This window comes from Gymnoscopelus microlampas, assembly GCF_963454915.1.
Source record: "Gymnoscopelus microlampas genome assembly, chromosome: 3".
Classification (NCBI taxonomy): Eukaryota; Metazoa; Chordata; class Actinopteri; order Myctophiformes; family Myctophidae; genus Gymnoscopelus; species Gymnoscopelus microlampas.
Genome location: NC_139940.1, coordinates 11589121 through 11650068, shown reverse-complemented (window position 1 = coordinate 11650068; position 60948 = coordinate 11589121). Strand labels below are relative to the sequence as shown.

At 42.6% G+C, this 60948-nt stretch overlaps 5 protein-coding genes across 9 annotated transcripts in view; all 5 read right to left on the bottom strand.

Annotated features, from left to right (window-relative positions):
• Window positions 1-268: 268 nt before the first annotated feature.
• Window positions 269-7740, bottom strand: LOC311042717 (sphingomyelin phosphodiesterase 5-like). The gene is made up of 8 exons (XM_084053644.1): window positions 7693-7740; window positions 5487-6469; window positions 4737-4812; window positions 4193-4333; window positions 2625-2714; window positions 1881-1944; window positions 1370-1535; window positions 269-915 (listed from the first exon to the last, which is right to left on the bottom strand). The coding sequence occupies exons 2-8, from the start codon at window positions 6381-6383 to the stop codon at window positions 820-822; spliced, it is 1530 nt and encodes a 509-aa protein (XP_083909770.1). The 5' UTR covers window positions 6384-6469; window positions 7693-7740; the 3' UTR covers window positions 269-819.
• Window positions 7741-9290: 1550 nt separating this feature from the next.
• Window positions 9291-10852, bottom strand: LOC311041724 (diacylglycerol kinase delta-like; the record flags this gene model as incomplete). Its single annotated transcript, XM_084052206.1, is given in 3 exon segments — window positions 9291-9319; window positions 9322-9334; window positions 9338-10852. Coding segments are annotated over 3 exon segments (1557 nt in total).
• A 1520-nt stretch (window positions 10853-12372) lies between these two features.
• Window positions 12373-27247, bottom strand: LOC311042646 (aldehyde dehydrogenase, mitochondrial-like). 4 transcript variants are annotated; one of them, XR_014600532.1, is made up of 14 exons: window positions 27045-27247; window positions 23823-23927; window positions 21611-21751; window positions 20445-20524; window positions 19164-19275; window positions 18290-18418; window positions 18029-18142; window positions 16344-16446; window positions 16061-16245; window positions 15511-15675; window positions 15205-15362; window positions 14722-14836; window positions 12545-13437; window positions 12373-12512 (listed from the first exon to the last, which is right to left on the bottom strand). XR_014600532.1 is itself a non-coding variant. In XM_084053506.1 (14 exons), the coding sequence occupies exons 1-14, from the start codon at window positions 27171-27173 to the stop codon at window positions 13177-13179; spliced, it is 1569 nt and encodes a 522-aa protein (XP_083909632.1). In that variant the 5' UTR covers window positions 27174-27247; the 3' UTR covers window positions 12373-13176. The 4 variants fall into 4 exon arrangements, 3 of the variants coding, with proteins under 3 accessions (XP_083909632.1, XP_083909631.1, XP_083909630.1); XM_084053506.1 differs by having other exon boundaries at window positions 12373-13180; window positions 13409-13437; XM_084053505.1 differs by having other exon boundaries at window positions 12373-13204; window positions 13419-13437.
• Window positions 27248-30576: 3329 nt separating this feature from the next.
• zp3d.1 (zona pellucida glycoprotein 3d tandem duplicate 1) lies at window positions 30577-38153 on the bottom strand (the record flags this gene model as incomplete). Its single annotated transcript, XM_084052205.1, has 9 exons — window positions 30577-33313; window positions 33668-33738; window positions 34322-34407; window positions 34811-34922; window positions 35100-35274; window positions 35379-35482; window positions 35650-35762; window positions 36504-36902; window positions 37959-38153. The coding sequence occupies 9 exons, from the start codon at window positions 38151-38153 to the stop codon at window positions 31218-31220; spliced, it is 3351 nt and encodes a 1116-aa protein (XP_083908331.1). The 3' UTR covers window positions 30577-31217.
• Window positions 38154-42378: 4225 nt separating this feature from the next.
• The window catches only part of dyrk1b (dual-specificity tyrosine-(Y)-phosphorylation regulated kinase 1B), a 77221-nt gene continuing 58651 nt past the window's right edge, over window positions 42379-60948 (bottom strand). For both annotated transcript variants that reach the window (XM_084053502.1, XM_084053501.1), the window contains exons 2-13: window positions 60779-60933; window positions 59316-59435; window positions 57699-57887; window positions 57049-57196; window positions 55421-55570; window positions 53634-53770; window positions 51692-51838; window positions 50602-50742; window positions 49744-49864; window positions 48418-48600; window positions 46793-46896; window positions 42379-44391 (exon numbers count right to left, since the gene is read on the bottom strand). In XM_084053502.1, the coding sequence (XP_083909628.1) occupies window positions 43870-44391; window positions 46793-46896; window positions 48418-48600; window positions 49744-49864; window positions 50602-50742; window positions 51692-51838; window positions 53634-53770; window positions 55421-55570; window positions 57049-57196; window positions 57699-57887; window positions 59316-59435; window positions 60779-60853 (2037 nt within the window). In that variant the 5' untranslated portion in view covers window positions 60854-60933 and the 3' untranslated portion in view covers window positions 42379-43869. The remainder of the gene's footprint in view (window positions 44392-46792; window positions 46897-48417; window positions 48601-49743; window positions 49865-50601; window positions 50743-51691; window positions 51839-53633; window positions 53771-55420; window positions 55571-57048; window positions 57197-57698; window positions 57888-59315; window positions 59436-60778; window positions 60934-60948) is intronic.

The window sequence follows — 60948 nt, the reverse complement described above, 5'->3', positions numbered from 1 at the left end:
GGGGAAAATCCGATCTACAAGCTCACAACCCATCACGGCATGTTGTGAGTTTGTAGATCAGCTATTTTCTTTACTGTGAAGTCGTCCTCTGTATACTAGCAGCTATAGGGGGCAGTCCTGAGACAGGCATTAAATGTGGCATGGTCCAAATATTCCATGTTTGGGATTTCAATAATTGGGTCTTATCAGTACCGACAGTAGTGCTTCCATCTTACTGTACATTGCAGGAGCAAAATGGCCACTTAAATGCTAAGGTGAGTGGGTGCGTTTCAGAGGACAGTGTTACTTGAGGACAGGAGGAGACCAGAAGTTCTACCAGCTAAACTAGTTTTTTGTTTGTCAAGGTAGCTCCATTAGTTGTGGTTTCCATGATTTCCAACATAGATTACAGGTACTGTAATCTATGTTGATAAGAAAGTCTATGGTATGCCAACAATGGGAAAACATACTTGAGTGTCACAGCAAGTAATTATGTACATGATGAGTGATTAATGAAGGATTTAAAGGAATGCAGTGTCACAATAGTTTGATGCAAAGGTGCCTAACTTTGATCAGAGGTGAGGAGGAGGTCTGATGGTGAGGCAGTGGATTATGATTGTGGAGTGTTATTATAGTTATTGTTATTATTGAAAATGAAAACGTACTCTTAATTGACGAAGATTTGCTTTACTTGTCCAGTTCTGCAAAGAGATATGTAAACAACATAGTGCTCCAATACTGTATGTTCCAGGGCAAAGTTATCCATTGTCCATTTAGGCTCCCGTTTTGTATGTGATGCCTTTTTCCACTTTAGCTGTCTTTCATCAGTATCAGGACTCATCAGGCTGAGTCCATGAGCACGCTGAGTCTCAAGCCCACAGGGATGTGGTCCGTGAGGCCAGCCAGCTGGGTCACATATGTAAACTCCTCGATTTCCTAGATGGAGATAATAAGAGGTTGTAGTTTAAATAATGCACACTTCATACATTTGAAATGCTTGAATTATTATAAATCAATGACTTAACATCAATGTTTTGTTACACTCCACATAATTTTCCCCAATTACAGGAATATATAATCTTTTGTACTGCAATTTACCAATTAAAATGACAGCTTTGCACTAATAATGTGTCTTTTTGTGTTGCTTGCACAGCATGACGACCAACAAAACACTGTCCATTTGTTTCAAGTCGAATTGATTTGAGCTGGCTTCTTCAAGGCAATCTGTAATTATCAAACCTAATAGGAGACAAACACTTGCGAAGCACTTTGGTCATTTATAATGTCCCAAAGTACCGTGTAGTTCCATTCAAAGCGGGCAGACAGCAGTGGTGAGGAAGGTGAATACACAGGGGAGCAGACAGATTGGAGATGCATAGAGCAGACGTACTGTTCGGCAGCGCTTTGAGATGGAACTCTCGCGGTAAAGGATGTAGTCAAGGCGACGCCCCACCCAGGGCTGGCCAGGCTCAGGGTAAACCAGTGGAGAGACGCGTAGGAGGGGAGCCACAGGAGGGGAGATAAAGTGCTTCCTCAACGCCTCGGTCTCCAAAGTCCTGCACAGAGTAAGGCAACACGTCAAAGTTACGGCACGTTTATTTTTAAATATGTGGTTATCAGTTAGTAGGCAACACTATTCACAAACAAAGCAGATCTATATGACTTAAAGTGATGTGACAATTCAATGCAGCTTGTCTTTGTCGTGTTTCATACAGAGTACGTCTTTGTTTACTGTAAACAGATTCCTGAAAGAGTGTAGTTAAATGGGGAAACAATCGGGAGACACAGTTACATACATACAAAATAACAATATTATCTATATGCTTTTATTTAATCCATATATCTTGGACAATTTAATACAGCATTATTGTTCAGCACTATCCCCAGTGATGTGAGTGTACCTTTGTAGATTCTCTGGAGTCCGCGTTTCCTCTTCGTACAATTTTGGCTTTTGCAGCAGAGTCCCTGTCGACACAAATCATGAAAAAACTATGATGGCCTCATGTTACCTTTGTTAAATGTTATGTGATTTTTTGTTATGTGACTTTTTTTGAAATAACACAAAAGGAGAGTGAGTGGTCCATCTAACTAAGCTGAGAGGATGAGAATAAAGGAAAGCAAAATAGGAAGGCTGTGGTGAGATTTGATACAACATAAGTCTGAGCCACTCAACTGACAATGGGTGCCACATCAGCTTTACTTTTTGTATGCATTTACAGTATATCGTATGATAATAGCAGCTTTAAGGACCCAGTGGTTTCACAAGACAATAGGCTAAACAATGATTTTGCAAACTAGTTTTCATCTGTCATGGTGCATCTGAACATACCCTTAACTACACTGACCGATTCCCATTTCCTACCTTATGAAAACCTGATCTGCAGTCATCACTTTTGTTATACACATAAAATATTTTTCAGGACAACTGCATTTTTTCCAGTAAATTTGAACAATTTAGTCATTTTCATGACTGGAGAACTGCATTAAAAACATTCCAGGTTTTCCAGGATGCCTGTCTGGGAAACCTGCTTGATGTTGTCAGCACGAACCAGAAACTGCTATTGACACCACTTTCAGAAAGTGGCCACTAGGCATTACGGTCTACAAAAACACACAGTCAAAGCAAGACATCAACCGATACTCACCAATAACCCAGGGCTTCTCTTTTCCTGGCCCTGCCCTGCAGGGGTCTCTGTACTCATCAAACAGACTGTGGTTCTGCTCCAGACTGTCATCTGGCCAGAAGAGGAAAAACATACAGAGTGAGACCCTTTAAAAACATATTATATTATACCAGCTTGCAGAAGGCTAACATCCCTTTTCTACGAGTCCTAATAAAAATGTGTTTTCCCATTCAGACAGCATGGCAACATTGTCTGCCTTGCTTTCATTGTTTTCAAGGAGAAAAACAAACCTTGTCACTCCCTGCCTTTTAAGTATATTAAATGTACATTATGTCACTGCTATGTGCTAACTGTTGGCCCCAAACTCTGGTGGAATTGATAGTTTTAAACTATGTAAAGGGATCTAAAATGTTATGCTTACATTGACAACAAGTGTTGTCCCTATCTACTTCCATGGGCAACTTTGTTTGGGCTGGCTCCCTATGATCACGCCAGCAGAAGCTGTCTGCTCGGCATGATTTCAATCAGCTGCTGCAGAGAAGAGTAACCGGCCGTCGACAGTTGTGATGCCATTGCCCGAGAGGACGTTCGGGTCGTTCAGAGTATGGGAAAGTATTGCGGACTCCCCATTGCAACTCCCCCACTGCAACTCCCTCCTTGCTTGTGTCCCGGCGTCTGCCATCAGACCTCTGGAGCTTGTTCAGAAAGCTGCAACTCGACTGGTGTTCAACCGCCCCAAGTTCTCCCACACAACTACCCATCTCCGTTCTCTACACTGGCTCCCAGTAGCGGCTCGCATCCAGTTTAAGACCTTGGTGCTAGCCTATTGGGCAATGAATGGAACAGCTCCTTCCTACCTCCAGGCTATGGTCAAGCCTTAAACCCATGCCCGACCGCTTCGGTCTGCCGCCTCAAGGCAACTGGTTGCCCCGCCGCTCAGAGGTCCTTCTGGCCGATCTACACGGTCATGGCTTTTCTCTGTTTTGGCCCCACAGTGGTGGAATGAACTCCCCACTGATGTCAGTACAGCAGAGTCACTGCCCATCTTTCGCCACAGGCTGAAACCCAACCTCTTCAGGAAACACTACCCTGACCCTTCCTCTTAGCCTTGCCCACTTGTTGTCAATTATTTGTATGAGCTTTTGTTTTATAGGATCTTGTTTATTTGATACACTTATTTGTTTTAGTTCTTGCTCATTTGATTTTCCTATTTGTCTCATCTGTTTAAGACAGTAGGTAGCTCATATATTGCACTTTTACCTTAGCGCTAGGTATGCTGCCGATACATATTCTTGCTTGAGAAGAGAATGCACTTAAGACTTCTGGTGATTAGTAGTTTTCTTGCCTACGTTGTTGAATACACTAAATGAGTGTAATGTAATGTAATTGGCTTAAAGGACAGCCACACCGGCGTTCAGAGTATGGGAAAGTATAGCGGACTTAAAAGGACAGCCAATGATGAAAAAGTGACAGAAAAGGACAACTAGTTGCAGGGAGGGAATATACCACATATCAGCTCAGCAACAAGCTGGTAAAAGGGGCTTTAACAAAGCTGTTAAAGCTTCATCAGAGCAAATCTAAAATCACACCTGGTGAGCAGTTGTCAAAGTTTAAATCGCCGCAGAGCACATCAAACGCAACCTCTTCATTGGGCTGTCTGTTGGCAGCCTGAAACTCGCTGATCCACTTCGTCACCATGTCCAACTGCTCACAGCGAACCTCACCATCACCTGATTAAACGAGAGCACAGACAACACAACAAGATAACTAAATAGTGCAGGATCAACTCATCAACCGTCACTACCAAGCTTCCAATTGTTACCACTTCACAGTGTAGATGTGACTTCAGAAGAGGCATTCTGTTGTTGTTTGTACACTAAAGACTCACTTGTTCTAACAGGCTTTCACATAGCTACTTGTGAATATAGCGCTGTGTGTTGAGACATCTCCCTTATTCTGAGTTTGTTTTCTTTAACTCTTTTTGGTTGACTTGTTATATGGCGATTGTTTTATTCTCTCTTTGATTATTTTATTGATATGCATGTGAAGCACTTTGTGACTGTCAATGTCAGTGAAAGGTGCTCTACAAATACATTTTACTAACAAATGAATAAATGAGAGGAGCTGACTTGCCTTCTGGTGCATGAAGATGTGTGCAGTTAAAATAGCCCACCACTTGCATCTGATTCTGATTCTGGCCAATGAGCACCTGGACAATAAAACATAATGTATTTTCATACAATAAGCATGTATATTTCTTGACCAGTTGTTAAATATCTATGGTATATCCCCACAGCAATCATTGCTATAGTGTGTTTCTTCAATATCAGGGTTCTCTCCGTCTCCAGCTCTTTAGTAAACAGAAAATACATTTTCAGGTCGGGATACCAATTTCATCCAATCAGAAGAGAGAACTCATACAGGATACAGGAAAAACAAGTGAAACTGGAAGTGATGAAACAAAGAAATGAGCAGACAAAATTGTAACTGGAACACAAGGTGAAACATTATTTGAGGGGTTCTCTCTCCTGATTGGATGACATTTGTAACCAACCTGAAAATGTATTTACCCGTACTGAACAAACTCTCTGTACTATAGCAACGATCGCTATCGGAATATATAGCTTCAACGTTGTAAATAAATTGACAAACAACCACAAGGAAATAAAACATTGGTGTCCAAGCAAGTGGAGTGAATTGTGTGAAATAATCTGGCATCACAAAGGGTAGCGTTAACAACATAGTATTTGGCAAACACAAGCCACAGCAGAGACCCTGAGTCAGATATGGACGACAGGCTCAGATGAACAAAATCGAACCTTTGGTAAACAAACACCTGCAAACATAACCATTATAAAACATAATGTTAACAACTAAGGCTACCTTGGCGGATAGCAGTCCCTTGGCAGCAAACGCATCCTCTCCGCGGCCATTGGGGAAGCAGTGGTACTGGGCATCCAGGACAGGGAAGCGGCTGGCCATGAACAAGCCGCTGTTGAAGAACTTGAATGAGGAGCAGCAGCCTACTGTAGGCTGACAGGAATAGACGCCCACGTCATACAGTATGTGACCGAACAGGGGTCGCAGATCGTCTGTGAGCTTCTTCGCCGCCCTCTTATCAAACACCTCCTCCAGGCACAGGATGTCCACGCTAGCAGGGAAGAGCGGTGACACCTCGCAGGGCACGTCGTCTCCATGGCTCTGGCTTCGAGAGCACAGTGCATTGCGGTGGTAACCAACCCCGTCCTGCTGGTTGGAGCTTTGGTTGGTGTTAATGAAGGACATTTTGACGTGGGGTCTGCCTACACCATGTGCGATGCACCGGCCGATGGTGGCCGCACGCCGCTGCGTGTGGCCCAGGTTGTTGAAGCGAGCCGGGCCGTCAGGCAGCAGGCACAGGTTGGCGGTGGCAAAGCCGAACGTGGCCTTCCCCACCAGCTCAAAGCCCCTGTTGGTCTCACTCTCCGCTGAGGACGGCGTCTTGCGGTGGTAGCAGAAGGGTCTCCGGGTGGCTTGGAGCGGTGCCCACAGCAGAAATCCCAGTAAGGCCAGGGGAGCCGTGGACAAAAACAGAATGAAGAAAACGATGGAGCCGAAGAGCACCTTGAGAGGGTGGAGGTGGCATTTCTGCTCCAGTCGCTGGCTCCTTTCCAGGGTGGTGGACATGCACACAGCGATGAGTCGGTCCAGGAACCAGTAGCAGGGCAGGATGAGAGCCCAGCCCACGTCGTGGAGGCCCGCTGCCGCTCCACTGGAGAACGGGGACTCCCGTAGAGGCATTCCTCCTCACTGTCTCTCAGCACCAATAAGGACAAGTGGCATCAGGACACAGCAGTGTGAGAACAGTCTCCCCCAATGTGCCACTACTGGAATGTAAGACAAGAGGGGGAAATCAATTTGAGTCCACAAGATTATTTGAAGGTTAGACTATCACAGGATATATTCCCTTAGTAATGCAGTTTTTAAGGGAATTAAATGCACATAGCTATTAGAATTCAGAATGCTGACTGCCTCCTATGGGATTATGAAGCAAGTGACAGCTAGATGTATGCATCAGACACTTCATTTGACTAAGGGGAGATTTACAGTAGGCTAGACTCAGGCAATGCATCATAGTCACTGGCATGGTTAAAGAGGGCAAGATGAAAACATTTCCACTTCTCACCCAAACTGTAGACAAAAAAATATATATGATGAAAGGATATCCTTCTCGGTGGAAAAAAACAAAAGAAAGAATGATGTGAAGAAATTATATGATATGATGTTTATCCCTGTCTAACATGCTGAAAATGCCAAATAAACACAAAGGTTGAAAAAAGAAAAAAACATAAATGGAGTCCACGATCACAACACCAGAGGCAGCTCCACGGATTGATATTGATTCATTTTCAACCCAGATTTGGCACAACAAAAGAGAATAAACTCGTTCTCATGCAATACAACAAAAATGTGGAATGCCCCACCAAAAGGAGTAAAGGAGTGTAAAACCCTATTCACTTTCAAAACTGCCCTAAAGAAACACCTTCAGGAGGCTCTAATTCCAAACTGGCCCGCTGTCAAAGTCTTAACCTTAACCTTGCCTGGGCAAGCGAACATGCAAGCACTGATCTTGAGTTAAGATCTGCATTCTTGCATGTTCTTGCCCAGGCAAGCGACATCTTCACTATTATTATTATTCATCATGTCCCACTACACTAGTCTACAGCTCCATTTCAATACATGGTGATGATCATGTACAAGTTTTTACGGAGAACAAACGATGCAAACGCTTCACACTCACAGCATTGTGTCAGTGTCCAGCCCTTTAACAGCGCAGCGTATGTTTTGATTGTTTTCAATTGAAGCGATGCGTATATTTTTGCGCTGTGGTGGAAACACCAGCTAATAACATAGTGGTCAATACTATAGCACAAAAAAACGTATTTTAACGAAACTCCCACACCAGACACAGAGACACCTAGATGTAATAAAACACGATTATCACACTAAAACATTCCCCATCAATCACAATTCCTCGTACAAGATCAAAGACTTTTTACATGTAAACCTGGCTGGTTAGTGGAAAGGTAAATTAATCTAGTTAGCCAACCTTGCTGCTCCAAGAAGTCTGTCATTCAATGAGTTTGCGCCATAGCCTGTATTGGCCTTATGTATTCACCTTATGTCTGGTCACAGTCACACCCACTGTGGGCCTGGCCATGCCCACTGTAGGCGTGGCCATGCCCACTGCGCCCAGGTAGGGGAGTGGTTCCAGGCCCCTACAGCCATCAAGGGCTTCAGCTCATGACAAGGGGAATACAGTGTTTGATCTTGGGATGGGATGTACTTTCCCAATTCCTATTTTAATTTCTACATTTTTCTCCCCCAAATGTACAGTCAGTCACTCATGTCATGTAAATCAGTCAATTTGTAATCAGTTTTTCAATGTCATTTTCAATTCTTAATATATATTTCTTTCAAATGTAGTCATTTGTAAAATTAGTAAATTTGTAATATTTTTGTGCGGTGCAACCGCCCCTATATGTGAGGTTTGGTCCCCCACCCATTGCACCCCCCCAACCCTGCAATGTGATTGGCCACCATTGTACCCCTCTAACCCTGCACCGTGATTGGCCACCATTGTACACTGGTTGACTCTATTCAGGACTGTGATTGGCTAGTGAAACACATGACACATGTGCAGTCCTATAAATAGGACTGTGCACTTAAAAAAAACACATTAAGTTTTTTTTTTAAGTGAATCTCCCACTGTGATGACCACTGTGACCACACCGCCCACTTCACACTGGGTGTGATTTTTTTAATGTACACAATGTATCAGCATGTATATAGTTTATTTTTGTTTTTCTATATATCCTTAACTATAAAACAAAAAATGTGGAGTCGTAGTGAATTGTTTCACATCAATGTTCATCAGATTAGGCTGCCAAAGATACTGGATTCTACAGGTCAGATCGCACCAGTTCAGCCCTGTACATCTCCGCCTTAAGAATCACATTGCAGTCGCCACTGTTTAAAGGGATATTTCACTGTCCCAAAGAAATTGGGTCATTTTATCGTCTACTCAGGCTTTTGTGAGCCCTATAGACAGTTTTTAAGTTGCTTGATTCAGTATTTAGATATTTGATATTAATTTTATCAGACACGCCTCCTTCCTATACAAACCCATTATCAAACTCCAGTTGTAACACATTAGATTAATCAAAAACACCGTCCTTGGTTCTGGTGACTCATCCTGCCCTCCTAATACATGAAGGGGCCATGTTTTTTCGATTACTTTTTTCATTTATATTTTTTACATTTTTTATTGTATTTAATTTTTTTCATTAAAAAAATATATATATTAAAATTAAATGAAAAAAGTAATTGAAAAAACACGTCTCCTCACGTATTAGAAGGACAATATCAGTCACCGGAACCAAGTACGGGTGTTTCCGATGAATCTAACATGGTTAAAATGGAGTTTGAAGTTACAATGGGTCCCAAAAGCCTGAGTAGACGATAAAATGACGAAAGTGAAATATCCCTTAAGCCATACACTGCAGAAATACTAAAAAAAAACACAAGCAGGAGACTGGGCCACCTCACCGGTACTACAATTTATGGTGCCATGTCATTATTCCGACGGCCTGTTGGTCCGACTGGACCCATTACCCTATTTAACAGTGCTCCAGTAGGTGGGAGCATTCACATCTCTTTGTCTTCCCACGACTTAGAATGCTCTTAAACACTCAGCCTCTGGAGAGGGTCTGAGTTTGGTTCTTGTGGATGATTTGAATGAATCCTGGAGGTTGAAGCCATCCCTCCCCATCTACATGCACAGGAACACTTTCATCTCCAAGGATAGTGATCTTTACCGTACGACACTGTGCGATGCGGTGGTGATGCTGTAGATTGATAACTCTGGACACGACCAACTGCATGACGCCAAACACAGCAACCACCTCCAACACCTTATCGTCAAATGACGGAGCAGCAAACGTGTCATTCCTCTTGGTTCCTCCCCAGAAGTTTGCCCCTCCTGCATAGCTGGAAATGTTCAGAACAACAATACCCTGTAGACTGGGCAACGTAATGGGACGACCGTCACACTCTAGTAGGACCCTCTGTTCCAGGTTAGTGTAGGTTCTTTGTAGCAGTTCACTGATAGCCAGAACCCCATACCACATCTTGTTCTTAGCACGACTCCTGCATTTCTCCGGATGTTCCTCTCGCTTGTTGTTGAATTCCACATAGATTTTAGCATCCAGGCCGATGCCAAAGTAGATATTCATCGGAAGCTTCTCTGTATAACATTCCATGTTTTCAGTACTACAGTCCTCTGTAAGCATAGAGGCCGAGTGTTGCTGTGAAAAATTGGTCTCATATACCATAATACTCCACCTGTCCAACATTGTGACGCTAGCTCCCTCAAGTCTCTCCAGTATCTGAGGTACTTGTTTGTAATCATCGCAGACTGAACCCCATCCCAGAACCCTTGCCAAGTCATTCCCTGTTCCCAATGGTAACACGCCCACCTGGCACTGCTTGTGCAATGTTAGCGTGTCTATCTCAGACAGCACCCAACGGACACTTCCATCACCACCACACACCAGAATGCCAAACTTATCGAGCTTCTGAAACAGACGCAGACCTAGGTGTGGTCCTCCGTTCCCCAGATCAAACACTTGAGCAGGGTTCATCAGCTGTTTGAAACGTCTGAGGAACTTCACTCCATGGTTGTTTCCACTCTTAAAGTTGACAAACACTAGGAGAGGACTGGTACAAGATGGATGACAGGATGCCTTCCAGAAACCATCCGAGTCAATACTGTTGAGTGCAGTCGGTGGGATGATGGAGACCTTATACCGCCCCAGAGGACATTTGGACGACAGCTGCTCCTTACAACGAGTGTGTACCATAGCTTTACACCAGAGACATCTCCAGTCTTGCAATCTGAGGACACTGCCACATGTTTTATCACAGACGGTGCATTTAGCATGGATGGGCAGGTTCCCCTCTAACCACTGATGAGGCATGGAGATCCCCTCCTCATCCTCGATGACGTCTTTGCCTATGGATGCCAGCGTGGTCCATTTACAGTTGCTGGTCACATGGACAGCACAGTGCTTATGAGCCTTGAACTTGCACACTTCACAGGATAGTCCAATTGAGGTGACTCCAGACACAGCTTCTCTACAGACGTTACAGTATGTTAGTTTAGTGTGACAACGAGCATACCAGCTATGCACCCCACTGAAATTGTCCATACTGTACTACTGTGTAGACTAAAAGTGTTCTGTTCTGAACACTGTAGTGCTGGGGTCAGCAGGGCACTTAATAATGTTTAAAATACCAAAAAAGTAAATACCATGCAGTGTCAGGGTTAAGTATACAGGGAAGGCAGCGTGTTTACCCTAAACAGGCCTGGTACAGAGTCAGTTTGTTGACACCGAAGGGAGAGCAGCTTTCTTTCATTAAATTACATTACCATCCGGAAATACAATTAAAATAAATGCCTGGAGCCTACTAATGGTAAACATCGATTTCCAATAGAATGGGGCACAGGATGGAACCTCTCAAATGAACAGCAGGGAGATGACAGGTAGAAAGGTTTAAATATGTAGTGACCCATTGACATCACGGTGTGAATTCATAATCTCATATCCACCACCCACCCATCCACCAAGTCACTCTGGCGTCAATATGACGTCATGTTGATGATGTCACATCATGCCGCTTGTGTACATGTGTCCATACTAGAGGTTCGGGCGGCCCTCACACAGGCCTTGCTCTGCGCATGGCTGTGCCAGGCGCGACGCTCATGCATAGCTCAGACAATATGTCTGAGCTATGCAATATTTGTGGTCCCCAAATACTTGTTGATAGAAAACTCAACAAGTATTTAGTAAAAAGACAAATATAGATGTAAATCTGAACATTGTTGGCTCATTGTTTTTTACATTTTTGCCCTAAAATAGTTAAAGATATGCTTGAATTTTAATTCCTTGAGTCCAAATTGTATAGAATGTGTGTTTGTTTGAATGTTGTATACTTCTAGAGATTTTCCATGTTTCCCTTTTTGGGTGTAACATATAGGTTTAAAAATTAGCCCTGTGGGACATTATTTCAGTCTGGTACATGGCAGAATCGTAAAATGCAAGGATTAAGAAAATGCAGTTGTAAGAACTATTTAGTAAAAACAGAAATATATATGTGATATGAACATTTTCATCTTAGTTTTTTTGTTTTTGTCCCGTGTAGCCTGCAGTATAGGTACAGTTGACTGCTCACATTATGAAAGCATTCTGTGAAAATGGAAAGCTCACAAGCCGGTAGATCTACCTTTTTACCTTTTCTGATGAAATCTACCTTGTATTTAAAGCACTATTTAAAGCACTTTATTAATTCTATACCTTCAAAGAAAGAATTTAATCCAGATATGGATTAATCCAGATATGGATTAAACATCATTATGAAAGCATTCTGTGAAAATGGAAAGCTCACAAGCCGGTAGATCTACCTTTTTTTAAACATTGGGGTGAGTATTCCTACCTCTGAGGTGAGTCTTCCGAGGTGAGTTTTCTCAGGTCATGGGGTGAGTGTTCCTACCCCCCGAAAATCTTGGGGGTGAGTATTCCTACCTCTGAGGTGAGTCTTCCGGGGTGAGTATTCCTACCTCTGAGGTGAGTTGGTTTTGAGGTGAGTCTTCTTGATACCCAGTTGACTTAGTGTTGCATTTTGACATCAGATGACACCTGTTTTCACAACAGAAGAAGCCCAAGCAGCATGTCTGAAAATGCTTTTATTGCCCAAAATGTTTTCAGTAATCACAAAGTTCACAGGCCAACGTACAAAAATAGCATAACTCTAATAAGTGCTGTAGGGGACAGAGAGACAACGCAGGAAGCTAGAGTTTGCTTAACAGACCTGAATGTGTAGTCCCAACATGGTTAACAGACAGGAAATTGCAGTCCCAACGTGGCAACTTGAAATGTCAATTGGTGGTTTATGTAAATCCAACTTAGGGTCATCGGGAACGTAAGACTTGTTTTGGTGTAAACGAGTCAATGTATTAATATAACTACTATTAAAAAAAATATTAAAATAACTACATGAACATAAAGCTACTCAACTATGAGGGAGTCACAACAATAAATGCCACTTTTATCCATAGGTTACATTCAAAATGGTGGGTATAAACATGACCAGTCTGTCCACTTCAGATAATTTATTTTAGTTACAGAACAGACAACAGCTACTGTGGATGAAGGGGCTGCATTCATACAGGGACAGAACATCTGACTTTCATCTGAAGATGTATTAACACCTATAGCACATTCAAAGGCAGTATAGTACAATGTGCAGTCAAACTGCATAACAAAGTACCGTAGGTAATGACAAAAAGGTTTCCTGTTTAAGCAGGTTTGGGACACAAACTTAAGTCAGATGATTTGCCTCTGTGTGAATCATGCATTCATACAGGGACATCCAGAAAGAAACACTACACACACGAACAGGATCGGCTGTCTGTTTCTTCTCTCTGCTGCTTCCTGGGTTGATGACAGTTAAATGGCTAGCCTCTGCCAGCGCTCTAAAGGCGTTGCTCTAAGAGTTCTTCTTTTTTTAAAGATATTTTTTGGGGCTTTTATGCCTTTATTTGGACAGGACAGTAGGCTGAGAGGAAATGGGGAGAGAGATGGGGGGAGACATGCAGCAAAGGTCGTCGGGAACGGGAGTCGAACCCGCGACACGCTGTCATGCTGAATTACTAGCTTATGTGGTATGCGCCTGGACCTCTAGGCCAGCGGACGACCCAACTCTAAGAGTTCTTCTGAGGCACCTTGATGGTCACCTAAGAAAAAACAGGATATGGAAAGGTCAGCAATACAGACTTAAAAATTATACATTTTAGTAGCCCAGGATTCTGACAGAGTATACACATACTGACAATAGAAGTATTTTATAAACAAGCAAATTGTAAGTGTGTCCATCAAGGACTCAAGTACAGGAAGTGTCCATCAAGGAGTCAAGTACAGGAATTCAAGCAGATTTTTTAACCTCGAGAACATTAAAATTTAGCCTTTGTACCCCTGTTGCTGACATATGCAATAGCTGGTTTGCTTAATAGCCATGATAGCAAAAATACTACAGGACTATTTTGAACATGTGGGGCCATTCTAACAAAGCCTAATTAAATAATGCAGTCACAACTTGTTTTTAAAGTTTACATTAAAAAAAACTATAAAAATAATTAATAATCACTTTTAATAATTTTGTCAGACTGAATTGATAGATAGGACAAGCTCATGGCTGCCATTGAGCATGTGTTTTCATTGGGTACGGTATGTGCATGCATACATCACTTTACAATGTTTAGACTACTGATTGCAGGCCTTTACCCCCTTATAGAGGTGGCCGGGAAATGACAAACCTTATGCATAGACATAACATCTGAATGTTCCAAGCACAATTTATACTTGCCAACAAGATCAGATCTACAAGCTAACAATACATCACATATAAATTAGACCAAGTTGTGAACAGTACAAAAGTAGATTAATTTACTGTAGGTTGTTATGGATTGGGTTATTTACCGATATCTGATATTTTCCTGTGTTGTGTTTTTATGGAGTGGACCATGATGGAAACAAGTTTCCGCTTTTGTGTGTTGATCTACGTTGGCGTGTTGTATTTTAATGCCAATAACATTTTTCTATTCAAAAATGGTTTTATTCTAGACAACCCATTAACACGTTGTGAGCTTAGGAGTTTGTTTGTTTGCACAATATTACTATTTTCACCTACTGTATGATGACATGCCCAAAATAGGGGCACCAGCCCACAATGGTTAAATGTTTAAGTGGAATAATATAAAGTTTATGAACAGGCTACCATGTTTGTTTTGTTGTTAAGCTTTTGGTTCTAGAAATGCCATTCTTTTACCTTTTAGTTCTGGGCACAGAAATATTTATGTATGAAGTTCCTCACCACATGCCAATATTTGATTTGATTTAAGATCATCTTCAGCTATAACATGTAGTTCTATGGGCTCTAGTCTGATTATAATGGGTTTATCGCCCCCTTGTGGCGGACAATACTACCTGAACAAATGAATGATGTGACGGTCCATATTTACCGTTTTGACCTCGGTGTAGTTGTCCAAGCCATACTCTCCCAGCTCTCTCCCGTTTCCTGAGGCCTTGTAACCTCCGAATGGAGCCTGGGCCCCAAATACGTCATAGCAGTTAATCCTACAGACAGACAGACACACATGTTACAGACATGTTTATCACCAGATTTCCATTGAAACCATATAATACTTTTTGCACTCTTGCAACTGGGATCTGCGTTATATTGTATTTTTGCATTTTTTTTATTAACCACTTAAGCCCTACACACTTTGTAGATCGGCTATCTTTGCTATTCGTCGTTGGACAAACACAGGACATGACATCAACCTGTTGTGAGCTTGTAGATCTGCACTTCTTTTTGAAAAATTTCACCTACAGTCCTGGTGTCCAAAATAGGGGCACCAGGTTGAAAGTTGTTAATTGCATGTCGTTTGTTGTTCAATCTAGCCTACAAAGTAGTAGTAGTAAGTAGTAATGGTGTGTGTTACCAGACGGTTCCAGCACGGAGAGCATTAGAGATGTAGTGGGCCTTGTCGATGTCCTTGGTGAAGACCGCAGCTGCCAGGCCGTATTTACTGTCGTTAGCCCTCTCCACAACCTCCTCCAATGTCTTGAACTTCAGAATCTGCATCACTGGACCAAAGATCTGCAGACAGTAGATGCCGTCAAATACACTCGGATCCTCATAAAAGTACTACTAAAAGCATTGCTCATTAATCCACACAAGTCAGTGTGTAGGAGTGAAATCAAATTTTCTGTCCCGATTCCATCCTGGATCAGACGTCCAGACCTACCTCCTCCCTGGCGATGGTCATGTTGTCATGGACGTCTCCGAACACGGTGGGCTGGATGAAGTATCCCCTGTCTGCGGCCACGCCTCCTCCACACATCAGCTTGGCTCCCTCCTTCTTCCCACTGCTGATGTAGCCCAAGATCTTCTTAAACTGCTCCTCATCCACCTGCACAGAACACCACAATAGGTCATGTTCAGATCACATACTGTATAGTTACATTTCATCATTGTCATGCCTCAAATCATTCAGTGCATATTAGTTCAAACTCTGAAATTTCATGTATAACAGTGATTCTCAACCTTTTTAATTAAGTACATTTTTAACTTAAGAGCATTAAGCCACGGACGCCCATTTTACAACCTTTATTGATGGGACTCCAATCTACGCTGTAACATTTTCCATGTAATTTATTTAGTGTGACCCTCTTTTTTTCATTGATATTAACAGTACCACAGTTGTGAAACACAGGAAAGATACAGAAAAAGAGTATTAGTAAGAATAAAAAGAAATGTGTGCGTATATATGGAGTCTGTGAGTGTTTGTTTGTTACCTGGGGTCCCTGTTCAGTGTTAATGTTGAAGGGGTCTCCCACCACGCGATTCCTAGCACGCTCCGCGCTGCGCTCCACAAACTCATCGTAGATGTCTGCCTGTACGTAGGTTCTAGAGCCAGCACAGCAGCACTGACCCTGGTTGAAGAACAGAGCAAAGTGGGCCTGCTCCACAGCAACTTCCACTGAGAGAGAGACAAAGTTTACAACACAATGTTAACACAAACACAGTTGTACAGTATATTATATTTCTACTGTAAGAGGGTGCAATTTTACAACATACTGTCGGCATCAGACATGATGATGTTGGGACTCTTTCCTCCGAGCTCCAGAGTCACTTTCTTCAGGTTGCTGCTGCCTGATGCTTGCTGGATCAGATGACCCACCTGACACACACACACACACACACACACACACACACACACACACACACACACACACAGTACAGTAGGTCACTGTCAGTAATGCGAGTGTGTATAGAAGATAAAACCTCCATCCAAATCAAATACAAGTGAGCGTCTGCTTTGTTTTATATACATATCTTTTTCCAGACTCTATACGCATAACATAAATACATATTCACATTCATGGCTATATTTTTATGTTATCTTAATGTATACATTTGGAGTTTCTTTAGTAGTAAAGTGTAGTAAAGGTTTAAGGGGAACCTTTCACAGTTTTGTTGAGACTTGTTTATTTTACTTCTGTTGTAGCTTTACATCTTGGCTACTCTAATGACACAATTTCCAGAGTTCAGTGGTTTCACAAGCTTCAGAAACCATCATAGCATGCAACTGTTTATTTCACAGTTACATCTTCAGTGTTAATTTATCCATTTGTAACTCTGAGAATGTACAAATGTAACCAAATGGGCCCTTACAGGTCAATTTGTACACTCTCAAGTGTTAAATAAACACTGACAATTTGACTGTGTTGTGGCTTTCAGTTCGTGGCAAGTGGCCCAATTTCCTTAATGTCCTGGTTCATAAACCTTTATTATTTTACTGCCTGCTTTCCGTGCACTCCAGTATGTTTATGAAGACAAACATCACTTACTGGATGTGCACATAAAATTATCTTTTACACACATAGGTGCTCCTCAATGGAACAGCGTGGATACAACAATTAAATTAACTACTAATTTGAGACCATGTAAAAATCTAACAAAATCTTGGCTGCTGGATAAGGTCCCTCCCCGTGTGAGTCAAGCAGGTCAAATTTGTGTGTGTAATTTTGTGTTATATTTCATTTGTTATCGCTATAATAATAATAAACTTTATTTATATAGCACCTTTTTAAACAATGTTACAAAGTGCTTAACAACATAAAATCAAACAGTGAATCAAAGAACATAGATAATTACAACAGTAAAAATAACACATAACAGTATCAACAGTATAAAAAGTTTAGGAGGTTAAGAAAGCCTTTCTATAAAAATGAGTCTTTAATTTTGATTTAAAAATGGTGATGGAACTAGCAACCCTGAGGTCCAATGGGAGGCTGTTCCAAAGTGTAGGGGCCCTGACGGCAAAGGCCCGATCACCCCTGGTCACCAGCCTAGACATAGGAAGATCTAATAGGGCTGCATCGGAGGACCTTAGGCGGCGTACAGGCACATGTGGTTGTAGCAGGTCAGTTAAATATTGTGGTGCCAGGCCATTAAGAGCTTTAAAAGTTAACAGTAAAATCTTAAAATCTATTCTAAAAGTTACTGGCAGCCAGTGCAGTGCAGCCAGTACCGGGGTTATATGTTCAGATCTCCTAGTCCCAGAGATGAGTCTGGCTATGACTGTCTGCCACACGCAAATTTAACCCTTTGTTTTTAACCATGTTAAAACCAATCCAGCTAAAAGCCTCTACACAGTCAAATCTGGAGGGTTAATTTAACTGTGTGTGCATGTATGTATGCATGTATACATATATTTTAAATGATTTATGGTAATTTTTTACACTGCGTGTGTGGGTTACCTCTGTTGATCCAGTGAAGGCCACCTTATCAACATCCATGTGAGCAGAGATGGCAGCACCAGCTGAAGGCCCCATGCCAGATAGAATATTCACCACACCTTCTGGGAAACCAACCTAATACGCACGCGCACACACACCAATCACAATATAATATTATATTGTAGTTAGTACATATGTATATTGTGTATCACACATTTCTAGAGAGAGGAGGAGGGGAAAAACTGTGCGTATGCAAGGGTTTGTAACTGTGTGTGTATATACCTCTTTAATAAGGCTGGCAACATACAGCGCAGTGAGAGGAGTCTGTTCAGCTACTTTCATGACCACCGTGTTCCCTGTAGCCAGAGCTGGACCCAACTTCCACGCCTGCATCAGCAGGGGAAAGTTCCACTGCACGGACACAACAGACACATACAAAACACATTGAACGCAAATCCCAACAAAGCTATGCAGTGGGAGTCAATTCATTGCCTTTGAGCAACAGCAGAGTACGGGCAGTAAAAAGGTTTACTGCCCGTCTACGTTTTAAGCAGGAAGTTTAGAACAGCAGCCAATGAGAGAGCAGAGTCCATGTTATGTGTTGTGTACTTCTAATCTCACTTTTATACATTCCCTACATGAGTAGTGAAAGACCACCGAGTATGCCATGTTACTCTACATTATAAGTACAGTATTCTATTGTGTCTCTGTCATTGCAGAAATACTGCCAATGGTTTCTTGGTGAGGGAAACGCCCACTAAATGGAATGCTTTCCAAGCCACGTTTCAGAATAACAAAACCTTATATGAACCCATGAGCTTATCTGAAAAGGTTCAGCTGCTGGATGCTTCTCGTCACCGATTCAGAGCATCTGCCACCAAAAAGGTCTGTTTTAAATCAAGTGCAAACTCTGCCTAACTGGTTAGGTCAATGACTACCCAGGGGTTTGTAATAAACACACTACAATAGAAAATCAAGTGGCAACATAATACATCATTTTACCAAAACTAAAGAAATGGCTTTAGAGTCAAACTGCACTTGAATAAGTTAGTTATGTGACAATAACAGAGACCATTAAAAAAGACGCCCCTTCCCCCCACACACACACTTTTTTTGTGATCAATCTGATACTGTAGGTTCATGTGTGTTTCCTCACCGGTATGATCTGGCCACACACTCCGATGGGTTCATGTCTTGTGTAGCAGAAATAGTCACCGTCGATAGGGATGGTCTTCCCTTCCCACTTATCAGCCCAGCCGGCATAGTACCTACACACACACGCAAATTCAGTTTTTGTCAATCCGCTTTAAAACAAGTAGACAGTGAAATAAAAAACATTTTCCTGAGTCATGTTGCAGCATCAGTATAAAAGGTATATTCATACAGGAATAGGCAGCAGGTAGTGTAGGCTAGGGAAGGCTAAACCAACCTTCCCAAATCATATGCTGGCTATTGTGCACATTAAAGATATACAGTAGATATGCCAGGATTATTGTGTTATATCGTTTGCTAATTTGTCGCTGCAGCCACCTGGCGACAATCCGGTGCCAACTCACTGCAACAACAGAGAGTGCTACTTCTGCTAACAACCAATCACCTGCTACTTATTTTACCAATAGGCCTATACTACAGTGAGGACCATGAGCCAGGAGTAGACAACGCTAGCGCTGGGAATTTGACCCACAGGTTTACAGATTTGGGAGAAAAAGAAAAGCTTTCCATCTCTTCTCATATACAGTAAATAAGCAGACACTACGTTCTGTTTTTGCAGGGATTTGCATAGAGATGTCACTTTTGTAACCAACGTTGTACAGGATTGGAAAAATGCTTAGCTGAAGTTACAGAGACACACCAGACCGCATGGAGTGCGTTAAGATCGATACACAGACCAAACATGTAGTCTGCTTGCTTTTCATAGAGTTAATTAATTCCATACACCCCACTCCCCATGGGTGGCAGTAGCTGAGTGGGAGAGGCCACCTGGGAAACAGAAGGTCCCCGGTTCGTGACCCGGCCCACGTGTCAAAGTGTCCCAGAGTCTCTCCGAGCAAAAGTAAGCGAGCTTTCTTGCACCTTAGACAATCATTTATACATCTGTTCAAGTGGTCTGATTAATAAATGTGTTATTTAATTTTGAAACCGAAGCATTGTGTTGTTTTTAGACTTTCCAAGGCTATTACATCAATAAACTTTATCTCACGAAGGTCAGTGACTTCATCTTACTGCTGTACATAATAGTTGGTCAAATATTAGCCTTCCCAAAGCTCATGCTCATGAAATAGCTAATTTACAAGACGCTCACAATGCGAAGCGATTTGGTGTAGAGGGGAAAAAGCATGCCTGGTATAGAGCCCTGGGGGACCCTGGTCAACAAAGTATACATGGTTAAAATTGTGTGTATGCATGTGTTCCTGACATGCTTGCGTATGTGCGTTACCTCAGACATTTGACCACAGTGGGGAGATCCACACTGTAGGACACTGCATATGGCTTCCCATTATCCAGTGTCTCTAGTTCCTATCGGGGGAAAATGTCATTGTCATTATAGACGAGAATTAAATATATATATATATAAATTAGGCACAAGAGCAGGCTTATGGAATACATTTAATTACATTAAACAGACTATTTTGGGCCACAAGAACGGAAAATATTATCTAAATGACCCGATATAAAAACAAATACGAAGTTACTGTAGGTGCAGATGGAGTTGTGCAATTTTGTTGCACAAGAGAAACACACCCACCCACACACACAAATTATAGTGTACTGTACCAGCAACTAGTATGTCATGAGATCAGGTTTTAAAGCTCAAACGTGAGTAGACAGATTTGCAATCTCACGGCCAAATGTAAACATGTCCCTCCCCAAGTATGTATCCATAGAAATATCCATTAAACATTGAAGGAACACGTAAACGGACAATGTGGTTTTCAGTTGATAAGCTCAGTATCAAACGCACACCCTCCTTCCTTTGTCATGTAAACCAGCTAGACGGGCCCTCGTAGATTAGAGTAGCTCAATCTGCTTTACTGATAAAGTATTACAAGCTGGGACAAATCATTACAGTATACTTGTGGCACACACCCTTTTCACCCTTATTTTCCATCTTTGTTTTGTTCCTTCCAAATGAATACTTGAACTGTTGTTTATTCATTTTATACAATACTTCTGAGCTGTCATTTATTTTATTCTATAGCATTAGTCTGCAAACTCAAGATACAACTGTAAGACAAATTGAAAACCAGTGGTTACAATTGCTCAATACAGTTGTATAAGTTGCCTAAACTGTAATAAAAGTGAGATATAAAAACTAGATATTGTTTACGATTATGGATATTGTAATAGTCCATCTGATAGATAATTTAATGTGATTAGTGGTTACTGGTCTAGCACTTATTTTACAACTTAACGAAGCTATAGTGATGATGATATATTATTAATATATATAATAATGAATTCAATCAATTGGAAAGGGCAGATAACTCACTGTTCTTGGAACCCAGGAAAACTTTTGATCTGTTTCTAATCCATTTTCCTCCTTGGGATCAAGGTGGGTATCTCTAATCTACGGTAATCTCTGGAAGGAAATGTGTGTCTCACAGCTAGGTAGGCAGAATCTCTCTCAATAGCGTCGGCCAATCGGTGGAGCAGCAGCCCACGGTGCGAGGCATCCATCCGTCTCCACGGTGACCCCAGCCTGAAGGCGTCACGTGCCGCTTTCACTGCCTTTTCTACATCCGCCTGGAAAAATAGGAACATCAGACATTTAATAATGAGTAAGTCTACACAAGCACGCACACTTTTATGGCCATGTATGTTGTATATCTCTGCTGTCAGGCAGAAACCAGCCATGTCCAAAATATTTACTTTCAGGAAATGAAGAAAAAAAATGTTTTTAGAACACCACAATATACTGCCTCATCAATTGGTATGGTGACTTTATACATTGTCAGATACTTAAATGTGTCCTTATATTATTACTTTACCAAAATACAACTCAAGTGCAGTTAGGACTAATGTAGAGATGACTTCGTCATTCTAATCAATGATGGACCATCTCCAAAGTTGGAGTTACGTGGTTTGACCGACAGTTTTAAGGATCCAATGGAGTTAGCGACGATGTTAGATTATTGTACATAATAGACATTGCACTAAGGTGCATGACTGCAAAAGCAAGAAGGAGTGAAGTGTGCAGTAGCGGTGCAGTAGCGGTGCAACAGTTAATCAAACAAATTGATTAAAAAAAAGTATACATATAAAATGATCTACTTCTGGAAGAAAGAAATGTCTGTGCGTGTGCGTGGGAGGGTCATTTTTGTTAGTGAAAGTTACAAATGTGCTGCATATGGTGTGATATGAAATGTTAGCTTCAGTATTTATCAGTTCGCATCATCATTGGCTGTCTTACATCCCATCACTTCAGCTTTGTGGGAGGGGCAGTCCATGATTTCTTTTGAGTGTCCCCAATTATTAGCATTTGCTTGTGATACTGCATGTACAGATCAGTATTTGATTGAATATACGCACACACACCCCACAGAATCAGAATCAGAATCAGAAGACTTTATTGCCATTACATGAGGACATGTTAGGAATTTGATTTGGTACAGAGGAGTGCAGTTTACAACAGGACTAGTGCAAGACAGGACAAGACAGTGCAAACAACATCATAGTGCAAACAAAATCCAAATAAATAAGAGAAGTGCCAAAGTGCCAAAAAGATCAAGTGTTCAGTAATCAGGTCAGGGGGGGGGGGGGACCAGCAGCATTCAGTAGCCGGATGGCCGTGGGGAAAAAGCTGTGTGAGTGTCGTGCCTTCACAGTCTTTAATGACCGCAACCTCCTGCCTGAGGGGAGCGGGGCAAAGAGACCGTGCCCTGGGTGTGCGGGGTCAGCCATGATCTTCCTGGCCCTCCCCAAAGCCCTACTTTTAAACAGGGCCTCCAGGGGGGGCAAAGGGCAGCCAATCACCCTCTCCGCCGAGCGTATCACCCGCTGCAGCTTGGCCTTGTCCTTGGCCGCTGCAGCGGGGAACCAGATGATGATGGCGAAGGTGACGATGGACTCGATGATGGCAGTGTAGAAGTTCACCAGCATGGACCTTGGGAAGTGGAGTTTCCTGAGCTGCCGCAGGAAAAACAGTCTTTTCTGGGCTTTTTTAGTGAGGGCGTCGATGTTGGGCCCCCACTTCAGGTCCCGAGAGACTGTCACCCCAAGGAAGCGGCATGACTCCACTGTGGCGACTGGAGTGCCTCCCAGTATGATTGGAGAGGGAGGGGGCGGGTTCCTCCTGAAGTCAACGATCAGCTCCACCGTCTTCAGAGCATTTAGCTCCAAGTTATTCCGGCTGCACCAGGAGACCACCAGGTCGATCTCACTCCTGTAAGCAGATTCATCCCCCCTGGAGATGAGTCCTACCAGGGTGGTATCGTCCGCGAACTTAAGGAGCTTGACCGACTGGTGGCTTGAGGTGCAGCAGTTGGTGTCAAATAATATAAATCCTTTGTTGTTTGTACATGGACCATTAAGTTAAAACAGGACTGCAACAATTAATCAGACTAATCTTTTTAGTGGATCACCATCATAACCTGTGGCAGCAAGGTTGTCGGTCAGCTGAAGATCATGTGTCGGATGGGGGGGGGGGGGGTTCATGTAAGTCTTTACATGTTAGCAAAGAATGTTCTAGTCTCAACCTCTCGTAACTTTGCTTGATAGTGTGTGACATAGCGTGCGTGCGTGCGTGCGTGCGTGCGTGCGTGCGTGCGTGCGTGCGTGCGTGCGTGCGTGCGTGCGTGTGTATACGTGCGTGTACCTTGTCGCCCTCAGCCACCTGACAGATGACCTCGCCGGTTGCTGGGTTGATGGTAGGGAAGGACCTGCCACTCACCGCATCCTGCCATTCGTTGTTGATGAACAGCTGAAGCAAAAACAAGTCTGATTTGCCAACGGACCAAAGTCGCATTTACATTAGTGTTCCATCCTCTGTTTAATTCGGCTAAAACACACTATGCGAGTTAATACGAGTGCCCTCTAAGAGCCTGGTAGATTATTAAAGGTAGGGTAAGTGATATTTTTGGGTTAAAACAAAAAGTATTTTGTTAAAAGGTTAAAGCACTATATTCTGATAGTAATCATTGCTATAGAGTGTTTGTTCAGTAATCATTGCTATAGAGTGTTTGTTCAATAACAGGAGTCTCCCCGTCTCTCCAGCTCTTTAATAAACAGAAAATACATTTTCTGGTAGGTGTCAAAATCTCAGCCAATCAGGAGAAAGTACCCATTTTAAGCTTCATTTTTATAGTGTTCCAGTTCAAATTTTGCCTGCTCATTTCTTAGTGTCATCACTTCCAATTTCACTTGTTTAATCTATATCCTGATTGAGTTCTCTATCCTGATTGGATAAAATTGGAAATTAAACTGAAACTGAAACGAAAATGCATTTTCTGTTTTATAAAGAGCTGGAGAGACATAGAGACTCCTTATATGGACAGGACACTCTATAGTAACAAGCACTATCAGAACATAGACCCATTTTGCAATTATTTGAATAATTGCAAATCACTTAGCCTACCTTTAAGGAAGAAAATGTTTGTTATTTATGGTGATTGTTATTCAGCATACACAGTCAAATCTGAAGCGTTTAACAGCGCATGTGTAAAAATGGACCTGTAACTGAAAATGCATTACAGTCGTTGTACAGAAATAACATTCAAAGATGAGACGAAGAAAACACTTTAATATTGCCGGATACATGACAGGGCAATTTCATTGTCAAAGTTTTAAAGCATTTCTGCTTTATTGTATAATAGTACACAATTGTGTAGACTCTCCACTCTTTTCTTGACATGAAAGAGGAGATTATACTGGCAACAAAGTATAGGCAAACCATTAACATACAATATAGTGCTGTATCACTATTTGCACTTTAAATGAGTCACCAAAAGGGGAATGAAACCCTAGCCTAGGCCAACTTTGTAGTTGCTTCCGTGTACAACAGCCGCAGATAATAAAATGCCAATTTGCAGCACTTACAGTAAACATTATTGTCCATGCTTGCACATTGGCACACCTAAATCTAAAAAAAAAGTGTGACTCCTGAGACCTTCCTTATCCTCCTTCAAAACCGCCATAAAAGGGCACCCGTCTGCAATTTGTAAGTGGTCCTTGTAAAGTCTAAGCTTAACACCAGAAATGACCAGCTGATCTTTTACTGTACATATACACACACATAGATATACGTATATCCTTTACTGTACATATACGTTTTATTACTACTAGTGTTGATGATGTCTTGTATATTATTACATGTCTTTAAATATCTCAATGAATTGAATACACAGGGCCACGATGAAAACAAGCCCTTAGGGCTTTGTGTGTTATCCTTTTAGCACCATTGTATTATTGTACCACTGTACTATTTGCAAACTGTTAATAAAGTATTCAATCAATTAAACACAGCCATTATTAATTGCATTATGAGCGTCTAAGGTCAGCCTTATGCAGCCTGCCACTTCTGAAGTCTTTATCTTGTACAGGAAAAACAAACCTTGCCTCAAGTTTCATGCCCCTTCAAATATGAGTTAATCAGTTTCAAAACAACCCTTAATATGAGTTCAGTTTCAAAACAACCCTTCAAATATGAGTTTATCAGTTTCAAATCAACCCCTGTGGACTGCACACTGTCCAGCACACTCTTATCACATGCAAGTTCAGAGCATGGGAAATGAGAAGAGAGTTGAGGACGAGAGGAAGGGAGACAAGAAAGACCAGGGTTAAAATAAAATGAAGGATAGAAAGATGAAGGAAAATAAGAGATTAGCTGAGGGAGGGCTGGAATCAGATGACACACAAAGGCTGTGAGACTTAGTAAACATTTGATCGGATCTCTCTCTACCAGGAGGAATCTGCTGTGTATGTGCGTGTACGCGCATCCGTGTGTGCTGTGGCTGCTCGCCCAGTGACCTGAAGTGGTTACATAACAATCTGTGTCAAGAGGCCTCTGTCTAAAACAAACCAACCAACCAGGCACCAAGATATTTCTCACATTAAAACTTCTCTCATTCATCTTTTAGTGTTCTGACTTTAGGAGAATGTCTGCAACATGTTGATGCAAACATTCTTCTTATGTTGGAGTTTATGTCATCTGTATGAGAGCACCAAAAGTTGTACCCATTTTATGAAATGTGTAAACTGAGCTGGACTGAGATTTTGATATGAAAAACAGTTATAAGTTATTATGTAGTGCAAAAATAATTCTATATTTTAGAAGATGCATGTCAAATTGACAGCTCCTAACTGCAACATATCACCTTTTAAGGCCATGATGCATGAACTGGCAACATGTTTGGTAATTGACATGCTTTACATAATGCGGTCACCACATTGTGCAGGTTTGTCAACTCTTGTCGCACTGTCACATGAGCTTCACATAAACACAGTGTCAGTGGTGGGAAAAGTACTCAAATTGTTTACTTAAGTAAAAGTATCAATACTGCAATGTAGAAATACTCTGTTACAAGTAAGTCTGGAATTCAAATTGTACTTGAGTAAAAGCACAAAAGTATTGGCATCAAAATGTACTTAATGCACCAAAAGTAAAAGTACTCATTTTGAAGAATGTCCCGTGTCACAAGTTCAAGTTCTCACTGGTTGTGTTGTTCTATGCTTGTATGCTGCCATTTTCAAAGAGCCAAAGTTCAAACAGGGCTGAAGTGGTTTTGTAATAATGCAAATCTACTAAGTAACTAGTTATTTAAGTTTTCAAATAATTGTAGTGAAGTAAAAAGTACAATATTTGTCTCCGAGATGTAGTAAAAGTATTGACAATTGGAAATACTCAAAAATACCTCAAAAGTATACTCAAGTTCAGTACTTGAGTAAATGTAGTTAAGTTACTTTCCACCACTGAGCTTCACATAAACAAGCTGTGTGCAGCAGACGGTCGTCGTCGTTGAACTACACCGTCGTCAACGCGCTGTTAAGTACCTTGTTGTAGTGGACCTCAGGCTGAGTGTTGTTGTACAGTAGTAAGTACCTTGTTGTAGTGGACCTCAGGCTGGCTGTTGGGCACCGGGATGGCAGCGGCTGCTGCGGCAGAGTAACGGCAGGCCAGGAGCCTGGAGACCCGGGGCAGAGCCCTGGACAGACCGGAGCGGACCTGCATGCTGGCTGGCTCTCTGTAGCTGCGTGTGTGTATGAGTGTGGTTGCAAACTGCGAGTGCGTGGGGCTTCGGCCGCTCAAACACTGCTGTATATATGGGCCTGTCAAACACAGGGAGCATGCGCAGTGCGCTGTAGTGGCTAGGTTTGGTCACGTGGTCAAAGCCTTAGATTTATGGTCACAGACTCACAGCTCAAGCTGCTGGTTTCAGAGTAGGAAGTGTGCAGTGGTGGTTATGATAATAAATAATAATAATAATAAAAAAAACATACAAGTCAGACAATATCTAGATAGGCTACTCAGACGATTTACGAAACAAAACTAATAACTTTATACTAAAATGAATAGATAAAAAGAAAATATGGGCAACCAAAGAAAATATAGTGGCTAATCAGAATTTGACTTTCATCCTCTCAATTATAGGTTATTACATGCATGAGAATACACATTACACACACACACACACACACACACACACACACACACACACACACACACACACACACACACACACACACACACACACACACACACACACACACACACACACACACACACACACACACACACACACTTATATAGGCCTTGTGTGCTTAGCCTAATTAAATTGAGGATAGAACACTAATGTAAATGCAGCTCAGACGTGTTGTTCTTGCTTCAGCTGTTCATCAACGATGAATGGCAGGACACGGTGAGCGGCTGGACCTTCCCTACCATCAACCCAGCAACCGGCGAGGTCAGCCAGAGCTGGATCCCTGAGCTGGTATGTCAGGCCCAGGGGCCTGGGGCCCAAGGTTCAGGGTGGCCCCCTATATATTTGGGCCAACTGAGACCTCATTTTCAGAAGTTGACCAAAAGCCAATGTCTATCACATGTTTGCCTTTGCCTGATGGAACCTAAAGTACTGTGTCTCATTAATGGAAATAAAGCTATTTCTTTACCATTTTAATAGGTGGATAAAGCTTAGCCTGGGACCAGACGAATCTGCGAGTGCAAAAAAAAATTGCACTGATATAGTCTAGCTACGCCAGGCTAGATAAAGCTTAGGTGGTATACGTTTCATCCCTGTTGATGAAAGTAAAATGTATAAAATGGCTATAATGTAAAAATCCCTGAAGAAGACCTTTCCAGGTTGAAAAGTTGGTATTCAATAAATGATCCTGCATCGTGCCTATGAGTGTGCAGGCTTTTTTAAACTTTTATAATGTAAATTGGACACATAAAGAAAACAATTACCTATACCTAATAAGTTATACGTTTAACACAGCAATACAATGTATTGTGACGATAATACATTTTCAAAAATAGTGAAAATAGCAAATCTATAAGCTCACAAGGCATAATGAGGTGTTGTGAGTGTGACCTTCTTTTGCTCTAGTTTCCTTTGTCACAGTGTTCTGTCCCTGGTTGCAAAGTGTCAGGCTTGGGTGGAAAGGACTCAGATGCAGACACAAAAGGCACTGAAACTGGTTTTATTGTTCAAAAGTTAAACAGGCAAGGAAAATGTTCATATCACATATATATTTCTGTTTTTACTAAATAGTTCTTACAACTGCATTTTCTTAATCCTTGAAGTGTGTATTTTAAGATTCTGCCATGTACCAGACTGAAATAATGTCCCACAGGGTTCATTTTTAAACCTATGTTACACCCAAAAAGGGAAACATAGCAAATCTCTTTTGTTTGTATACACCATACAAACAAACACACATTCCATACAATTTGGACTCAAGAAATTAATTATAATTGGTATTAAGATTCAAGCATATCTTAACTATTTTAGGGCAAAAATGTAAAAAACAATGAGCCAACAATGTTCAGATTACACCTATATTTGTCTTTTTACTAAATACTTGTTTTCTTGCAGACTATTTTCTTATAATCCTTGGAGTGTGAAATAAGGGTGTAAGTGTGTGTGTGTGTGTGTGTGTGTGTGTGTGTGTGTGTGTGTGTGTGTGTGTGTGTGTGTGTGTGTGTGTGTGTGTGTGTGTGTGTGTGTGTGTGTGTGTGTGTGTGTGTGTGTGTGTGTGTGTGCGTGCGTGCGTGCGTGCGTGCGTGCGTGCGTGCGTGTGTTGAATTTCATAATTTCTTTAGAATCATGTAGGCTAAACATGGTATTAAATCTTTAGGTTCTTTACAGTGGAAACCTTTGTGTAAGCCAGTCCACTCCAATGATTCGCAACGCAATTGTGCAACTGCAATACTTGCAACTACTTGCAACCATTTCCCCAAAGGCACAGGCATGCAACTGGTCAGTCCAGACCGCTGCAATGTATTGCAACTGGTTGCAAGTTGCGACTAGTTGCATTGGTATGGACTTACCTCAACATCTTTCATGGAAACAGAAGTACACCTTGTGTAATGTATAGTCAATATCTGTTGCCACTGCCAGTAATAGATAAACAACTTTTCTGAAAAACATATTGTCTGAGCTATGCATGAGCGTTCTGCCAGGGAACACAGTGCAGTTGTTGGCGGCCGACCATTGGACCGCCTCAGCTCCACGTTCACATCCACTCCGTTACTGAACAAACTATTCCAATGATCACAATAGTGCTTTAACCTTATGTTTATCACTTACCCTACCTTTAACATGGAGTTTGAAGTTGAATGAGCTTATAGTTGGGGTGTGTCTGATCAAATGAATATCAAAATATTGAATCAAGCCACTTCATTTTGAGGTCATTTTAATGTCTATGTACTCTGGCCGGCTTTTGTGTGTACTCTTAAAAGTGAAATATCCCAAGTGGTTAAGAAGAACTGAGGTTCCAGGATGATGGGATGTATGTCAATTGTTTCCTTCCACACTTGTGTTTGAGTTTATAAACAGCAATATAAACTGATTCTCAAGTGGATGGCAGCTTACAATTACAAAGATAACAGTGGTGAACAATACGTTTGTGCTTGGTGCTTAAGGCAAGTCCTGAGTTGGCCAGTGGCTCATTTGCAACATACTGCAGATAAACAGTTAATGAAAGTTGGAAAGTTTACAAGAAATAAAATAAAAATGGATTAAAATACCACTTTTGTATGAAATGTCTTATAGCTGGTAAGAGAGGTGATATAACTAGTTTTCTATCAAGGTGGACACAGCTACCCCAAGGAAGCATTATGGCTAAATAATGTTAAACCACAACCCTAGACTGTAAACCATATGAATATACGCAGGATAACCCTGCTAGGCTAAAAGTATTGTGCAATAGGGGATGAAATAGGGGAAAAAATTCACTTCACTAGTTTAAATATCAAAATATTTTATTCAAATATCCACATTCAAAATGTTTATTTCAATCTCCACATTCTAAGAATAAACATCGGTCCATACCACAGGCTTGTCCTAGAGAAGAACAGATCCAGGATCAGTCACAATATCAAAATTACAACGGTTACAGACATCATATATATGGGGTTAATTTTAGATTACAGATACTTGAAAATAATCCCTTACTATGAACCCTGACAGAGATACAAAGCAACCCACTACATGAGTTAAATACAACAGCAAGCATGAAGTCTGGTCTTGGGTGGAGTTGGCGCTGTATAATATTTTCTATTTTATGATTTTGGTGAGGTGATGACTAAAATCATTATGTAGAAAATAAACTTAAAATTTAGATTTTATGAAAATTGTTATAGGAACAAAAAGACTATGAAAATTGTCATAGAAGTGTATTTGACAATACTCAAAACATGCAAAACTCCCCGTGTTTTATTCTTGTTGCAAGTCTTTTGATGTTCATTAGAACAAAATAATTTTCTCTGAATTTCAGAAGGATCAAAACATTCAAGATGTTTTCATATATGCCGTCTTGCTAGGCTAGACAGATGCACAGATACTTTGCTAATATTCAGAAACAAAAGCCTGGCATGTCTGTAGCAAAACCAAATGAAGTCACAGAATTGGATAGTTTTCTCTGGACTCACCAGGTTCTTCCATAACAACTCCTGGTGGTCTGACTGTCGGAGGTGTTCCCCCCGGAGGTAAGGAGTCTTCAGTTCTAGAACAGCAGATTTTCCACGTGAATGCTTTCAGAGTTATGACGTTCTTCATTCCAGGTTCCAGGATTTGGCGTCTGTGTGTTCCAGGAGGACTCCGGACACCACTTGGTCTTGGTTTTCTGGCATTCCAGGATCATTCCAGAAGTTTACAGTTAAATCTGCTGCTGGCGTTCCAAACTCAGAGTCTTCTCTCCAGAGCACAGGCTCCTTGCTTCTCAGGAGGAAACGTCTCACCTCCTCCTGTTGCTCTGGTCTCCTGTGACCTCCCCACTGTGACACCGGACCGCTCCTAAACCTCTCCTGCTCTAAAACCTTCGCTCTTCCTCTCCTCATGCCCTTGAACCACAAGCCTCTGCCCGTCTTGTCTTCCTTCCCCGACTCATTTTCTCTCCTCTCTACCATTATCTCACCACCTTCCCTTCTCTTGGCCGGAACTTTCTCCTCATCAGAAAACCTAACATCTCCAATCATCTCCATCTTTTCCTCCACCAAGCTGCTTCCACCCATCTTCTCTGGCCCAATCCCCAATTGGTTCCGTAACAGCTCCCCGTCCAACCAGAGCAGTGGGTTCTCCGCCACAGACCCCGCCCCCTGCGCATCCTGCTCTGACTCGAACCCTGCCCACTTCCCACCAGTCTGAGACAGTCTGACATTGGTGGTAACTATGACGGTGGCAGATGAGTGGCTGAGGTTCTGGGGATCCATCTGGTCAGAAACGAGACCGGTGTCAACTTGTCCTGTACCGGACACTAGAAGAACCTCCGACACAGCTTCACTGCTCACCTCATCTGATTCTGGCCACCTGGTCCATACTGAATTGGAACTGGCTACTTTAAATCTACTGGTACTAGAACTGGTCTCTGTTGGACCAGTAGACCAATCAGATTCTTTAGTCCATAGACTCTCAGACATATCAAAACCATCTGGACCTGCTCTGGTACCAGACCTGCCCAGTTGTAGCCATGGTGCATTGTCTGGTATGCCCTCCACTGGTCCAGATGGGCCCTGTTCCAACAAGCTGGCCCAGTCCAAATCCTCAGATCCTGAACTCCCCCTGGTCTCGGCTGGTTCTCTGATGTCATCTGTATCTATTCTACCAGTTTTAATGGTCTTGGAACCAGTACTAATAGCCAACAGCTCCAGTCCACTGACAGCTTCACTCATATGGCCCTCTGAGGCCTGATCAGAACCTAGGACAGTGGTAGCTGGGTCACTCTGGGCTCCAAGAGTGACATTAGGAACCAAAGTCTTTCCAACATTAACAGTACCAATAATAACTCCATTATCAAACCTGGTACCATTACTATTCCCGCTACTAAAACCCTTTGTCCTATCACTGGTACTAATTGTACTAGGAGTGCTGTGGCTTGTAGAACTAGATCCAGCAATAGCAGTCATGGCTGTAGAGACATTACTGTTGGCAAAACTAGGTGTACTGGTAGGAATTACACTAGATGTGCTGGTAGAACTCAAACCAGGTGTGCTACTAACACTGCTAGTGTCAAAGCGGTGTACTAACTCAGTAGCCTTATAAGCAGGTGCATATCTAACTGTACTAGCAGTAGTAGGAGTGGTATCACTGGTAGAAATCAAACCAGGTGTGCTAGTAACACTGCTGGTGTCAAAGCGGTATACTGACTCAGTAGCCTTGAAAGCAGGTGCATATCGTACTGTACTAGTAGCATCACTGGTACGACTGGACAGACCAGCACTCGTACCAGTGGGCTCCGCATCCTGGTCCATCAGCCCAGGGTGTCCGTCTCCTCGTCTGTTGTCCTGGGACATTGCAGCCATTTTGACATGGGCAGCGTTGTCGACTTCAAACGGTCTGGTCGTCTCCTCCTCTGCACCTCCTCTAATCTTCTTCCATTTCTCCTCCTCCCCAACAGAATGAAGCAGAGAACTCGCCCCAGAAATCACCTCCTCTTTGGGGATAAGCTCTGACTCCAGTGGAATATTCAGACCTTTATATTTCATCAGGTCCTTCTCTCCCGTCGTCTCGGCTCTCCAGGGATCCTCTGCCTGGTGAGACGGCGTCCTCGTCCTGGTTGTGTCTCCACTCTGTCCGTCTACCGTCTCCTCTTTGACTGTCCAACCCATGCTGCTGATTACACTCCTTACAGCTGGAGAGACAGAGGATGGCCCTGAGAGAGAGAGAGAGAGAGAGGGGGGGGAGTGTCATATATCAATCATTGAATTAACCAGTAGATTTTATCATATACTGTAGTGCAGAGGTCTTCAACAGGGGGTCCGGGACCCCTAGGGGTCCTCAGAGTTACTACAGGGGGCCAAATCTTTGTGATTTTTACATTAACCACTTCAACCAAGCATCCCTATTCTGAGGAGAACTTTAGCCAAAAATAGCAGATCTACAAGCGTAAAAGTAAAAGTATTCATATTACTATTGTTGTCACCATTATATAGACCTAAATTGTTAGGTTGGTGTACTTTGGGCTAATCTCTTTGAGTGTGTGTGTGTGTGTGTGTGTTGGACTTACAGGTTTGCTTCTCTCTACACACGGAGTCGCAGCAGGAACACACAGAGGGAGGGGCCTCCAGCTCTTCCCACCTAAACACAAGCCAATCAGAGTCAGCTTATCAAGATGGCTGGCCATTCAGCAGCTCCAGTCAATTAAGAACTTGATTACAGTAAATGATTACATTTCACTCAATTAGCTGATACACCTGGAACGCATCTGTGTCACTTTATATTTCTTTGGCTATTCAAAAATAACAGACATACAAGCTCATAGCACGGCACCGAGTGCCGCGCTATGAGCTTGTAGATCTGCTATTTTTGAAAAATCGTGAAAACATTTTTTAAAGATTTTTTTAAAGATTTTTTTAATTTAATTTTTTAAGAATCGCCTCAGGTCTTAATGGGTTATGTCCATCCCACCTACCCCTAGTAATGATAGAATGCGTTTCAATTCATACCAGCAGCATGAGTATCACATTTTGGTGAAGAATATTATTAACTATCTGTCAAAAATAGCTATTCAGACGGACAGACCTTCTGATTTGATGAAGGCAGTTTGAATTAAAAGCCACAATATTGTTTTTCTCATCCAGATCTGAAAGTTGAATTGTTTTATATCACAATAATCATCTCCTCTGTACAGTCAAACTGTTCAAGAAAACTGATTGTTTACCTGCTGGTATACGTGTTGAAAGTGCACGACTTTGAGCTGGCGGAGGGGGCTGAGCCTACCGACATGGAACAGTGGAGGTAGAGGAGCTACACGGAGAACACACACACACACACACACACACACACACACACACACACACACACACACACACACACACACACACACACACACACACACACACACACACACACACACACACACACACACACACACACACACACACACACACACACACACACACACACACACACACACACACACAAATGAAGCTAATCCTTGAAAGCAGGGAGCAAACTAGACATTATTCATTTTCTCTGCATTTTATACTGCTATTCCTTTATACTGAAATACAGGTCATGAGGGGCAACTCCATTATGCATAATTTAACTTTTTTAATTCACATGCCTTTTTTAGAAGTGTCTGTGCTGAAATAGTTTATGGAAAACAGAGTTAAACATCCAGAGTGAGTTGTTTGTGTTCAACTCTTACCTGCTGAGTGAATCCAGGGAACATAAAGGCATCCACTGAGAACATCACCATACTGCCCTCTCCTGGCCAAAAGCGGGAATTACTGCCCTGTCTCATACTGTCGCCCATGCAGCTAAAGCACACAATAATGACAAATTCATGTAAAAATGAAACAAGTTAAAATGTGTCAAGCCAATCACTGAAAAAAACATCCCCATACATATTCAATGACCCTTATGCTTTTTTTGTGAGAACCAGATGTTGGTCTGTTCCTCTGTGTACATATGTATGTGCGTGCGTAACAACCCACCCAAATTGAGTAATGACGTGCAGTCTAGGAGTGTTGTTTGGGTCTCTGGAGGCTGAGATGTAGCAGGAGTCCACGTACAACCTTTCCCCAGCCAAGAGAGATCCAGTCTGGGCCACAAAGTTCACTGACCCCCCCAGAGTGAAGCTCTGGTCTGGAAGCAGCGGCTGCCACTGATCTGAATACATGACGGGACGTTAAAATTCTGCACACGTGTACATACATTACATGTGGCATGTGTGGATTTTTGTGTGTGCCTGTGTGTGTATGTGTGCGTTTTACCATCACAGACAGTGAGGCTGAAGCTACGTTTGGTCCTGATGCTCTTCATGTAGGCTTTGGGGTCGGCCTGAGGTCTGTAACCCACTTTGTATGAGTAGTGGAATCTGAAATGTAAAAGAGACAGACATGGCAGAACAAGAAGCATACAGGTACATCCATACACATGTAGATGTCTGAAACAGTAGGACAACCTGTATCAGTAGGGCTACCTGTAATTGTATGGGACAATAGGACTACTTGTACCTTCAGATGTATAGGACAATAGGACTACCTGTTGTAGGAACAGTAGATTGGCAGGTCAAGGGGGACAGCTCGGACTACGCGGTCTTGAGGAGGAGGGGTGAAGACCAGAGAGTTTCTATATTCCAACGGACCATTAACAGTCTGAGAGAGAGAGAGAGAATATGGGTGAGGGGGAGAAAGAGAAGCAAGATGGGGGTGATAACTCCAAAATGTGTGTATCAGCTGCTATACACTTCCTAGAAGAAGCTTTACACACAAGTAGAAGCTCATTTTTTAACTGAGCAATTACGCACATCTAACGAACACATTGTAGAAATGCAATCCTTTCATGTTCTGTGTTTAGCTAACCAGAGTATTGCATTTTCAAGCATTGGGCGGCAGTGGGTCAGGAGGTAGAGCATGGGTGGGAATCAGAAGTATCCCTGATCGATCCTGGCATCATGTGTCCTTGAGCAAGACATTGAACCCAAACGGCTCCCCACCCCCCCAGTGCCCTCTGCTCCCAATAATTAGGCATTGGTTAAAGCTGCAATCCAGAACTTATTTTAATGAATAAAAGGTTACTTTAACCAATCTGTGTGGTAGAGTATATTAATACAATATAACGAGTACATCTGCAGTGGTTGGAGGTGGTGTCGGTTAGGACACCTGCTGCTCCCCGGGACAGGCTGCGATTCCGTCTTGCCTGAAGCGGAGGTGGGGTCCTGGGACCCTGACCCAAATGGAACCTTATGGACCCTTATGGGTCTGTAACTAATTTGGTTTCATTTGTACAATCATAGTTATGGGGTTCTGTGGCCTAATGCACATCAAACAGGGGGTCCTTGGAATGAAAATGTTTGAGCACCACTGATGGTATATAAACCATAATGAATGACCTACCGTGAATGTCCCCTGGCACTCAGCCAGTTTGTAGTGGAAGTAAAGGAACTGAGGGGTGACCTCACTGCACGAGCACGAGCCCAGCCGGAACAGGGCTGGCGAGGCCCACGAGCCCAACCTGAACAGGTCCACACGCACGGAGACCGTGTCATCGCCGCACCACACCTCCACGGTGGGCTGCTGAGGTTTTCTCGCAGGTGGCAGGGTGGGCAGTGCCTCCGGCGGGAACAGCAGGCTGTTCAAGGCGTTGGGAAACAGCCTCTTACCGGGGACCGGACGGAACAGGCCCGCCGGTACCACCGGACTGGGGACGTGTCGGAACATGGGGAGCCGGTGGAACTGGAAGGTGGCGTCGCCCGGTGGGGGTCCATCCTGCTCCGGTTTCACCTGCTGGTGGTCCTGTCACAATTATTGCAATTATTTGAGATATCATAATTATTTTTGCATAATAGTTTCCATTCATCTGTATACATTAATCTGTTGAATTTGTTTTTGTTATTTTTTAAAAGAATTCCAAGAATAAAACTATAATTACATGCATTATTTACTTTGATTATTGGTGCTGGTCAAATTTGCCAGTCATTTCTTGCCTACTACTGTATATGCAAGTTATTTGTCATATCTGCCCTGTGCAATTTTTGTTTACAAAGCCTAAATGGCATACAGAAATGTAATTTTGACTAAATGTTCAATGCCAGAAACGATTAAAGGTTAAGTTATATTTTTTGGCTAAATTAGAGTTAAATAGCTCTATAGTCTGATAGTAATCATTGCTATCGAGTGTTAACAGGGCCCGTCTCTCCAGCTCTTTAGTAGACAGAAAATGCATTTTCGGGTCGGGATACCAATTTTATCCAATCAGGAGAGAGAACTCATACAGGATAGAAGTGATGACACAAAGAAATGAGCAGACAAAGTTTAAATTGAATCTGATAAATGGGTACTCTCTCCTTATATTGTCTGAAACTGGCAACCCACCTGAAAATTTATTTTTTTTAAAGCTGGGAGATGGGGAGACCCCTGATATTGAACAATACACCCTATAGCAAAAAACAAACAAACGGTAGTGTCGGGGCGCATCCGATGAAAGCCGGAATTACACTCAATGTAAACAGGAAGTAAACGAGGGCGGGGGATGGCGTTCGGCCACAGACGGGATTAAAACACTTCTTTATTTAAAGATATGGACTAATACATTAAACAAATACTCGGGACACCTAGTTAACATTTGGGGCAAGAGGTTAAGCACCTTATAGTTTGCATTTGTACATGTTCGGAGAAATACGGACTTTACTGGTGACATTCCAGGGCAAACTGGGGGGCGGGGTCGCGAAGACTCGTAGATATAGAAATGTCAAAACACATCAACGAGAGTCGTTAACCTGCTAAGGCTAAGCCTATTTGTATGTCAGGCAGCAATTAATTGAATCTTCAACTAAAATATGACTGTCCTACCTGCTGCTGTTGGTACCGGGTGTCCTGCTCCAGTTCCACATGGTGGTCAGGGTGGTACCCAGGGACCTGGAGGATGCCATGTGTCTGCTGCTGCTGTATGGCACCGTGCGGCGGACCATAGCCAGGAGACTGTTGGCCAACAGCGGAACCCGTCCACAAGGAGACGGACAACAGCCACGCGACTAGTGGAGCCATGATGGACGAGGTGGTAGAACCTGGAGTCCCTGCGGGGGGGCAACGCTACGAGACCTAAGTCTGTCTGGTCAAACCGCAGGTGACACACCTGCACGGGGGAGTGGAGCCAATTAACAGTAATTAGACTAATGAGTGGAGGCTGACGGCAACCACAAAGAGCAGGCGTCTTCAATGTTTGTCAGACCAGACCTTGGTTTAGAGAGAGATAAAGCAGGGACCCCGACCCTCACAACTTTTTCATAGATTCCATATAGTTTCATTGTTTGACAGCACTGTCATCAGTGTATTTTGGATTAACATTAATGTGTATTTTCAGATATTTAACCACTTAAACTGTCAATACTTAATAAACTTGACCTTTCACTCTGTACTTAGTCTGCTCTTTTCCCCCTCTACACTAAACCTCTTTGCCGAAAATAGCCAATCTGTGGATCTGCTGTTTTTGGCAAAAGTTCTCCTCAGAATATGGATGCTAGGGTTCAAGTGGTTCATGTAAAAAAGGTGGGGGAAAAAAATCTTATCACACAAAGATTTGGCGGCCCCCCTGTAGTATCTCTGAGGACCCCCTAGGGGTCACGAACTCCCTGTTGAAGACCCCTGCTCTAGAGTGACACCAGTGAAGCATGTTTTGTTGTCAAACTGAGCATCTCTTCAGATAAACACCTTTGACACTGTTGTTGACACAGTTTCATGAGATATTTGGTTGTAAATCAGCGTATTTTCGATATTGGCCCATTGTTAGGTATAACCTACATTATTATGTTGCTTTTATTTTCTCTGTGTAGCCTAATAGAATTATCCTAGGCTAGTTTTATGTGTTAAATTGTAGGATAAACAAATCCTATATGTAGCTAGTATTAGTTCTGATGTCGGAAAAACTGGCCTACTCAGTGTTACTGTAGTTCAGGTTGCTCATTCATAATAATAATCGCTGATATAAGAAACAGAAGGTCAACGGATATCAACTGGTAAAAAAGAAAACCTCTATTAAGTAGTCAGGTAGCCTGGGATCCAGACCCAGATCCAGGCTGGTCCGCTCCATTCTAATCAGTCTGGATTCCAGGCTAGTAGTCAGGCGCTCTGAACTAACTTCCCCAGATCCTTAACCGCACCTGACCAGACCTACAGTAGGCTAGCCTACTATACCTAGACTAAACTATAGCCTAATGGGCATAGATAGGCCTACTATAACGAATGAAACCAGTGATTCTCAACCCTTTTCATTTCAAAGACCCCCAGTTTGACGAGGCCACGGACCCACATTTGATTCCATACCTGCCAAGTACCAACACTCCTGAATTGAATTTAGCAAGAGACTCCTGAATGTTTACCCTTTGAGTGCTTCTGAATTGTAATTTCTCCTGTAAATATCCTTAATTATAGACTCAACTCAACCCAGACTCTATGGTCAATGTTAGCCTTGGATCAAGACTATCGAGAAGTATTTTATCGAGTCTGACTTTTACTTCCGTATCTATATGCAAAAGTCAAAATCGATAAAATACATAGATGATAGTCTTCATCCAAGGCTAGGTAAATGTGAGCATGCCCATGGCCATGGGTGTTACACACCCCACTGATATGCAGCCAGAGCCTTAATACGAAGTCAGTGAAAATTGTTGAAAAATATTGTTGAAAACTGTTCTTTCTTTTCTTTTTTCAGCCAATTGGACTTCAAGTCTGAAGAGCCATAGGGCCAATGTGCTTCACACTTCTTTTTACTGCAAAGTATTTTTAAGTTGTGACACCAAAGGTTTTCTGATTCAGATATCACATCCTTTACGGACTATAGGATCACTTTCTACCAGAGCCTTCCATCTGCTACTGTATCCAATATACAATGAATATCCTACTGTCTCTCAAAGAAGAAAATATTAAGGTGGTGGACTGTCATTAAAATCAACAGAGTAATGCCTTAACCTTGTATTCCAAACCAACAGCCTCTCAACAGTTGCCACAGTAATGTTTAAGGTATACATTCTAACATTATTAATGAATGATTGGATAATCCTGCTAAAACACGCATTCAACAGTCAATTTATCATAAAAATCGAATTCTCTCTCTCTTACACACACACACACACACACACACACACACACACAGTCTGTCTAGCAGGGACCCCCAGGTGTCACTGAGAAATACTTTTATCTTGTTTTGCACAGAGACTAGGGACATGGCTCTTGGTCTTGTGAATGCAGTGCAAACCAACTTTTTAACTTGAAACAGCTTTTACACAGGCTGACCCTAAACAGTAACAGCTACTCTGACACAGGAACAGATTCAAATCACCTTACAGCCGTGGTGTCCCATCAGTCAAAGATTACCTGGCATATAGGCCCTCTTTTGTACACAATCCTGTGTTTAGTAGAACTAAAGTGTCAACGTGTAAAAATGGACCCATAAGGTAAAGTTTCAGACTATGTTGGCGACAGTATTTAACTCTTCTTTGGGCATGGAGTTGGGGATAACATTTGCAGGTCCCAGATGATCTTGAATGCATCAAAATACACCTCCTGGGCTGGTTGCAGTTAGGGTGCCTCTTGTTTTCTCTTTAACAATTTAAGAGTTGAAAGCATTCTAAACAGAAATGTACAGCAGGATGTATCATTTGCCTTCATTTAAATTTCCTGTAGGAAAAACCATACATGTAGAATTTTGGTAGAACCTTTGGTTGGGTTGAACCTGGTCATGATATAGCCTACTGTAAGTCCAAATATTGTCCAACACATAACTCTCAATATCTGTTGCTTCCGTTTCTAGCAAACTGGAAGAAGCGATTCCATTCACTCAGTCTCACAGCATGGTTAAAACGGGTCTCAAAATCACACTTAGCACAAGCGAACACGAACTGATTCTGGCAATAAATATTATCTGCTTTGTTTGCGTTTGTGCTAAAAACTGTGATTTTGAGACGTCTCACCATATAATGAAACCGCTTAACCGTACAAAACCTGTTTATCCATACAATGAGCCCCCCGTTTCCATACAATGACATCTGTTTGGACCTACGTATATCATGGCCTGAAACAGTGGCTGCACAACCCAATGTTCTACCAAAGTTCAACGCGACTTGAAGTCTGAGTGAAACATGTCACCAGGTCCATGTTCACCGGCGTCAACCCATTAAGACCTGGAACGCATCTGTGTCACTTTTGATTTCTTTGGCTATTCAAAAACATTTTAAGAATCGGACTCAGGCCTTAATGGGTCAAGAGTTAAATGAACACTCCTAACATCCATATTCAGATACACCTGCTGGCAAAGGCTTGAATCCCACTAGAACCTTCTCTCTTCACCACACTGTCCCTATTTCAACGTTTCCTACAATCGGTCTCTCTCTATAAAGAAACCATTCAGAAGAGGCCTGCTGCCATAAGCACCCGTTCCCAGCGTCATACGTGACCTGTGTGTGACCTTCAGCACTGGCAGGGTCCAGTGGTGGAAGAAGTACTCAGATTAGATTTTTTTTTTTTTACTTAAGTAAAAGTAGTAACACTACCAATGCAGTACCTGTATAAAAGTACTCTGTTACAAGTAAAAGTCCTGTATTCAAATTTGGCTTGAGTTAAAGTACTAAAGTATTGGTATCAAAATATGCTTACAGGACCAAAAATTGCCTACTGTATCTACAAGCTCAAATAGCCTAAGTATAAAATAGGGCTTAAGTGGTTAACGCATGTTTTGTATTTAATATAAAATAAAAAAATAATTTGCAAAGTAAATTTACAAATAATTGTAGTGGAGTAAAAGCACAATATTTGCCTCTGAGCTGAAACGGAGTAGAAGTACTGAAAATGGGAAATACTCAAGTAAAGTAAAAAATAATAATAATACCATACTTGAGTAAATGTACTTAGTTACTTTCCACCACTGGCAGGGTCATGGGTCATGTACAGGAAGGAAAGCAGAGATCTGATGGTTGTTTGACCTTGGTGTGCAAAAGTATATTCTTTATTCTTATTATATATCCAACTTTTATTTTGCCCCGGCCCCCTCCCGCACCCCCACCCCCCCCCAACCCAGTGGCAGACTGACGCCATTGGTCAATGCTGCCCGCCACCGGTCGCCGTCACTGTTACAATAGCCAATCGGAGCTCACCTGCTGAGAGAAGGCAACCGAACAAAGTAGAGCAGAAAAAAGAGGGTCATTTTTCAGTTTGTTTTTTCTTTTTCTTGTTAAATAGTAATAAATACATGGAGATGCAGTGGGTCTTAACTTGATCCTTTTTCTCTGAAGCAGGAGGGTTAAAAAGTTCTCATTTCTGGGTTTTGTTTTGTTTTTTTTATTTCTTTTTTTTTATTTTTTTTATTTTATTTATCTCTTTATTGATCTGTGTTGGTTTCTTTAGCAGCAATCCGGACCAGTTGTCATGGTGATTAGCAGCGCAGAGAGGAGGAGATATCTGGAGGAGAGGAGAGGAGAGAAGGATGAAGAGGGAGAGTGGGGGTCAGTGGGGGGGGCAGGAGGGCTTCAGAGTGTCCCATCACGTCCCTTCACCCCCCCCCCCCCACCACCACACCCCCGCGTCTCCTCCATCCTTCCCTCTCTTCGTGCTCCTGAACAGGGAAGGAGGGAGGGAGAAATAAAACAAAATAAAAATAATAAAAACCGAGAGACAGAGGGAAGTGACTGAATCCAAACCTCAGTCCTGTTTCTGAAGAGAGAGAGAGAGAGAGCGAGCAGAGGGAGATAAGGAGACAACAAGAGCAGAGAAGTGTTTTGGTTTTTCCTTCCAATAAAACCGGGAGAAATTCCTGCCTTTCGGTGTGTGTGTGTGTGTGTGTGTGTGTGTGTGTGTGTGTGTGTGTGTGTGCGTTAGCCGTGGCTAGCTGCCACACTGACTGCTAGTCCCCCAAAAGGCTCAGTACATTAAAACCACTATGTAACAAAACATGTGTGTGTGTGTGTGTGTGTGTGTAGCGGTACATCTTGTCCCAGCAGAAGTCAAAGCTATAAATAGCCGTCAACGGAACAGGATGGCAGTATGTGTATATATATATATATGTGTGTGTGTGTATGTCTGAATAAATTAAATAAATTTCAGTCCAAACTCCCAGATAAACTCCATAACTGGCTGAATTTAAAAAAAACATTTCTCTCTCTCTCCTTTCATCACAATCTGTCCTTCACAGCCCCTTCCCTCCCTCCTTCTCTCCTTCTCTCCTCCTCTCAAGGCGTGAACAAACAACCAAGTACAACACACAACTCCTCAAACCACAAAAAAAAAACAAATCAAATAATAATATTAAACAACAACAGTAATAATAATAATAACAATAATATTAATAAAAACAAACTTGTCTTGAATTGTTCTGTTCAAAATTACAGTCACACGCCCCTCCCCCCCTCTCCCTCTCCCTCTGCCTTCAAAGAAAGAAAAAAACTAACTCAATGAAAAAGGATAAAAAGGAGACCCCCCCCCCCTCCCCTCCCTCGCCTCCTCCTTCCTCTTCTTCGTCCTCCTCTTCTTCCTCCTCTCATGCAGAAAAAACCGTCTCCTTCAGCTCAAAGTTCACCTCTTCAAGTCTCTGAACTCTGGCTGTGTGTGTGTGGGCTATATGTCTGTTCCAACTCGTGTTGTGTGTGTGTGTGTGTGTGTGTGTGTGTGTGTGTGTGTGTGTGTGTGTGTGTGTGTGCGCGTGTAGGTGGGTGTGTATGCTGTAGTAGTTGTCGTTGTTAAAGTCGTATGGCTTTAGGGCGTGGTTCAGGGTTTATCAAGAGTTGGCCGCCCCTTCGTCTGAGTCCGGCCTCCCCCTGCCGCCCCCCGCCGGGTTGTTGTTGTTGGAGGCGGGGTAATAGTCCTCGGGGGGCGGGGCTTGCGGCCCCGGGGCGCCGGGGGCCGTCCGAGTCCGGAAGGCGGACAGTCCGATTGGCAGGGCCAAGGGCAGGGAGGCGGAGCCGAACTGCGAGGCCTCCATGGAAGACACCGCGCCCCCCAGGTGGTGCAGCCCCAGGGACACGCCCACATCCATGCTGTCGCCCATCTGGGGGGAGGTTCCCTGCTGGGGCCCGCCCCCTCCGACGCCGCCGGTCTGCCCGCTCTGCCGCAGGCCCCGCCCGCCGTTGCCGTGGTGACTGTAGACGGGGTGCGGGTGGTGGGGCGCGTCCAGGAAGTGGCGCTGGTGCTGCTGGGAGGCGGCCGGCTTGTGGAGCAGCAGCTGGGTGTACGCTGGGTCCTGACCACCACCTCCACCCTCTCCACCTGTCCACAACCTCATCTGCTGCTGGGAGGGAGCCTGGACAGGGAGGGAGGGAGGGATGGATGGATGGATGGATGGATGGATGGATGGATGGATGGATGGATGGATGGATGGATGGATGGGGAGAGACAAAGGAAAGGGAGAGACGAATGTGAGTATTAACCCACTAGGACCTGAGGCGAACAGTTTTTTGAAAAGAATAAAAAAAAACAAAAAAAAAACAAGAATTTTCAAAAATAGCAGATATACAAGCTCATAGCGCGGCACTCGGTGCCGCGCTATGAGCTTGTAGATCTGCTATTTTTGAATAGCCAAAGAAATCTAAAGTGACACAGATGCGTTCCAGGTCTTAACCCATTAAGATCTGAAGCCGATTTCTACTAAATGTCTTCTAAATCCTAAACGGTTTTCTGAAAAACGTATGTTTCTATATGAGTGGTTTTCAAACTTTTTCATGTCAAAGACCCCCAAAATTATTACATTATTAAATGTATTTGGCCGCCGACCCCCATCTCAAAATATGTTGTTCCAGGGACCCCCCAGACGCAAAGATTTGAGTAACAAATGTTCGCTTGAAAGAATATATATTCAAAGATTTGCACAAAATTTCACGATTTCTCAAAAATAGCAGATCTACAGCGCTATGAGCTTGTACATCTGCTATTTTTGAATAGCCAAAGTGTAAAATAATGCTTTTTAGCTCAAATCTAAAAATGACACAGATGCGTCTCCAGGTCTTAATGGGCTAGACTTGAACAGCGGTTCTCAAACATTTTCATTTCAAGGGCCCCCCAGTTTGGTATTGAATTAGGCCCCGGACCCCCAAAGGGTCCATTTGGTTCCATTTGCACACTCTCACACGTACAGACCCGCAAGTGTCATTCAGTTCCCAACTATCAATCATTTTTGCTGGGGACCCCCTGGAACCGCCTCCCTCAAGGACCCCTGGGGGTCCCTGGACACCACTTTGAGAACCACTGGACTTGAGGAATGCTCATATTGTAGTCTGAAGGCCCCCAGTAAACTGTCATTCAACCCAAATTGACTGTGGCGTGTTCACACGGGGCAAAATGGCAGGTTTGCGACCAAAACAAAGCGCTATGTTTAGCCGTGGGCGAAGGCTGGCCTACTGAACTAGTCGGAGCCTCGTTCAAAGCCCGCCAGTAAACCGCTGCCTGCCACACGATTGTTTGCAGTCACGTCATTGGTTGTTTTTTTGCCATTTCCTTCAATTCGCAAGCTGGCAAACGAACATACCTCAAGTCACAGCAGTGAGCATACAGACATTTGCTTGCAGAACCACATACAATTTAATTTAGGATAGGGTTGTGCGCCGTTTAACCGAACTTTTAAATTACTAATTCATTTGAAAATTATAAAACAATTGTTCCTAGTACAATGCTGTAGTGCTCTAATGGGGCTGCACAAGTGTTGTTTGTTGTTGTTTTTCAAAGAGACTGCACATGTACAGTACATATTAGGTCTAGTATAGAATGCACACTGCTTCTTCTACCAAAGAGAGTGGAAATGACAGTAATGCTGACATGTGGCACTGCAAGCATTGATTTGCACAACCAAGATGACACAGTAGCTCACTTTAACACACAAAACAGCAGACAGTTACTCCATCCAGTGTGTGTGTTACTGACCTGAAGTCAGGTCATATCGTATGCTGTCGGCAAGAAACCTTGTGTCACCATATTTATGACTTTTTGAAATATTGTTTTATTGTAAATTGATGCCCTGTTTCGTCGTGCAAGAGTGTTGCACAAAAGTAGCAAAAACAGACGATCTACAAGCTCAACGCTTGGCTATTTTCACTATTTCTGAAAAACGATGAGTGAAAGAGGCAAGAGAAGTGAAAGAGGCAAAGTCTGTCTGTGGGTTTTATCAATATTGAACCAATGAAAAGTATTAATCGGATCCATTGGAACACAGGGTTCTTTATTCCATTTCCAGAAAAGTAATGGTTTTGGACATACAAGGTTTTTGCCCGACAGCCACGATTATGTTACTGGCCAGTAGTATGGTCATATCACAGAGTGTGTGTCAGTGACCTGAGGTCAGGTCATACTGTATGTGTTTCTGGCATTTTTCAATTACAATTGATTGATTGAATCCTCTATTAGTCAAAGATGTAAAGAGCACGGAAGTACAGTAACACTTGGGCTGAAAGGACCACACAAAAAATAAGTTCTCAGAGTTCTTAATTTCAAGGACCCCATAACTCTCAAGAGTCCTGTAAGGGTCCATTTGGAACCCCCTCAAGGAACCCTAAGGGTCTCTGGACCCCACTTTGAGAACCACTGGCGTACGGAAACAAGTCCAGAACCTGTGAAATATGTTATACTGGTACAACACGGTTCACTTAGTTCTTGTAATTGAACGGAGAGCCATTAGTTGAGCTAGAGGTCAGGGTCACATGTGTGTTACTAACCTGAGGGCTGGTCATATCGTAGTCTGAGTGTGTGACAGCAGAGTTGTAGTAGCGGTTACTGTAGCGGTAGTTTCGGTTGTCGTTGGAAGAACCGCTGGAACCACCTAGAAGAGAAGAAATGATCAACGATAAATGATGAAAACCAATAACTCCTAACTTCTTCAAAATGTACAATTGTTGAATATTTTCAGGCATATTTGTATGCATTTCCTGTGGGTGAAACACGTTGCTGTGTTTTCCCCCTGTGTATCAAATATCATCGCTCGCTGTCAGGTGGAAACCTATTATGTCCAAAACCGTTACTTTTCAGGATCCAAATGTAAAAATAACAAAAATAGCAGATCTACAAGCTCAAAACGCGTCACGCTTTGAGCTTGTAGATCGGCTATTTTTGCTACTTTTGTGTGACAGTGTAGTATGAGGAAGCTGGACATTCATTTACGGAAGAAGAAAAAAAAAGTATGGAGAATAACAGGTTTCTGCGAGACAGCGACGATTTACTGTACAAACAAAGTTTGACTTGCTAGATATAAATCATTGTATCTGTACTTATTACCAGTGTTTGTAAGTGTGTTACCTTTGGTGTCGTATGCCTGCACTGTCCCTATCAATTATTAACATAAACCACTGCACAGAATTGTAATTTTCTAATATTTATTGAATTTATAAATATAAAAATGCACGTTACTTCATTTCATAAAGATTTAATGTATCAATACTTTTATTCAAAACCATTCAGCTGGCGAGTTGACAGATTACTCGCCCCCCCCCCTACACTCTGCTGGCTGTACCAACATTGCGCTGTTACCACGGCGACCGCTCCCAGTCAGCTGTTGCCAGGGTGACTAGCAGCTGTAGCTGTGCTGATGAGCTGTTGCCATGGTAACTGTTGTTTAACTGTAGACTGGAGAGGGAGAGAGAACTGGCTGCTGAACTGAGAGAGAGAGAGAGCGAGAGAGAGAGAGAGACAGAGAGACAGAGAGACAGAATGTGTGTGTGTGTGTGTAAGATTGAGGTTATTAACAGGCATTTAGAGGTTAGGTTTGGGGGTTAGGGTTGGAGTTACTATGGCTGATTTATACTTAGTTGTGCACTGATAATATCCTCAATCACAAGCGTGATCGGCTACTTTCAGCTTTAAGGGTTAAGGTTAATTTTGGCTAAAATGTTAGCGGAGCTTACTATGAAACCGTGCTCGGGTTGTGTGTGTGTCCGTCTGTGTGCAGTATTGTGTGCACTGCCTGTGTGCAGCCGCGCCCCCATGTGACTCACGCTCTCATTGGCTGCTGACAGATCTCAGAGTGCACTACAGTGTGGCTGAAATCCGCCTGCCCCTGGGTGACTAATTACACTCCTCTGAGAGACATCTAAAAGCATCTACACAAGTTCATCTATTGGGATATCTAAGAATTCCATGTCATTTGTGCATATTTCAGGCCGGATGGCAAGTTGAAAAGGCCTTAGTTTGAGGACAGTTTTAGATCTCTTCTTGCTATGTTATTTTCGAGCTGCGTTCACTTCCCGCGTTTGCGCGTCTTACTTGTGCTAAAAGTATATTAGTACAAATGTGTGTGTGTGTGTGTGTGTGTGTGTGTGTGTGTGTGTGTGTGTGTGTGTGTATGTACCAGAGCTGGACACAGAGCTGGTGGTGGAGGTGGAGTGGGAGTGGTCCATGGCAGGAGAGGTGGATGTAGATGAACTGGTGTTGGTTCCTTCATCTGTTGTCTTTTTAAAGAAGTTGTGCTGCAGAGCGTAGAAGGGCGTGATGCGGCTCTTAGGGTCGTAGTCCAGCATGCGCAGGATCAGGTCTGGACACACAAAGACACAGTTATGTTAACCCATTCAATCTGGGAACGCATCTACAAATGTCTTCTAAATCCTAACAGTTTTCTGAAAACCGTATGTTGCTTATAATATCAGTGGTTCTCAAACTTTTTCATGTCAAGGAACCCCAAAATTATATGTATTTGGTCGCCTGACCCCCATCTCAAAATATTTTGTGCCAGGGACCCCCCAAAAGAAAAGATTTGAGTTACAAATGTTCGCTTCAAAAACATATATTCAAAGATTTCATATATGCATACATTTTCATGATTTTTCAAAAATAGCAGATCTACAAGCTTGTATATCGGCTATTTTTGAATAGCCAAAGTATAAAATAATGTCTATCCACAAGTTTCCTAGGATGTTGTGGACATAACTTCCTGTCAATTTGATCAGGTATCAGGGATCAAATCGACAGGAAATTATGCCCACACCGCCAGTAGCGTCCCCAGGAATTACATTTAGGGCAGGCGAGATTTTTTTTGCTCCCCCCACCCCCCCTCTAGTACCCCCAAAAAAGAGATTTCAACGAAATCGGCGATCGAAAACCGTCGAAAGTGGCCGTTTTCAAGATGTTTTGGCCATTATCTCTGGAACGGAACGTCCAATCTGCTCAGTTCAATGCTTGTTGGATGCGTGACTTTGAGGACATTAAGCAAACAATGACACCTTTTCGGGTTATTTGGGTTTTCTAGGGGAGGCGAGATCTTAGTTGGGCAGGCGACCGCCTGCCCTGCCTCTACAGTGGTACGCCACTGCACAACGCCCTAGGAAACTTGTGGATAGCTAAAAATGACACAGATGTGTTCCCGGATTGAATGGGTTAATGCTATTGCTAACACCGCTCCTGGCACTGTTACTATGATGATTTTCCGTCTACATGAAATCTCTTCGCCAAATATAGCCGATCTGCAACGCTTGTAGATCTGCTATTTTTGGCTAATGTTGAATAATTTCAAAAAACTTGTATCTTCTTTATGGGGATCCCTGGCCAAATACATATTAATTTGATGGGTCCTTGACATGAAAATGTTTGAGAACCACTGGTGTAATGAAGCATAACATCAGTCTTTACTACTGCTGCCTACAACTACTGTCACTGATACAACTGCTATGGAACAACTTACCTTTGAACTTCAGATAGTCACAGGGGGCGTGGCCTGCTTCACCTGCCCGCCTCCCCCCTGGCCCTCCTGTCTCCACCCCCAAGATCTCATGGAGACGCCGCGTGGCTGGGGGCTTGTACTCCTGCCACACACACACACACACACACACACACACACACACACACACACACACACACACACACACACACTTAATGTTAATTTTACACTTGTAAGTCTCTCTGGATCAGTGGTTCTCAACCTGTGGGACGGGACCCCCAGGGGGTTCCCCACATGATTTTGGGGGGGGGGTCCCCACATAACAGTAAAGTAACAATTTCAAGACTTTTAAGACCCTTTTAATACCTTTTAAAAAAATGAAATTAAATGAAAAAAAAACATTTACTGCATCAAAGTAATCAACAAACTATACTATAAAAACTGGTCAAACATTGGCCAAATTGTCAAATAATATCAGAAAGAGGCAAAAATTGTGAAAATAGCTGATCTACAAGTTTACAGGTTGTGAGGTTGTAGATCGGCTATTTTCACAATATTTGTCTGTGGAACCGAGTAAAACTAAATCTAATGCCTACAATTACAAGTGCTTGTCAGGGTGGGAGGTCCCCAGTTCAAATATGATTATTTTGGGGGGTCCACAGTTCAAATATGATTATTTTGGGGGGGTCCCAGTTCAAATATGATTATTTTGGGGGGTCCCCAGTTCAAATAAGATTATTTTGGGGAGGGTCATGGCCTGAAAAGGTTAAGGACCACTGTCTGCTCTGGATAAGAGCGTCCGCTAAATCTCAAACTGTGGTTGTGTTGATCAGGTGACTTCCTGATGAGTGTTGGCTGAAGGTTATGTTGAGGTGAAGGTACCTTCTTAACGTCCTTGTTCTTCTTAACCGTCCACAGCCCGTCTGACAACTTGTCAAAATACTTCCTGGCTTTAGGAGCAGCGTCCAACATGTGACTCGGGGGAACGCCCAGAACCTCTACGATCTTATTCATCTGGTCCACCTACACACACACCCCCCCCACAAACAACCACACACACACACACACACACACACACACACAGACACACACACACACACACACACACACACACACACACACACACACACACACACACACACACACACACACACACACACACACACACACACACATAGGTGGAAAGACAGGGAAGTTGATTAGTGCACCAGAGAATTCTACTTTCTTATTCATTTGCTCTGACTCGACCAGATGATGATAATATAATACATAGATTAAACATTAAACAACCTTAACTGACTTAATTAAACTTTCAATTACATGATTAACATGAACACATAATAATGCATACATGTGTCATTATATTCCACACTGTCAGGAGTCTCACAGCACTAGCTGGTTTGTATGGACCCCTGTTGTCTGAGTTGTGTGTGGGAGTGTGCGCATGCATGCGTGTGTGTGTGTGTGTGTGTGTGTGTGTGTGTGTGTGTGTGTGTGTGTGTGTGCGTGCGTGCGTGCGTGCGTGCGTGCGTGCGTGCGTGCGTGCGTGCGTGCGTGCGTGCGTGCGTGCGTGCGTGCGTGCGTGCGTGTATTACTATACTTGTGAGCTTAGAGCTTTAGAGGTTAGTTTTAGGGGGTTGGGGTTAGATTTTCCCCCATTTTATACTTAGTTGTGTGGCGATGTCAAACACTGGAAAATAGCCGATCTACAAACTCACAACGTGTCGCAGCGCGACACGTTGTGAGCTTGTAGATCTGCTATTTTTCGGCTTTAGACTTGCGATTAAAAATGCCCCCAAAATATCATAAATCAATCATGAAATCAGCTTCCTAAAATGTTGATGTCCTCACAAGTATAGTAATGTGTGTGTGTGTGTGTGTGTGTGTGTGTGTGTGTGTGTGTGTGTGTGTGTGTGTGTGTGTGTGTGTGTGTGTGTGTGTGTGTGTGTGTAGTGTGTAGTGGCATGGGTACCTCATTGGACCCACTGAAGAGGGGCTCTCCAGTGTGCATTTCCACCAGGATACAACCCAGCGACCACATGTCAATGGCCAGGTCGTACGGCATCCCCAACAAAACCTCAGGAGAACGATAGAACCTGCTCTGGATGTACTGGTAGATCTGAGAGGGAGAGAGAGATTAAGCCTTCATTTATACCAGTGATTCTGAACCTGTTTCATTCAAGGACCCCCAATGTGATATGCATTAGAGACCTGCATTTGATACCTTTTTGGGACCCCAATCTACACTGTAAAATGATAACGCTGAGTGTACAAATGGAAGCAAATGGAACCCGTAAGAGTCCATTTGGTTCCATTTGTACACTGTCAGAGTTACAGACCTGTAAGGGTCCATTTGGACCACTGGTGGTCCCTCGACCCAATGTTGATGAACAGTGATTTATACCACAGCTTTTCAACAACATAACCAACCAAACATGAGTCATGAAATATGTTAAGTGAGTCTCTATTGATGTAGTGACAATTAAAACACAATAATACTCAACTCATACTCCGTTGACCATATTCACACGGCGGCCATTTTGGAATTTTACATTGAAAGTGCCACCCCGTTGCTGTGGCAACCGGGGTGGCAACTTCCTTCACTTAATAGCAATATGTCCGCCGTGTGAATATGGTCTATTGTATGCCAGTGTTCCGTTCCGAAAAAAAGCAGATCCACAAGATCGCAACGTGTCGTGGCGCAACACGTTGTGAGCTTGTAGATCTGCTATTTTCAGCACGCAGGAGGCTAAGAGGCAATACATGATTCCAATCTCATCCTGAAGCCACTGGGACCTTGAATGTGCCTGTGTGTGTGTGTGTGTGTGTGTGTGTGTGTGTGTGTGTGTGTGTGTGTGTGTGTGTGTGTGTTTATGTATACATACAGAGATATATATACTGTACACTAGGGCTGCAAAATATCTAGAAAATGTACCATCATCGCAATATCAACATGCACAATATACATATACGCTTGAAATGCAATAAATGATCAATACGTTTAGCCAATCACACTGGAACTACTAATCATTTAACTTTGTTATTTATTTCAACAATCCAGTTATAAAGGAAGTTTCTGGTTTCATGATCAATAGCAGCTGTTAGTCAGGTGCAATGTTTTCAATAAAACCACGTTGTTAGGATGGAAATATACAGTAATCCATTTATTTCTTTCTTCTTCTTTTTTTCATCATTGTCTGGGTTCTATGTTAGCAGCAAACCTAAGGCAAAAAGTGTTTACTTCAGGGGCGCCAATGGCCTAGTAGTCAGGGCGCATACCACATATAGGCTCTGATGCAGCGGCTTGCTGCTAATCAATATAACAAATGCTATTATTGCATGTTGCATGTTTTCAATATCGTGCAGCCCGGCTGTACACACATAAAAGGTTTTAATACCAATATAAACTATTAGAGAATATCTTAAAATGAACCTCAACTTCCATTTACATTTTGTATTGACTGTAGAGTGAAAGCGTGAATTGAGAATCAGAATTATTTTTTGGCCAAGCACATACTTTAAAGCTATTTGACTCAGTAGCTTGACCTACAGTATAGGTACACACAGTAATACACGTGTGTGTGTGTGTGTGTGTGTGTGTGTGTGTGTGTGTGTGTGTGTGTGTGTGTGTGTGTGTGTGTGTGTGTGTGTGTGTGTGTGTGTGTGTGTGTGTGTGTGTGTACACAGGGAAGACTAGGGAATTTAGTGTCACATCAATTTGTGCATAGAATTGAAAAACTAAGTGTTTGTACTAAGCAGTGTGTGTTGTGTTCTGCACATACATGGTGTTGGCGTGCACAAAATGTATGTATTCTGTGTGCAGCACATGCATGTGGTGTGTGTGTGTGTGTGTGTGTGTGTGTGTGTGTGTGTGTGTGTGTGTGTGTGTGTGTGTGTGTGTGTGTGTTGCTCACCCTCTGTCCCAGCTGACAGGATGATCCAAAGTCAACTATTTTGATGGCAGATCTTTTAGGGTTACACAGTAAGATGTTCTCTGGTTTCAGATCGCAGTGGATTATTGACAGCTCTGGAGTGGCCAGGAATAATAATGCTGTGGGCAAAAAACAACAAAATGATTATTATTATTATAATAATAATAATTAATACATCATGGCTTCTGAGCTGGTGCTGGTATCATCTCAAAAAAGCGCTGTAAACTCATCAAGATTCCTGAAAATGAGACTTGGATTATTGGACCATCAAGGAAATTTTAATTGTCGTCAGTCAAAGTCTGTCCAGGAGATGGCGCTCCAACCTCTGAATAAATAAACAAAATCCTTGTGCCTCTTCTCACAGGTCCTACCCTGTTATTTTAGTGTCACTTCTCCATTATCTGATCCTGTTCTCTGTGGATTGAGCCTTGTGTATTGCTGGCTTGGAATGTCTGGATTGAAGCTCATTGTATGGCTGCACTGCACTCAAATTGGTTGCTCCAAATTGGTATCCTCCACTCATGCTTAATATATTTACTTCGTTCTAGGACGGTGTTGCCTGCCGAAAATAACGTTGCACGATGAAGTATAACGTCGGGCTGAACCCCAGCATCATAATTCTGGGGGGGAACGTTAGCCAAAAATAGCAGATCTATAAGCTCACAACACATCGCTGCGACATGTTGTGAGCTTGTAGATCTGCTATTGTTTGGCAAAGAGATTAGTTGTATAGGGCATTGGTTCTCAAAGTGGGGTCCGGGGACCCCCAGGGGTCCTTGAGGGGGTTCCAGGGGGTCCCCAGCTAAATGATGGGTAGTAACCAAATGGACCCTTATGGATCTGTAACTCTGAAAGCGTACAAATGGAACCAAATGGACCCTTATGGGTCTGTAACTCTGAGAGCGTAGAAATTGAATCAAATGGACCCTAACGTTCGATTCCCGCCAGGGACGCTGTGGGCGCTGGGGGCGTGTTCTCTCCTCCACGTCATCGGCGCCCATACCCTAGGTGGGGTTGGTGAAAGGGCCTACTCTGTGTGGAGTTTGCATGTTCTCCCCGTGTCTCCTAGGGTAGTTAATACCCTCACAAAAACATGTAGTAATCCTGGTCACTATACTGCCTCCCCCTGGTCAGCCGGGGCGCCTGATGGAGGAGAAGGGAACTGGTTGGAATAACGTGTTCCTTCCACGCGCTATGTCCAACCAGGGAAACTCCCCCCTGTCGGGTGATAAGAAGCGGCCTGCTTGCTCCTCATGCATTGAAGGAGGCATGAGCTTCAGCTTGGGCTCTCCCTAGGCTGGCAGAGGGTAGGTAGTGCCCAGGATTACATAGGCAATTGGCACTGGGTGAAAAAATGTGGGTTACAAAATCGTGGGATAAAAATTATTAAAAAAATTTGTACACTCTCAGAGTTAAATCTAATATTGATTTTACAATATAAATTGGGGACCCAGGCATAGAAATGCCATTAAATGGGGGTCCGCAGCCTAATGCATGTTAAACTGGGGGTCCTTGAAATTAAAATGGTTGAGAATCACTGCTAGAGAGCCGTAAAAACCTTCTCTTATTGGGGTCCCTGGCTTATCTTTTCAAATGGGGGTCCGCGGGCTAATAAGTGTCAATTTGGGGGTCCTTGACATGAAAAAGGTTGAGAACCACTGGTATAGGGAATAGGAGCGCACCAAGTATAGGGGTAACTCATGTCCAATTTACTAAGTATAGAGGGTCTAAGTGGTTGATGGCTGTAGATGGGAGCTGTGTGTGCTTACCTGTGCAGAGCTGCTGTGCAAATTTCCTGGTTAGGTTGAGGGAGACCCCTCTGAAGTTGGTGTTCCTCAGCAGGTCGTACAGGTTGTAACTCAACAACTCAAACACCAAACACAGGTGGTTCCTGAACATAAAGTGACGCTTCAGGTGGACTATGGAGGGAGAGAGAGCGAGAGAAAGGGACAGAAATAGGGGAAAATGACGTGAGTAGAGACAGGCGAGTATACCACAAGGCCAGTGTACATCTGACTCCAATTAAACACTTTCAACCTGGCATTGGGCATGTCATTAGTCAAGTTTTCTAAAAAATGTCACAAAATAGGGTTAGGGTTGTCTCAATCCAACATGAAGTATATAGGGTGGGTTTTAACTCCAGCCATAGGGATTGTCCTCATCAAGGTTCAAGCATCCAAAGTGAAAGTTCTGGATCAGAGATGATTATGGCATATTTGAATTGATTGGTATCAAATTCCATTCCGTTGTATATTTTACCCCATTGCACTCTGTCTGTAACAGCTGTCATATGAACACACATAATATTCCTCACATCGCCAACCATAATAATCAGTTCAGAGTGGCATCGATCTGGTATTCCATACACAAAACAAACATAAGTATTTTACTTACAATGTCACAAGGAGCCTGTCAGATTGAAACATATGCTTTGGTGATATAGTGATCAAAAATAAAAAGCAGTCTAAAAGCCACTTGTGATGTCTGCAATGTGAGTGTTTGGAGAGGCATCAAGCATATTGTCCCTAAATTGGCTTGATTTTTTACTAACTTTAAAGTGCTTGCACAGTGTGCACTGTGCAGTTGTATTATCTAAGAAAATATGATTATTGGATTGGGACTAGGTTATTGGCAAATCCTCAATGTTACATTACTTGGGATCAGGGTGAAAAAAAAACTGTGTTTCAACATTAGTACATGTCCTAGTATGGTATGTGTATGACTGGTAGAACCCCACCCACCTGCACCAACCTCTCACCAAAACCTCAGGTATTATTTAATTTCAGCCTTGACCTTGATTGTGACCTTGGCCTTTGACCTTTTTTGACTAAAAAGTGAATAATCTCTTTAGGAGAGCCTACAATTGATTACAAACAAGTCTGATGCATATTCTTTACATTTGTTCCAATTTTTGACATCGACATTCAGTGTGACCTTGACCTTTGACCTTTTCACCCCTGAAGTGAATTAACAGCTCGGGGGGGCATACTGGTCATTCCCACCAAGTTTCGTGAAAACCCACCCGTTCATTGAGGAGTTATTTTAGTCAAAGACAGATTGACCACACAGACATTACCCATTACAATACCCTGCCATGCATGCAGGCTAATAAAGTGTATTATTATTTTATTAGGGGTGTGGACACTTTTTAAATAGTTTAACTTCCATTCTGTAATATAAAAAGGTGTCAGGTTTGATCCCCACTTCAGCCATGTGTCATATCAAAATGCTCTTGAGCAGAAGTAGGTCGATGGCCTATATTAGCAGTGAGCTATAAGAGGAGAGAACCCGGGTCGGAATGAAGCTTCATTTACACTGCACTGGCTGTGTGTGTGTGTGTGTGTGTGTGTGTGTGTGTGTGTGTGTGTGTGTGTGTGTGTGTGTTTGCGTGCCTCACCTATATAATATTTCATCTCGGTGTCGTGCTTGTTCATGAGTTCCAGCAGTCGTAGTTCGATCTGCGCCTGGTTCAGAAAGGCCTTCTTGTTCTTAATGATCTTAATGGCCACCCATTCCTGTTCGTGATGGTCGTAGGCCTTCACCACCTGCAGGTGAAACACATGTCAAAAGGTCACAACACTCCTTACCTCATGCTGAGCCACCAGGTTTCGTTTTTGCCAGGAACAATATAGAGATTTTATTATATTTATTGAATGAACTAGAACTGTCTGAAAACCTCAGACAGGTTAAAACCACTTTTACCCTGGTGCCTCTATTTACATAATTACACATTATAAGCAAAACATAAAAAAATATAAAAACAATCAACATTTTCTAAAATTGTGAAAAAGCTCACAATTCCTCTCATCGCTATGCATTGTGTCCTCCAATGCTCCAGCTTGTAGATAGTATTTTTCTGCTATTTGTCGTACAACTAAGTATATAAGGCTTGAGTGGATAATGTTGCCGTCTGTACCATAAATGTAACACTTCACTTCTATTTCATTTTCACTTCATCTCCATTGTCCTTTTTCTTTCCTCTTTCACCTCTACCACCCTCCTACTTCTCCCCTCTCTCTCTCTCTCTCTCTCTCTCTCTCTCCCCACCTGTCCGAATGAGCCCTTTCCGATCAGAGAGTCGATCTCGTAGCGGTCCAGCCACTTCTCTCCGTTCTTGACGATGTAATCGTAGTTGTCATCATCGTATCCATCGTTGTAAACCTTCCTCTCCTTCTTGGTACTGCTGTCCTCTGGAGGGACCTGCTGCGCCCGCCGCTTCTTCTTAGTATAATACACCTGGTAGAGACGGTTATTATATTAGTATTAATACACCTGGAGAAAGAGGCTCATGTTTTTATATTAGTATAATACACCTGGTAGAGACAGAGTTATTATATTAGTATTAATACACCTGGAGAAAGAGGCTCATGTTTTTATATTAGTATAATACACCTGGTAGAGACACATGTGTGCAATGGACTGATCAGAGAGCTCAATTCTCCGCCAGCCGGACCGTTTTGTTGAATGTCTTCCCCTACACTATCTCTCTGCTTTCTTGTGTCTCTCTACTGTCGATAAAGGCTAATAAATGCCTAAAGACATCTTACATTTCACTGTATTAACCATTATTTAAGCTCAAATTAAACTATCATTGAAAGAACATGGATTTCAATATAACTTTCAACCATTTTGTATGTCTATGTGTTGATATTTTGGTAAGACATGACTATTGTCAACTGACTGATTCCACTTGCTGGACTAGCAAGGTAACATTTATTCCAAGATTGAAAAATATGGTGCTAACACAACGTTTCTATCCAAAGAGCATAGTGCCCCAAAATATGATCTACCCCACTGATGTGCTTGTATGTCTTCAAGAGGTGTGTGAGTGTGTTTGTCTGTGTTACCTCATTGATGTGCTTGCAAGTCTTGCAGGGGTGTATGTGCTTACCTTATTGACTTATTTGTGAGCGTGTGTTTTTACTTCATTAATGTGCTTTCCTAAAAGAACGAATCTACAAGCTAACAACGCGTCGCATCGTGACACGACACCCGTATATCAGGTCTGAGAGCTACAAGCTAACAATAGCTAACCGTAGATCTAAAATTCAACATGTTGCGATGAAACCCGTTCTTATGCTTCATTTATGCTCAGTTATAAATGACAGTGTTGGCGCGCGACACCGTCGCTTTAGCTTGTAGATCCGTTCTGTTTTGGCAAGCATATAAATTATAAATAAATGAGTCAATACTTAATTTCATTTGCAAACATATGAGCCCTGTCATTGCTGTAGAGAATGATGGTTTCCGTGAATAGCCTTCAATGAAGCAGATTATATGCATATGGCTATTACATTTTACCTCAAATTTGATTAGAAATAAAATCACAATATATATTGCCTTGATTACAGTATTGCAATACATGGCGATATACTGAATCGTGACCCCTGTTGTGATACGCATCGTATCGCCAGATTCTTGTCAATACACAGCCCTGTGTGTTATACCACATTCATAGGATGTAAGTCTTGATGAGGTGCATGTTTTTACCTCATTGATCAGTTGTAAGTCTTTATGAGGTGTGTGTGTGTGTGTGTGTGTGTGTGTGTGTGTGTGTGTATATGTGTGTGTTTTACCTCATTTATGTACTTTTAAGTCGATGAGGTGTGTGTGTGTGTGTGTGTGTGTGTGTGTGTGTGTGTGTGCGTGCGTGTGCGTTCTTACCTCATTGATGTGCTTGTAAGTCTTGATGAGGTCTACAGAGAGTTTCCTCAGTGGAGCGCTGGCCGGGTCTCTGAAACTAGGGGGAATCCTCCGCTGGAGTATGGTCATATCAGACAGCACCTACACGCACACACACACACACACACACACACACACACACACACACACACACACACACACACACACACACACACACACACACACACACACACACACACACACACACAGAAAGATACAAAAGCATTTAGAGTCTGTGAACACAAGACTACTTATAGTTCATGAGGATAAACTAAAGGTAACCAAAGGAACCCCATGCTCTGTCTCATGTGGAAGCATACATTCTATCACCATGTGGCACATCGTGCCACCTTATTCCTTTCCTCTCCAAAAGGTAACGGGTATTGAGACAACCTAGTTATGCAACGTCATGTGATGAAGGTTTTATTTGGAAGAGGAAGTGGGGGATGAGGACGCTCAAATGAAATGAACTGTTAAAATGGTCAAAATGTTAAGAGTCGTCGGCCTCACCACATGGCCTTTTGGGATATCTTACACAGCCAAGAAACCACTTGATGTTTTTTGCTGACTCGAGGTACCTAACTAGGATGTATCCCATCCTTAGTACTATAATGAAACACTCATAAACTATCATATTTCCTAAAAATGCTCCCTATGTAAGAAGAAGAACCTTCCAAATAAAACAGCCCAATAGTCACCAACACATCTAAATAAAACATTAATTGCCAATAATTACATATGACAATTACAATACCCAAAATAGGGATGCTAGGTTGAAAGTTGTTAAATGAATACTTAACCAGGATGTTAAATCAATATAATTTCAGACCTAACTGGACCGTTATGGTTAAATTAATATAACTAAACAGATCAGTCTACCGATAAATTAAAATGCTTGTATTTTCACCAGGTTGTTGAATTTAGTGTAACTCAAGTGTTTTAAAACATCTAGTGATGTTATTTGACAGAGCAGTGGGTGGTTAGGGGAGGTGCTCCACACACCGCCCACAGCTAGAGGTCGCTGTAGGCAGCTTACCAAATAATGAACTCAAGGAGATGTTCAGTGTAGGCTAGGGCCGATATTTGATCATATACATTAGTATAACGTTATTTTTGGGGGCATTTTGTCTTTTGTGCCATACATACATAATAATGCATTAATAATGCATTAATAGCTGTAGTATATAGGGCTTAAGTGGTTAACCCATTAAGACCTGGAACGCATCTGTGTCATTTTAGATTTCTTTGGCTATTCTTTTTAAATATTGAACTTTTTTTTTTTTTTTTTTTTTTTCAAAAAAAACGTTAGGATTTAGAAAATATTTTTAGAATCGGCCTCAGGACTTAAGTGGTTAAAGCTCATGAACCTGCAACCCTCCTACTTGCACTGGAACTACTGTATGCATGCATGTGTATGTACAGTACAGTGCGTGCGTGCGTGTTACCTGCTGCTGCTCGGCCATGGAGTGGATGGAGCTGAAGGAGGGGTGTGTGTGTGAGTGTGTGTGCTGGCTGGTCATGGCTGGCTCAGCGGGGGAGAAGCCCTGGGCAGCAGAGGAAGAGGAGGAGGTGGAGGGGGGACATCCTGAGCTACTTCCACCTACAGAGAGAGAGA

What these genes read in the sequence shown, in the direction of transcription:
- LOC311042717 (XM_084053644.1), bottom strand. Translation starts at nt 6,383, where the DNA reads ATGCCTCTACGGGAGTCCCCGTTCTCCAGTGGAGCGGCAGCGGGCCTC. An exon ending in CTTTGACAACTGCTCACCAG is followed by an intron (nt 2,715 to 4,192) that starts GTGTGATTTTAG and finishes TCTTCTGGCCAG; the next exon opens with ATGACAGTCTGGAGCAGAAC. An exon ending in ACTCCAGAGAATCTACAAAG is followed by an intron (nt 1,536 to 1,880) that starts GTACACTCACAT and finishes TACTCTGTGCAG; the next exon opens with GACTTTGGAGACCGAGGCGT.
- LOC311042646 (XM_084053504.1), bottom strand. Translation starts at nt 27,173, where the DNA reads ATGCAGGTCCGCTCCGGTCTGTCCAGGGCTCTGCCCCGGGTCTCCAGG. An exon ending in AGGTGGCTGAGGGCGACAAG is followed by an intron (nt 21,752 to 23,822) that starts GTACACGCACGT and finishes CTATTTTTCCAG; the next exon opens with GCGGATGTAGAAAAGGCAGT. An exon ending in ACACTGAACAGGGACCCCAG is followed by an intron (nt 15,676 to 16,060) that starts GTAACAAACAAA and finishes TGTTCTGTGCAG; the next exon opens with GTGGATGAGGAGCAGTTTAA.